The sequence below is a fragment of the Schistocerca cancellata genome, chromosome 5 (assembly GCF_023864275.1).
Source record: "Schistocerca cancellata isolate TAMUIC-IGC-003103 chromosome 5, iqSchCanc2.1, whole genome shotgun sequence".
Lineage (NCBI taxonomy): Eukaryota > Metazoa > Arthropoda > Insecta > Orthoptera > Acrididae > Schistocerca > Schistocerca cancellata.
In genome coordinates, this window is record NC_064630.1 from 724,574,539 (window position 1) to 724,646,627 (window position 72,089).

The 72,089-nt window shown below is 42.5% G+C and overlaps 1 protein-coding gene across 2 annotated transcripts; it reads left to right on the plus strand.

Moving 5' to 3' along the window:
- The first annotated feature begins 2,215 nt into the window (after positions 1 to 2,215).
- On the plus strand, positions 2,216 to 20,830 carry LOC126187661 (turripeptide Ici9.2-like). Of its 2 annotated transcripts, none has more exons than XM_049928880.1 (3): positions 2,216 to 2,317; positions 15,876 to 16,092; positions 20,653 to 20,830. In XM_049928880.1, exons 1-3 carry the CDS (start codon positions 2,249 to 2,251, stop codon positions 20,682 to 20,684), a joined length of 318 nt encoding a protein of 105 aa, XP_049784837.1. In that variant the 5' UTR covers positions 2,216 to 2,248; the 3' UTR covers positions 20,685 to 20,830. The 2 variants fall into 2 exon arrangements, with proteins under 2 accessions (XP_049784837.1, XP_049784838.1); XM_049928881.1 differs by having other exon boundaries at positions 15,921 to 16,092.
- The last annotated feature ends 51,259 nt before the right edge of the window (positions 20,831 to 72,089 follow it).

Here is a 72,089-nt window from a genome sequence, read left to right on the forward strand (position 1 = left end):
ATTTTTTTTTAGAATTTCATTATTTTTATGATCATTTGTCTCGTTTCCTGGTATCATTTTGTGTCCCACTTTCTCTAGCGCGTACCTTATATACTAGTGTAGGGGAAAGTGGGGAAGATCGGCCAACTAATACTCCACTGCCCTTAGAAGTTGAACTATTTAACCTAGAGATTGTCAGATTGAGTAAAAATAATTAGTGTTTAATTGGGTAAACTATATTATTCCTGAAAAGCCATAGCTTCAGTTCTCTTTTAATGAGAGGTTCTTTTATAGAAAATGTCAAATCAGTGGGATAGGAGCGGGTACACACACTATCTTTATGAGAAATGTAGAAAAAAAAAGATTTTCTATATAAAAGCACAGAAACGTTTATTGAAATATTTAATTAACAATGTTATTCACAAAATTCACATGTAAAATAACAGTCCTCATTATCAGCTCCACTGCAGAGACCTTTTTCGCTGTTGAATAAAACCAGGTCCTCCCAGCCATCTTCGTTCCATCGTTGAATTTATGCTACAGATTGGTTTTGATTGTAAGTTTATATGTTCATCTTCGGACATCTTTTAAAGTTAAACCATATAACATTACTATATGATCGACTAATTCTTTTTCCTCTTATTCTGAAAACACAAGTGGAAATGGCCCTGATCGTGCCATTTCCTTACAAGTTGTTTATTTTTTTTTAAACTTTTCTAATCTTCTAAGTTACCTTGTGGAACTTTCAAGGTTTTTGCAGCTTTCAAATAACCCACCCTACCCCATAACAGTTCGTTCATTTCCCCTTCCATACTCTCTTGCCTTCATGATCGTCTATTTGCATTCCTTTGGTAAGTTCTCTGCATATTTGAAAGAAAAAAAATTCGTAGTGCAATATTACATTGTGGGGCAATGAAACCTGTTCCACCCCGAGTGCAGAGGTTATAAAAACGAAACAAAAGCATGATATTGTTGAACCAAATTCCTACTGATTACTAGTCTAGAAACACTTACTAGTCACCGCATATTAGTGATTAAATAGAGTTTTTATAAGTGTAATGACCGCAGTTTAAAAACAAAAGAACATTAGTCAGTCGATACCGAAAAATAAACTTACCTCCACAGACAACGGAGATCTGAGCAGCAACAACACATAATTATGATCGCTCTTTCTTCTTAACTAGTGGAAATTCTGTATCTCTCCATCAGAGGACGTAAATAGCGACGTCAGAAACGAGGCACTCGGTTTCACTGCACCACCCAGGCTCATCCCATTTTCCCCTATGCAGGTAATTAATCTAATTGTAATATCTTTTTGATATCTACACCTATTAGTTTGTTACCATATTTTTAAATGTTATCTTTGAATAACGCCTTTTTACTATTCCCCTTTTTTAACATTAGAATTGAACTACTGAGCTACATGATAGTTGCATAAGAACGCGAGATTGACAGAAATAAATCACTTTTCCTCATCTCGCCTCCAGTTTCATTGAAACACATGTAGGATGAAAACTTCTAAATTATTACGGCGTTTCTATGTTCGTCTAAGTCAGCTAACGTTTCAAAACCTCTGCATGCATTAGTGTCCAATAGAGATAATCCAGCCATCTGTAGAACAGCGGCTTTTGAGGATGGTCCAGACTGTGCGGTTGAGGCGATGATTGGTAAAGACAAAAAATGCCGCGGACTTCGAAGATTTAATTTAGAGTGAGAATGGCCACGAAATCTCCCTGACTAGAAATATGCTTTTCTTTCACAGTTGTTTCTTAAGCATTCAGTCATTAAATGATTTCCTTGAGAATAATTTTAACGAATCTGACACACACGTAATAATTAACACAAATTCTTCGTAGTGCTTTCTTTCGAGAAGTGTATCAAAAAAGTTAACTGCGAAGCAACAATCTGATCAAAAACTTCCAGTACATGTGCCCTCATTTTAAAAGTTTGTCTTGAAATTCGCCAGCTGTTGGTTCAGATCCTTAACACGTTTGAGGAACGCATTTTTCCTCAGTACGTAAACAGCGAAATGCTTGTTATTTATGTGAGAAGTAGGAGACAGAGAGAAGTAGATAGATAGGGGTATTGAAAGAGCAGGGAGCATGGGAGAAGTAAGTGAAAAGAACACTTGCGATGCACTCGAGAACAAGTGATCTGCTTTCATGGCAAGTCACGACACCGGATGTCAGTATAAATAGTGGCTACCACGCCTGGCTGGCACAGCAACAGTCAGTTGTCTAGCTGCTGCTTGGATTCGTTGCAGACAAGAATGAAGTTACAAGTGACGTTAATGTTCTTAGTAACTGCACAAATCTGCTTTGCTTCTGCAGCAGATGAGGTATGTGTCAGATTTTGCATGGTTCCCTCTCTCATATTCACTACACTCACGGCACAAGCTTTCTCTAAGCATATGTTATACTTTCGAAAACGTGTTACGTACGTAAATTCGATTATGATTTCATTCACAGGAGAAGGAAAGCCGATTACACAATAATCTAGGAAGTAACACATTGTTGTTTCCAGGCTTGTCAAATTACAAAATAATAGGACATAAGACCGAGCGAGGTGGCGCAGTGGTTAGCACACTGGACTCGCATTCGGGAGGACGACGGTTCAATCCCGCGTCCGGCCATCCTGATTTAGGTTTGCCGTGACTTCCCTAAATCGCTCCAGGCAAATGCCGGGATGGTTCCTTTGAAAGGGCACGGCCGACTTCCTTCCCCGTCCTTCCATAAACCGATGAGACTGATGACCTCGCGCCCGTATCTCGTGGTCGTGCGGTAGCGTTCTCGCTTCCCACGCCCGGGTTCCCGGGTTCGATTCCCGGCGGGGTCAGGGATTTTCTCCGCCTCGTGATGGCTGGGTGTTGTGTGCTGTCCTTAGGTTAGTTAGGTTTTAGTAGTTCTAAGTTCTAGGGAACTTATGACCACAGCAGTTGAGTCCCATAGTGCTCAGAGCCATTTGAACCATTTTTTTGATGACCTCGCAGTTTGGTCTCTTCCCCCAAAACAACAACCTCCAATAGGACATAAGAACCGTCAAGCACGTAGCGCTCGATGCCGTTCACTTCACTGGCGTGAATGCTTGTGTTGCTTTATAAGACACAGTTTTGCAGGAGCTGCCCCTGAACATATGAGCAGGCAGAACTGGCTACTGCCCCCGCCTTGGTTCATAGTAAACCGCCCCATCTGCAGGTTGCCTGTCTAGTGACTTTCAGTGGCGAAAAACTTTGATTTTCAGTATTTCATAAATTATAAATTGAATCTGAAACTTTTAAATGCTGTTACAATCTGCTCATTAAAAGGTATACTCTTAACTTCAAGGTTTAGGACCGATAGACAAATATTACAGTTAGAAACAGTATGTATGTCTTGACACAGCGCTCAAATACCAGGACTACGTTTATCCGGTATTTGAGAATGATATCACTTAGCGACTTCGAACAAACGTAACATGTAATTTCGAACCTTTTCGGCACTCACCACAAAATAATGAAGAGAAAAAAGTTTTCCGCTCTTCATGCAGTTGAACTTCAGCATCAGACATGACGTTTTAACTTATTACTTCTTTACTACTAAGACCAACGGCCTTGCTGCAGTGGTCACACCTTTTCCCGTCAGATCACCGAAGTTAAGCGCTGTCGACCTCGGCTAGAACTTGGATGGATGACCACCCGGTCTGCCGGGCGCTGTTGGCAAGCGGAGTGCACTTCAGCCCTTTTGAGGCAAACTGACGAGCTACTTGATGGAGAAGCAGCGGCTCCGGTCTCGTAAACTGACATACGGCCGGGAGAGCGGTACGCTGACCACATGTCCCTCCATATCCGCATCCAGTGATGCCTGTGGTCTGAGGATGATATGGCGACCGGTCAGTACAGTTGGGCCTTCAAAGGCCTGTTCGGACGGAGAGTTAGAGAAGTTGATACTAAGGTTATACGCAACATATCTTGCAGGCAGTACCCGCATACACAACTGAATGTAGCTTCAAAATTATATCATTGTACGCCACATAATTTCAGGAGAGAAGACGTCATAAACATTGAGACGCGTGAAAAACTAGCGTTTCCCAAAACGAAATACAAATTACCCGGCCTATACTCATCCAGTATTTAATAATGAGAGCACGCAACCACGACAATTCACGGCAGAGAAATGCCAGTAGCAAAACACACGATAACGTATGTACTGTGAGATGGGACTGATTTCATAGCCTAACATATTAACATGGCTGTAATTGGGTTCTAAGTATCCACATACTTGCTTGCTTTCTAGATTATCGTCATGTTGAACATCACAATGAATTTATAACTGCTGTGAATGTCGTTGATACAGAGATATATGATGTAAGTAGACTAACGTTTCTGGTGTTATGTATATAATTGTCATATTGCAGGTATCAGTGTAAATACAAGTGTCTTGTTGTCCTCCGTATCAGATACCACTGACAATGGATTACAGCCTACACCCGAATACTGGTTCAGCTAAAAACATTTTAACTGCAGCTCAGGGTGCTTATGCAACGGCCTTGCCACAGTGGATACACTGGTTTTCGTGCGATCACCGAAGTTAAGCGCTGTTGGGCGTGGCCGGCACTTGGATGGGTGACCATCAGCTTTGTGATGCCAACTGAGGAGCTGCTCGACCGAATAGTAGCGGCTCCAGTCACAGAAAACCATCATAACGACCGGGAGAGCGGTGTGCAGACCACGCGCCTCTCCTATCCGCATCCTCAACTGAGGATGACACGGCGGTCGGATGGGCCCTATGGGCCACTTGTGACCTGAAGACGGAGTACTCAGAGTGCTTAGAAAACGTCCTTTAACAAATATTTACAAGCTGCAGTGAATAAAGCAGCAAGATTTTGAACAGTGGCTGTCTCACACAATACTGTTAACTACCTTAGGTTGTTGTTAGGCAGTCACTGCAAATTTTTTTTTTATTTTTCAATCTCTGCCGACATACTGCCTTCTCGGCCTATGCTGGTATTGTATTAACTGGGCCTAAAAATTTAAAATTATTTAACAAAATAAAATAAAAAAACGATGTCACTGCTAGTACCGTTTGCACTTGTCTGGATGAATCTATTCACTGTCATTGGCTTCAGTAAAATTGTCTGATATAGTTGGAAACTTATCAGCTTCATCCTCCTATGGGTGCAGAAGAGCCAGTGGACATACTTTCAATCATAGCGTTGGTCGGCTGGAATCGAGTGCAGCAGCTGCCGGACTTTTGACGCACTGTGATGCCAGGAGAATTCCATTCATTGTAGACGTAGACTGCCGGTTTGTCAACTTGCTTTTCATTCTATATACCTTTCTGAAAACAAAAATTTAAAGAGGAAATTAGTTTCAAAAATAATATAGAAAATTTTGAAAATGGGACGTCTCCTCCCTCACTCTTCCTCGTTCGTTAAATAATCTCACTAGTTGCCGATAAGGATGGCAAAAAGTAACAACCAACCAGGTCACAATCATCTGACAGCTATGATTTTTGTCTTAGCAGAATAATTGCTAGCATTCTGTTGTGGATTGCAGAAGTGATAATACTGCCAGGGTGAAGTCCACTAAAGCACCATACAAATGCACGCCGTCATCAGATGAGATGTGTCCAACCTGAAAAATATATACATTGTCCTTTAATTAGCCCGGTATTTATATAAATTAGAAGCACGGCACAACACTTTTCCCTTCATGTACTGATTCAAAGTAAAATTATTTTAAAAATTCTTACACATCATATGATTATGAAAAGTATTGTGCCAAAATCTGTCAGGTTCATATTACGAAGAAACATCTGCTCCCCGAGATCTGGTGTGCCGGCCACCCTGTGGATGGTTTCTAAGGCGGTTTCCATCTGCCTCGGCCAAGACAGGCTGGTTCCCGTTATTCCACCTCAGTTACACTATGTCAGCGATTGCTGTGCAAACACTGTCTCCACGTACGTGTACGCCATAATTACTCTACCAGGCAAACATTTGGGGTTACACCGTCTGGTATGAGAAGTTCCCGGGGGGTATCCACTGGAGGTTGAACCGCACAATAACCCTGGGTTCGATGTGGGGCGGCAGTGGGGCTGATGGACTGCTGTGGCCTGTTTTGGGGTTGTGAACCACTGAGGGCTACAGCGGGACGAAGCTTCTCTGTCGTTTCTAGGTCCCCGGTTTAATACACACACACACACACACACACACACACACATGCACACATACACAAGGACCCCGGTTTAATACACACACACACAGGCACACACACAATGGTGAGATCCAGTTTCAGGACCAAGCGACACAAGCCGCCACTTTGGGTGCCAAGCTGAGAGGGCGCCAGAGTAGCATAAATCTGTAAATAGTGTGCATCACAATTAGTAGTGAGAAGTCACATAGATTAATGTGTAAGACGGAAACGGGAGGGAGCTAAATCATAAGTAATTTATGTGGAAAAATCTTTTCGAATCGACTCTGAGTATGGTGCAGATGCGTTGCTTGACCCAAAGGCGACCATGCAGGTTATCTGAACCGCATTTAAGAGAAATACTGATTGGGTTTTTCTGAACATGAATGCAGAATTAGCAAAAATAGACTTTTGGCAGTAAGAGTGATAAATAAGCTCAGACTGGAAATGACCACCTAATGTTTTCCCGCGCAGTTGTGGAGCAACAGGTTCAAATGGCTCTGAGCACTATGCGACTTAACTGCTGAGGTCATCAGTCGCCTAGAACTTAGAACTAATTAAACCTAACTAACCTAAGGACATCACACACATCCATGCCCGAGGCAGAATTCGAACCTGCGACCGTAGAGGTCGCTCGGCTCCAGACTGTAGCGCCTAGAACCGCATGGCCAATCCGGCCGGCTGGAGCAACAGGAACCAAATATGATATGCATATGACTTAGTACCAGGAGATAAACAACAGAACAGTAGCACCCGCGTTTATGTGGATGGCAGTGGAAAATTGGCGATTTGTTGGCGCAACTTTGTAATTCCTTGAGCAATCTCAGTCAAACTCAGTACATTATGACTCACCAATGGAAGAAAATATTGCTGAGGCCAAGCCACTCCTGGTAGCTTATAGATATGTTTGGGTGAGAGAGTGCCGCATGTAAAAATAGCGCAAGACTAACATCATTAGTTTCTAATACTCAGTTTTTGGGGCTGTTCGACTCACTGGTGACATCCCTGATGACACTTCTCCACCAGGCGTGAGATTGATAGAAAGGGGTGATGTGGTAAGCATAAAGCCAACGGCATCGCCGCCGTGGTAGCACCGGTTCCGTCAGATCACCGGAGTTAAGCACTATCGGGCTTGGCTAGCACTTGGATGGGTCACCATCCAGTTCTGGCGAGTGCTATTGGCAAGTGGGATGCACTCAGCCCTCGTGAGGCCAATTGAAGAGCTACTTGGTTGAGAAGTAGCGACACCAATCACGAAAACTGACAACAGCCAGGAGACGGGTGTGCTGACCACATGCTCCTCCGTATCCGCATCTGGTGACGCCTTAGGGCTGAGGATGACACGACGCACGGTCGGTACTGTTGGGCTTTCAAGGCCTTTTCGAAAGGTGTTTTTTTCTTTTTTTGGTAAGCACAATTACTGGAGAAATGCAGACAAATTTAGTGCTCATATGGCTAGAAAACAATGCTGGAGCAACTATGAAGAGTAGTAGAAAGAAAATGACGTGTAAAAATAATCGAAAAGCAACATGTTACTTTATAATTCTTCACTGCATTCATGCAGCATTCCGGACGATTAAAACTGCAACACCATCAAGCTACCACATAAGAAGCGTCAAATTAGCATCGCATGTACTACATGGTTTAATTTGCAAATGTATGGTATTTCACTGCAACCTGCATTTATTCTGTGTATAAGAAACGATTACACAGCGGGTCTCTGATTCATAACTCGCATTTGAATGTAAATTACATGCGAATAGATCGTACAAGCAGAATATATGTCTACTATCATGTATGAAATTTGACACTGGCACGATAGTGATGTACTGAGTTTGCTGTCTACCGTTCTGCGATGTTCCTACCCGCTTTAGTTGGAATTTGATTAAATAATTCAACCAACATGCATTTGAAGGTTTCCTTTAGTAACGTATCTTGAGTCAGGAAGTACACTCCCCCCAAAAAAAAGACATACACCAGGAACAGGTTGTCTGAATGAGACGGATATCGATAGATGTGATGGACTTATACAGACAAACAAATGATTACAGTTCCAGAAAAACTGGATTATTTATTCAAGACAAAGAGCTTCCAATATCGAGCAAATCAATGATTCATTGGAAGTAATTATTCGACTTGGCATTGATTGACAGAGTCGTTGGTTGTCCACGTGAGGGTTATAATGCCAGATCCTCAATTCTTCAAACTTTCTTAACTGTGGAAAGATCCGATCAAGGTAGGGTTTGGCGAGAACGAAGACAAGCAGTAAAATCTATCACCATGTGCGGGTGGGCATTAGCTTGCTGAAATGTAAGCCCAAGATGGCTTGCGCTGAAGGGCAACAAAATGGGGCATAGAATATCGACAACGTACTGCTGTGTAAATGTGTCGAGGATGACATCCAAAGAGGTCCCACAATGAAAAGAAAGGCACTGGAGATCATCACTACTGGTTGTGGGGCCATATGTCGGGTGAGAGTGAGGTTGGTATCTCACCATTTTCTGGGGCTTCTCCAGACAGATCTTCACTGGTCATCGGGGTACAGTTCGAAGTGGGGCAATACTACCCAGTCAATGAAATTCCAGGTCGAACACGTGTCTGGAGACGCCTTGGTCAGTGGCGGGATACCAACCTGACTGTTACACACTGTGGGGCGGCGGGGAGGAAGTATTTTGTTTGATAAATTATGTAGAATTGTAATGTAGAAACCGTTTAACCATATGTGGGGCAACGGGCGTAATTAATTGTTATAAAAATTTTCCTATTAATTATGCTGTCTTTTGCCTCTAACTACAATATTGGCAACCAGAAAGTGATTAGCAAAACGTGAAGCCTGTAATTAGAATTCCTAGTGCCCACTTCATCTGAGAAATACACTTATAGCTACAGCTTATAGCTCTGAGGAATTAGGAGATTGTCTGGGATTCATAATCAAAAACGATCGTGAAAAAAAACTTCGTTATATTCTGAAAGTCACAGATGAAAAAAGAGAATTCACACAATCTGACTAACAGAACAGTTCAGAGTCTAATGCGCTGATGCAACTATAACTGTCCAAATTAAATGTTTAAATGAATGCTCGCCATAATTTGATGAATATGCTCATCAAATGCCACGCTAAATATTGGTAGAATGTCTGTCCCGCGGCGGCACGTGAAAATACGACATACGCAAACTGAAGATAGATAATTAAAGTCATCCCAGAATTAACACTTCACTCGAAAATGATTTCATGGTTACGCGTATCCCGAGTAGCTTAATACGGCACCCGAGGCTGTTTATAGCAATGATACCGACGCGATGCGACTCCCGGCACAGATGGTGTGCTAATCTGCGTCTGGAGAGAACTGGGGCCTTGCTTCCTCGCACAGCGTTCTTATATACGTATAAAGCCGCGGTGCGGATGGCTAAGGGAACGCCTGATCAAATCGGCTCTCCCGACTAGCCGCTGGGCTAATAATGCACCACATTAAGTTATTGAATAAATCATAGCTCCTTTTGCTGATGGCCGATGAAGCTCTCAATTTAAATGTGCATTCAGCACACAAGTAAGTAATCATAATAAAGGTCTGACGTGGCTAAGTAAAATATTTTGGGCGAGAGAATTAATTTAATTACTCTACACGCAGTAGACGAGCTCTGAACTTGCCCTTTGGAGATATGCTATCGCTATAGTTTTATAGTTATTCAATTAAAATTTCTCACATCTTTATGATTATAGCGGATCTCCATTTTACTTAAATATAAACATCCTAGCCTTATTTATTAGCCTACTTAATCCATCTTGCTTCCTTAATTTTTAAGACAAAAACCAGAAAATATTGAATTTCAACTAAAATCTTAATTTGCGAGATCCAAAGTACTGTTTCTATTAAATTATTATGAAAAAGGAATCTAAATATAAATTTTTAAGTCTCTAGCTCTTTTCTGTTGCGCCAATGATTTTTACAGAAAAACGTCCAAATTTTGAAAATGGTTAAAGTTATTGAACTGACATTCAACACATATTGATTTAGTATTACTCCTGACATGCTAGAACCGTTTCAGGTTATTTACTTGATTTTTGAAGTATTGCGCAACATTTATGACGTCAGAGCTAGTTACAGTGGACTAGGCTGGCACACAATGGAACGACTGATGAGAATTTATTACGGCATGAGTAGGCTGCTTCCCTACAACAACATGCGACGCAACAACCAGGAGTGTTGGTCTGGGGTGCAGTTTCTTTACCCTTTTGATGATCATCTTCGGAGCCTTACAGCACAGTGGTATGTCGACGTTTGGTAGCCCTTCATGGAAGCCATATTGGACCTACATTTTCCAGTAAGATAATGCCCTCCCACACACGGCGAGAGTTTGTACTGCTTGCTTTCATGGTTGCTAAACACTACTTTGGGCAGCAAGGTCGCCGTATCTCTCACCAGCTGAGAACGTTTTGAGCATTATGGGCATGGTCCCTAAACCATCTCGGGATTTTGACGATCTAACGCGCGAGTTGGACAGAATCTGGTCTGATATCCCTCAGGAGGACGTTCAACAACTCTATCAATCAACGCCGAGCCGAATAACTGTTTGCAGAATGGTCAGAGGTGAACCAGTACGTTACTGACTTGCTCAATTCGTGAAGCTCTTTCTCTTGAATAATCATCCATTTTTTCTGCATAATTATTTGTTGTCCTATGGGTGCATTACATCTACCGATTTCTGGTCCTTTCGGATACTTTTTTCATGGTGTGTCTTTGAGTGTCAGCTGTTTCCGACAAACTGGCAAACCTGACATCGCCAGTCTCTATGATTGACGAACTATGGTAGCATGTTCTCTGCATCTCTCACCCACTGAAAACATCTGGTCACATGTTGCTGAGAAACTTAAACGTCAGACCTGACCAGTCAGTATTTTTTATGACCTATGGTACAGAGCTGAAGCAACATGGAATGACGTTCCCATATCTGTCATGCAAGCCCAATTCGACTCGAACCCCTTCCAGGTCGTTCCGCACTGATATACCTCCAAATCACTAACCAATTTAATCCTGTATTCTTCCTGCTATACTGGATATGAACAATAAGAGTAGGCCTACACTAATAAGCAGTTTTAAGCATTGGGAGATCTCATATTTCTCCAGTACTAGCATGTAGCGAGGTGCTTTCGCACATTGCAGGAAAATGCTACGGCCATGGGATGGATATGTAGAATGTTGTGAGTGATCAAATGGGGCGGCATATGTTTATACGGGGCACAGTGCACCTGTTTCACGAAAATCAGATCTAGCCACCATCTTCTTCATTCCAAGAATGTCTGAAGGAACTGGTTGTATTTTCTTATCCATCACAGACATTGTTTTGAAACATTACTACACACCTCAGCTGTTCTGCTGGTTTGTACATAATTTGTATCCAATGGTATATGCCCCAGAAAATTACAAAGAATGTGGTAAAAATTAGTGTGTGGTGTGTCAAAGCCATTTTTTAATATTATGTTGAAAACTGTATACGATATTTCATATTTTTTATTGTCGTGAGAATAAATTTGTTTTGGTAATGATTTATTATAGTTTTTTCCGTGATAGCCATCCTGAAAAAATCAGTCTAAAATTAAAATTTTAATTCCGAAAATCCTAGGTTCCCATGAAAACATGACTTTAGCTACATTTGTGGGTCACATGTGTCCCACTTCACCGGTCAGCTCAAAAATTTTTGATCGTAAATGTGTACTAGTTATCAGAAAGGAAGACAATTTTCGACCTTTTATTTTTCAGATATATGCAAAATAATTTTTAACCATGAAAGGGTAAAATAATTCAAGTTTGACGTTTCTTGCAAGATAACGTCAAACTGTTAAAAGTTTTTGTTTTACTACTTTGAAACTAGTCCTGATCTAACTGATCATCTCTTGGCAGAACATAGATACAAGAGACAGGCAGTAACATACACATTTATACTAAGAGAGTATAGAAAAGGCATAATTCAGTATGACAATCAATAAAATCATTAAACAATTACTTTCAAAATTTTTTGTGGTGATTATGAGATGATTATAATGTTGAAAATAATCACTGTGTGAATATCTAGCTCTATAAGCACAACCAGGATAACAAAATAAAATGTGTTACATATCACAACAACTACATTTACATTCAACCATAATATACTTTGCACGTTATATGACAACGTTGAGTCTGTAACTACATTAGGGCTCTGTACTCATTCTATTTATAGACCAAGCAGGGAATCACATACTGATCAGCATACTATAAATTACATACTTTCTCTCATATTATATTAGAACTTACATTTGCATTATCTCAGAATGGGAAACAGATTGTTATAAAATTATCAATTATTAATTGGGTTATGTAAATTGAGTACCTTATAAAACTGTACACCATAAAATATTTAAAAAAATATTTAGATTGTCAAAACTGTTAATCATCTGCCTTATATAAAACTAAACAAAATCTATACAAGCATTCCATGGTAGAATTACGTGAAGGTACATTGTATCTGTCACATGGACGAACCTTGAATAGATGTGTATTAATGTAATTAACATATAAGTAATCAAGCAATAACATATTGCCAAATACAGTCGTTATTTCAGATATGGAACAATAGCTGTGTTATAGGTGTCTATTATAAAACCGAAAACTTTAGTTATAAGTATCTGATCAGTTTATTAGCAGGCATGGTACCTAGAACTCCTAGCTGTTAATGTCTTTGAGACATATAAATTTGCTTTCACGTTATAGATAGTGTTATACCGGAGCCAAGGTAGCCCCTGAGGGCCGGCACCCCATATAACACCACAGAGGACGAGGTTGTCTATGCCCAAGGCGTACCCAAAAGCACCATGGTAAACACTGGCTATTTACACACAAGATAATGGAAACAGACATTCCGACCACTACTTCCTGCAGGGGGAGCTCGAGTAGTGGCCTGCAGTAAGTATCACTACACCGAAATCTGAATGGGTGAAGACAGCTACTTAGGGGCTAGAAGCAGGTCCGAAGTTCAGTTCACGCCGGATGCCGACCTCGTGTACCGCAACCGTGGAAGATTACATCTTCGTCTCGGAATTGGACTGTTGATAGTGTGTTACCACGAACCTTTGTGGAAAATAAGACGTGAACTTTTGTTTGCCTCAATTAGGAGACTTTTTCTTCGTTATTGTTACCTTTCGTTTGTATCTTCAGTCACCAACATTGTGAACTTACGTCAATAAAAGTTGTGTTGTGAAAAATTGCGACTTATCAGTCACAACAGATATTTTTCGTACCTTTCCTCTCAGATACAATATCGGGATGAATTAGTAACAGGGCACCACCAAGTTTTGTGCTAGCAGAGACTATTGGAAGTAGGGGGGGGGGGGCTCGTGGGCAGGGGGGGGGGGAGGAGTGTTAGGCTCCTTCCCAGTTTCCTGTACGCTGATGCTGGGTATATAAGAGAGAGACAGAAATATGGAAACACCAAAGACACAGCTCTTCAGCATGCTTAATAAGATGTAGGAAAACCGTTGGAATTTAAAAACGTCTCCAGTCATCTCGGAATGGATAATTACAGGTCCTGTATGGTTTTTAAGGGTATCTTATAATAATCTTACTGCAAGATTGTAGCAGGCTCAGGCAGTGATGATGGGTATAAATTAATAACGCACCCTTCTATCCAAAGTGTACTACAAAGGATCAATAATATTGAGATCCGGAGACGGCGGCTGCCAGAGGAGACGCGAATATTCATCGTCTTGCTCACAAACCACTCCTGTTCGATGCGAGCTGTGATCAGGGGCCCTGCCGCCTTGGAACATAGCACCACCACTGGGGAATGAACTTTTTACCGTGGGATGGATCTGATCAGCCAATTAAGGTCACACAGTAATGCGATCTTGCAGAGTACGCATGGAGCTCATGGGAATACCGCGATATCGCTGCCCAAATCGTCACCGAACTTAAATTTGGCCAGAAGTTGGAACCAGTGAGCATCAATACTCATCTCACAAAATGCGTTCATTGACTCCTCCGATGACCGTCTTTCACGATCAATCACCGCACACTTTCGTCCGCATTGTGACTTAGAGGATGATGTTTTTTCCGCTTTCCTTGTACGCGGTATAAATCTTCTATACGATGTCTCTTGAAACACGAAATTCTTCGGCTACTTTGTTTATGAAAGCACCCACCATATGAGCACCGACAACTAGGCCAAGTTCGAATTCAGTTAGCTACCACATAATACACTCCTGGAAATTAAAATAAGAACACCGTGAATTCATTGTCCCAGGAAGGGGAAACTTTATTGACACATTCCTGGGGTCAGATACATCACATGATCACACTGACAGAACCACAGGCACATAGACACAGGCAACAGAGCATGTACAATGTCGGCACTAGTACAATGTATATCCACCTTTCGCAGCAATGCAGGCTGCTATTCTCCCATGGAGACGATCGTAGAGATGCTGGATGTAGTCCTGTGCAACGGCTTGCCATGCCATTTCCACCTGGCGCCTCAGTTGGACCAGCGTTCGCGCTGGATGTGCAGACCGCGTGAGACGACGCTTCATCCAGTCCCAAACATGCTCAATGGTGGACAGATCCGGAGATCTTGCTGGCCAGGGTAGTTGACTTACACCTTCTAGAGCACGTTGGGTGGCACGGGATACATGCGGACGTGCATTGTCCTGTTGGAACAGCAAGTTCCCTTGCCGGTCTAGGAATGGTAGAATGATGGGTTCGATGACGGTTTGGATGTACCGTGCACTATTCAGTGTCCCCTCGACGATCACCAGTGGTGTACGGCCAGTGTAGGAGATCGCTCCCCACACCATGATGCCGGGTGTTGGCCCTGTGTGCCTCGGTCGTATGCAGTCCTGATTGTGGCGCTCACCTGCACGGCGCCAAACACGCATACGACCATCATTGGCACCAAGGCAGAAGCGACTCTCATCGCTGAAGACGACACGTCTCCATTCGTCCCTCCATTCACGCCTGTCGCGACACCACTGGAGGCGGGCTGCACGATGTTGGGGCGTGAGCGGAAGACGGCCTAACGGTGTGCGGGACCGTAGCCCAGCTTCATGGAGACGGTTGCGAATGGTCCTCGCCGATACCCCAGGAGCAACAGTGTCCCTAATTTGCTGGGATGTGGCGGTGCGGTCCCCTACGGCACTGCGTAGGATCCTACGGTCTTGGCGTGCATCCGTGCGTCGCTGCGGTCCGGTCCCAGGTCGACGGGCACGTGCACCTTCCGCCGACCACTGGCTACAACATCGATGTACTGTGGAGACCTCACGCCCCACGTGTTGAGCACATACGGTTCACGTCCACGCTGTCGCGGCATGCTACCAGTGTTAAAGACTGCGATGGAGCTCCGTATGCCACGGCAAACTGGCTGACACTGACGGCGGCGGTGCACAAATGCTGCGCAGCTAGCGCCATTCGACGGCCAACACCGCGGTTCCTGGTGTGTCCGCTGTGCCGTGCGTGTGATCATTGCTTGTACAGCCCTCTCGCAGTGTCCGGAGCAAGTACGGTGGGTCTGACACACCGGTGTCAATGTGTTCTGTTTTCCATTTCCAGGAGTGTACACTAACAACGTATTGAGGAGACTGGACAGGTGCCGTTCATGGTCAGATACAACAGCTCAACCTGCAGGCTTAGTTAGCATTGCATTTGCATTCAAACATGCATTTCTCGCAGTGTTTTCATATTTGTGTCCAACCGCTGTACAGCAGATGCGACGACAGGTACAGGAGTGGCTGTTTACCCGTGTGCAGTACTGCGCCGCGGGGTCCGCCGCCACGTGCTCGCAGCGCCGGCTGCAGTGTCCCTGCCCAGAGGTGTGCGCCGACGTCTACCTGCCGGTGTGCACGCGCTGCCAGGATGGCCAGCAACACACCTTCCCCAACTGCTGTGCCTGGCACGCCGCGGTATGCTCCCTGCAAGCGGGTCAGTACAGCTCTACACCAGCTGCTACAGCAATGTGCACAATATACACTACTGGCCATTAAAATTGCTACACCGCGAAGATAACGTGCTACAGACGCGAAATTTAACCGACAGGAACAAGACGCTCTGATATGCAAATGATTAGCTTTTCAGAGCATTCACACAAGGTTGGCGCCGGTGGCGACACCTACAACGTGCTGACATGAGGAAAGTTTCCAACCGATTTCTCATACACAAACAGCAGTTGACCGGCGATGCCTGGTGAAATGTTGTGATGCCTCGTGTAAGGAGGAGAAATGCGTACCATCACGTTTCCAACTTTGATAAAGGTCGGATTGTAGCCTATCGCGATTGCGGTTTATCGTATCGCGACATTGCTGCTCGCGTTGGTCGAGATCCAATGACTGTTAGCAGAAAATGGAATCGGTGGGTTCAGGAGGGTAATACGGAACGCCGTGCTGGATCCCAACGGACTCGTATCACTAGCAGTCGAGATGACAGACGTCCGCATGGCTATAACGGATCGTGCAGCCACGTCTCGATCCCTGAGTCAACAGATGGAGACGCGTGCAAGACAACAACCATCTGCACGAACAGTTCGACGACGTTTGCAGCAGCATGGACTATCAGCTCGGAGACCATGGCTGCGGTTACCCTTGACGCTGTATTACATGCAGGAGCGCCTGCGATGGTGTACTCAACGACGAACTTGCGTGCACGAATGGCAAAACGTCATTTTTTCGGATTAATCCAGGTTCTGTTTACAGCATCATGATGGTTGCATCCGTGTTTGGCGACATCGTGGTGAGCGCACATTGGAAGCGTGTATTCGTCATCGCCATACTGGCGTATCATCCGACGTGATGGTATGGGTTGCCATTGCTTACACGTCTCGGTCACCTCTTGTTCGCATTGACGGCACTCTGAATAGGGGACGTTACATTTCAGATGTGTTACGACCCGTGGCTCTATCCTTAATTCGATCCCTGCAAAACCCTACATTTCAGCAGGATAATGCACGACCGCATGTTGCAGATCCTGTACGGGCCTTTCTGGATACAGAAAATGTTCGACTGCTGCCCTGGCCAGCACATTCTCCAGATCTCTCAGCAACTGAAAACGTCTGGTCCATGGTGGCCGAGCAACTGGATCGTCACAATACCCCAGTCACTACTCTTGATGAACTGTGGTATCGTGTTGAAGCTGCATGGGCAACTGTACCTGTACACGCCATCCAAGCTCTGTTTGACTCAATGCCCAGGCGTATCAAGGCCGTTATTACGGCCAGAGGTGGTTGTTCTGGGTACTGATTTCTCAGGATCTATGCACCCAAATTGCGTGAAAATGTAATCACATATCAGTTCTGGTATAATATATTTGTCCAATGAATACCCGTTTATCATCTGCATTTCTTCTTGGTGTAGCCATTTTAATGGCCAGTAGTATAATACAGCAGCGTTCGGCATCCATTTTCTTGCGATTAAAGAAATAAAAGACGCCTTGTTTCTATTTTCTATTGAGAGTTTTAAAACTTTTATCAGCCGCCCCGGTGGTGTAGTGGTCTAAGCGACTGGTTTCTGATCATTCGTCCGAGATGGGTCTGGGTTCGAATCCCAGTGAGGCATGGTTGATGCATATACACACGGGTTCTTTCTCCTCCCTGGAGTCAGTGACCTTAAATTAGGGACGGATCAGTACTTATAGCTCACTGAGTTGCTCACGGTGGTAGTTAAACCTTAAGTAAAAAAACAAAGAAATGAAATAAAAGCTTTTGTTAAGTACATTTTTTTCAGTGAACAGTTTTTTAAATCAGAGTTACTGGACTTGGAATATCCTTTCTTCTGTACAGTAAATTTTTGGCTTCAGATTTTTTTCTTGTACAAATCACAAAGAAATTTCAGTACAAAATCAAAGTGTAGCTTTGTTTTTATGTGCTGCCCCCTACGAGTACTTTTTAAAATTTATCAGAAGTAATACTTTGAAGGACGGTACTTTATTCTTCTTTTATGCTCATTTCACATGAAAAGTATCACTTACACTCATCGTACGTTTACTGGAGAATCATGATACAGTAGAGGCACACTTTCATCAAAGTAAGTAAAGACTTATTATATAACTGTTCCAGATGCCTTTGAAAACAACTCAATGTTTGAAGTTTTCTCCTTTTTCTTTTTTCCTTTTTTCTCCTCATTTGTTCAGTTTTTTGGCTGTTTGATTTAAAATTATTATTTCCGTCCCTAAAATTTTGTCACCCTTGGCAGCCGCCTAGTCTTGCCTGATGGTAGAAACAGCCATGTTGGCGCGTCTGTCTCGACTTTGAGCTCCTATAGTGTAGTTTGAATCGTCCGCCATGTTTTCCCCAACTCTGAGAATACAGCAATGCTTAGTTTATGGATGCTATTCACGCAACTGTTTATGATATTTCTTATAAAATATTTCATACAGCATAAATGAAATGCACCGAACAGTGACTAATGCGTATAGTGATGTTTATAATGCCCTTGTAATATAACAGAAAAATGTGAATGTAATATCACACGGCTATTGAAATGTTTGCTGGGAACTTGAGTGGTAGTTTGTAATCATTAAATGAAATGGGTTAAGAACTCGGTACGAATATCTTCAAATATGGATGTTATGCGGTAACAACTTGCGCCTATTTATAAGTTTTTGCCCATATACAGGCACTTATAAAAGTGGTGTTTATTTTTTAATCACAAGTAGCTACTTTTAAAAAAATGCGGCATTTTTGTTGTACAGAGGGAAGAAAAGTTTAGTTTCATGTTACAGTGAAAGGAATTTTTATTAATAGTTTCACCTATCATTTAACCAGTAAGCATTTTGTGTTCATCGTGATAGGTTAGTACAGCTTTATTCTTTGACGGTAACGTTACTTGTGCAGGTTCCCTCAAAATGAGCAATCCGTTATAAAAATATCTTCATTAGCACTCATCCTACCGTACCTGTAGAGGAGATGGTATTAATTATTATTCAACTTTTGTACGTATGTTTATGATAATGACGTATAAATACAGGGTGATTCAAAAAGAATACCACAACTTTAGGAATTTAAAACTCTGCAACGACAAAAAGCAGAGCTAAGCACTATCTGTCGGCGAATTAAGGGAGCTATAAAGTTTCATTTAGTTGTACATTTGTTCGCTTGAGGCGCTGTTGACTAGGCGTCAGCGTCAGTTGATGCTAAGATGGCGACCGCTCAACAGGAAGCTTTTTGTGTTATTGAGTACAGCAGAAGTGAATCGACGACAGTTGTTCAGCGTGCATTTCGAACGAAGTATGGTGTTAAACCTCCTGATAGGTGGTGTATTAAACGTTGGTATAAACAGTTTACAGAGAATGGGTGTTTGTGCAAAGGGAAAAGTTCTGGACGGCCGAGAACGAGTGATGAAAATGTAGCACGCATCCAGCAAGCATTTGTTCGCAGCCCAGGAAAATCGACTCACAGAGCTAGCAGAGAGCTGCAAATTCCACAATCAACTGTATGGAGAGTCCTACGAAAAAGGTTAGTTATGAAACCTGAACGTCAACTACCCGAGGCGATGGATTGGCCGCCAGGCAGCCCGTGACAGAGCACTTCATCACTGGCCTCCAAGAAGCCCTGATCTTACCTCCTGCGATTTTTTCTTATGGGGGTATGTTAAGGATATGGTGTTTCGGCCACCGCTCCCAGCCACCATTGATGATTTGAAACGAGAAATAACAGCAGCTATCCAAACTGTTACGCCTGATATGCTACAGAGAGTGTGGAACGAGTTGGAGTATCGGGTTGATATTGCTCGAGTGTCTGGAGGGGGCCGTATTGAACATCTCTGAACTTGTTTTTGAGGGGAAAAAAAACTTTTTAAATACTCTTTGTAATGATGTATAACAGAAGGTTATATTATGTTTCTTTCATTAAATACATATTTTTAAAGTTGTGGTATTCTTTTTGAATCACCCTGTACATCACAATAAATATTCCTCTCCACCTTGCCAGCTGCGAAAATATCTCAGGAACTGAAACATTTTTAGACGAGCTGCTTCAGTATAGTTTTCGGCTAGGGGAAGGTACGAAAATGCTTACAGTTGGTATCATGTTTATGACTTCATTTATTAACATATACTTACAATACACAGCTGAGCGTCAGGTCTTGGTTCTCACTCTGGGGAAATTTATGGCCCATCTTTTTCTTCGTACGGAGGGACCTGGAAATCTAAATATACGAAAAGTATTTTTGAAATGGTACTGCGGTTCACACCTGAGCAGCCACCCATGTTTACGACGAATTCTTCAGTTCATTTAATTAAAAATCTCCAATCGCACTGTGACTCACATGTAAACAGGTATGAATATCCTACACTTCGGGGAAAACATGGCGGACTGTGTAGCTCAAGTTACAGGAGACCTACCTCAACCAGTTATGGAACGCAATTTTGTGCATGTCTCTATGGCAACGCGTTAGTGTTGTCGCAACGACACTGCTAGCTGTCAGGGAGTCAGGGGACGGCGTTATGGACTCAAGCTGACCCCACGTCTTGGTGTTTTTTTTTCTGTTTCAGACTGCGCCCTGGAGCACGATGGTGAGTGCTGATCATTCGCCGTTACCCCGGTGGGCTGCTGTCTGTAGTGGACACCTGAATTAATCGTCCAAAATAAAGGAAAACTATATCAAATTGTAAAATGTTATCTTATCTACCTTTACATCTTTGGTGCATGATAAACTGCTGCTTGATGAATCCCACTGATGATCTTACTGTAGCAGTAGACATTCTGGTTTAAAATCGGCCGGCCGCGGTGGTCTAGCGGTTCTGGCGCTGCAGTCCGGAACCGCGGGACTGCTACGGTCGCAGGTTCGAATCCTGCCTCGGGCATGGGTGTGTGTGATGTCCTTAGGTTAGTTAGGTTTAAGTAGTTCTAAGTTCTAGGGGACTTATGACCTAAGATGTTGAGTCCCATAGTGCTCAGAGCCATTTGAACCATTTTGTTTAAAATCGTCCGTATTCTTTCCTGTCTAAACACGACTGCAGAGAACGTCCTTCCAGACCGGCACCATAGCTTGGAAAAAACGTGGTGAAATTTAACGACAACAAGCGGGAGAAAAGGGCGACAGTACAAACGGAGAAGGTGACAAAACGTGTTTCCAGGAGAATGTGAAAATTACATAAGAATATTACGGCCCAGAGATGCTACATCTACCCTCAAAATGAAGAACAAAAGGGCTCGCAACAAGTTGACGACGTGTATCACAATGACAAAATGTTCTGAAACAGTGGCCGGCCGGGGTGGTCGAGCGGTTCTAGGCACTACAGTCTGGATCCGCGAGACCGCTACGGTCGCAGATTCGAATCTGCCTCGGGCATGGATGTGTGTGATGTCCTTAGGTTAGTTAGGTTTAAGTAGTTCTAAGTTCTAGGGGACTGATGACCTCAGACGTTAAGTCCCGTAGTGCTCAGAGCCATTTTGCTGAAAGAGTGACAACATGATACGAAAAATACACATTAACGCCACGTTTTTGAGCCGGATGGTGGTGTCTGAGAAACTGGGAGAATTCTTAGAACACCTGAACAGCATTCACGACCACTTCAAGTTTACGATGGAAGTCGTGACAGATGGTGCATTGCCCTTGCTTGACGTCCTCGTTCGACGGAAAACCAATGGGCACCTCAACCATAGTGTCTACAGGAAACCGACAAACACAGATCTCACCCGTGACCATCCGGCACAATAACGTGGCGTTCTGAATATCGTAGTTCATCGTGCTGAAGTCGTCTCAGGCGCTGAAATTCTGCCACTAGAACTGAGCCACCTCCGAAAAGTCTTCCGGGAAAACGGGTACAGCCACGGGCAAGTGTCACAGGCTATATTTGGTGTGACACGCAAGAAACACATCAATAGAGAAGAGAACACCACTTGTGTTTTTGCCTTTCTGTGGTACAGTGCCAGGATAGATCAGCTGGCTCCTGAATATATATAACATTCCATCGGTGTTCAGGCCCCCAGCAAAAATTCGACAGCTCATGAGGCCTGTGAAGGACGATCTAGGGCTTAGAACGCCTGGAGTGTCCAAGATACCACGTCAGTGTGACTGTTACTACGTCGGCCAAACAGTACGCACTGTGGAGCAACGCCGGACGGAACACGAGAGGTGCTTACGCCTACGCTATCCAGAAAAATCAGCCGTGGCAGAACACACTTTAGAAAATGGACACCAAACTCTATTCGACGAAACATCTGTCATTATGAGGACGAAGGCATTTTGGGATAGCGTCATAAAAGAAGAAATTGAAATAAAAACCTCTGAAAACACCATCAACAAGGACGGCAGTTTGCAGCTCAGCACAGCTTGGGACCCGGCCATTGCGAGGTTAAAACGGGCGCGACGGACGCGGAATGAAAACATTACCATATATGGCGATGAAGAGAGCATTAGTGACGTCACAGCCAGCAGTGCGGCTGTATAATGACGCGGCCACGGCGACACAGCAGTCATTCTTACCACTTGACAATGATTGAGGAGAGCTCGGTCGAAAGCTCGTGGAATTTTAACCACCTGACGCGGCTGGAAGCCCGAGAAAATTTTATTAAGGTATTAACTCATGGTTGTTGCCCATACCAGTTTCTCTCATGTATTGTATCCGTTGTCAGTTCATCTCACTATATCATTCTTTGGCCTTGTTGTAGTCAGTTAGCAGAGAAGATGAATCTCAGACGTCTTTGGAACAGGTTGACTGAGTTCATCTGGGCATCAAGTAAGTGGCAAATCGCTCCCAGTTGGTCTTTCCAGTGTTATGCCTTGTTCTGAGGGGAACGTATTGTTGTATCTAGGAATCCTGCATGTTCAATTCGCTAGGCAAACAATCAGACAACTCGTATTAACGAGTTTCATTGCAACAAGTACAAATTCTTAACTTCGATCTGGCAATTCTTGTAGTCGTTTATATATATTCATCTGCAAGTGCAATTACACAGATGTGTCGCAAGCAAAGGGCGACATACAAAATAATCAGTCTTCTTCAGAATAGACAAACATAAGTAACACTTCTGGTCCTAGCCACGGCTACTAACAAAAGTCTCTCAACTGAACTGCAATGACTGCTAATCTCTAACTTTGCTACGTAGTCTCTCAACTGAACTGCAATGAGTGCTAATCTCTAACTTTGCTACGTAGTCTCTCAACTGAACTGCAATGACTGCTAATCTCTAACTTTGCTACGTAGAGATTGCTGATCAAGAGGTTATGATGCGTTGGCGAATGAAGTGGCAAATGTTGAAGCTGCTACCGAAGTGGGTCGCCACCAGTGGGGCGCGGCGCTTATGTCATCTTCACCTAGGGGCCACTGCTGTCGCGTTGTCGTCCTGGAGGGAGATCGGTCAGTGTGTGATTGGCTGATCTATTCTCACAGCCCTCTCTTCTCTGTCGTTCCCGACTGGCGTGCCGGCACTGACTTCACGCCATAACACATTTTAGGGGTAATACACCTAATAACGGCCAGCAGCTGACACAATGCAATCAGTGTTCAGCCTTTGCAGTAGATGGGTAGACAGATTTCGAACTCTGATGGCACATTCTCTCACTTACATCTCTTGCTTTCAAGGAGAGATTGTGACTTTATCGGCAGAAACAACACATTCCTATTCGATAATATTGTATTAAATGTTTATGCAGTGGGTCACGTTGCCTTCAGCACAACCAAATGAGTAATTTAAAAGTCATGAGTTGCTGATGCCGATGTCTTTATAGGTAGCTGTAGCGACAGGAGGTCCATATAGCAAAGTATGCTGAGAGAAGTATGCGGTCGTCATAACGGTGCCGTTACAGCAACCTGTGAACAGCCAACTACATAAATGTAGTTATACACTCCTGGAAATTGAAATAAGAACACCATGAATTCATTGTCCCAGGAAGGGGAAACTTTATTGACACATTCCTGGGGTCAGATACATCACATGATCACACTGACAGAACCACAGGCACATAGACACAGGCAACAGAGCATGCACAATGTCGGCACTAGTACAGTGTATATCCACCTTTCGCAGCAATGCAGGCTGCTATTCTCCCATGGAGACGATCGTAGAGATGCTGGATGTAGTCCTGTGGAACGGCTTGCCATGCCATTTCCACCTGGCGCCTCAGTTGGACCAGCGTTCGTGCTGGACGTGCACACCGCGTGAGACGACGCTTCATCCAGTCCCAAACATGCTCAATGGGGGACAGATCCGGAGATCTTGCTGGCCAGGGTAGTTGACTTACACCTTCTAGAGCACGTTGGGTGGCACGGGATACATGCGGACGTGCATTGTCCTGTTGGAACAGCAAGTTCCCTTGCCGGTCTAGGAATGGTAGAACGATGGGTTCGATGACGGTTTGGATGTACCGTGCACTATTCAGTGTCCCCTCGACGATCACCAGTGGTGTACGGCCAGTGTAGGAGATCGCTCCCCACACCATGATGCCGGGTGTTGGCCCTGTGTGCCTCGGTCGTATGCAGTCCTGATTGTGGCGCTCACCTGCACGGCGCCAAACACGCATACGACCATCATTGGCACCAAGGCAGAAGCGACTCTCATCGCTGAAGACGACACGTCTCCATTCGTCCCTCCATTCACGCCTGTCGCGACACCACTGGAGGCGGGCTGCACGATGTTGGGGCGTGAGCGGAAGACGGCCTAACGGTGTGCGGGACCGTAGCCCAGCTTCATGGAGACGGTTGCGAATGGTCCTCGCCGATACCCCAGGAGCAACAGTGTCCCTAATTTGCTGGGAAGTGGCGGTGCGGTCCCCTACGGCACTGCGTAGGATCCTACGGTCTTGGCGTGCATCCGTGCGTCGCTGCGGTCCGGTCCCAGGTCGACGGGCACGTGCACCTTCCGCCGACCACTGGCGACAACATCGATGTACTGTGGAGACCTCACGCCCCACGTGTTGAGCAATTCGGCGGTACGTCCACCCGGCCTCCCACATGCCCACTATACGCCCTCGCTCAAAGTCCGTCAACTGCACATACGGTTCACGTCCACGCTGTCGCGGCATGCTACCAGTGTTAAAGACTGCAATGGAGCTCCGTATGCCACGGCAAACTGGCTGACACTGACGGCGGCGGTGCACAAATGCTGCGCAGCTAGCGCCATTCGACGGCCAACACCGCGGTTCCTGGTGTGTCCGCTGTGCCGTGCGTGTGATCATTGCTTGTACAGCCCTCTCGCAGTGTCCGGAGCAAGTATGGTGGGTCTGACACACCGGTGTCAATGTGTTCTTTTTTCCATTTCCAGGAGTGTATTAACATCAATCCACAGTTATGAAACTAAAACTCAGGAAGAATCTCAGTGTTAATAAAAAAGACGTCACAGTATAAGGTAGGTAGAAATTCAACAGGTACGACATCCCAGCTAGTACACTGCCATTGGTCAGAGCCCCCTTGCATTGCCTGGAAATTAGCTGAGCCGCACACTTCAAATTTTCTGTTGTGTTAAGTGGTAACTGAGACATTGTTCTTCGCTGTATTTCTTATACTGATAATAAATAATTACACCTTTTATTTCCAGAACATTTTGAAACAACAACTGTTCTAATTAGTCAAGCTAAAAGAGCAGTATAATAACAGGATTAAAAATAAAACGTTTCTGCACAAAGTAGCAGTGCATTACACATCAGTTGCGTATCTTTACCGTTTATAATAATCAATAGATCAACCTGAACACTTGACACACACACACACACGTAAAATGAAGCACCCAGAGGACATGGTCTGACGTCAGTGTAACTTTGTAGAGACACATATTATCAGAGTATGTACATAACGGGCGTAAACAGCGTCAGGTGTTGAGTGGTCACTGTGAAGGACACGGAGATGCTGCACAAACTCTAGTGAGACAGTGTTATCAGCACCTGACAGAATTTGTAAGAGGCCTCAATGTGGGTCTCCATTTGGCCAGCTGGTTGACTCAAGCAAAGTACAGATTTGTGGTGTATTCAGATGTCTCAGTGGCCCGTTGTTGAACTACATGGGAATGTGAAGGCAAGCCATCATCAAGGTTCTGGACGACCACGTCTGACCACCACAATGGAGGACTGCTGTTTTGTGCACCAAGCACACAATAACCCCCTTATATCTGCGTCTGCCATCCGTGAACAAGTAAGGCACTCTCTGCTATGTTCTGCGTCATCCTGCTCTATAGGTCAGAGACTAACACCAGCTCGACTCAGTAGTTACTATCCCATTCACAAGCTGTCAGTATCTCCACAACATAAGCAGGTACGTCTGAGGCGGTGCAGTGACAGAAAGCACTGACTGCTGAAGAATGGCATCGCACTGTGTTCGGTGATGAACCGTGGTTTTGCACTATCCCTGAGACTATCATCGCCGTACATGGCGACGCCCTGGGGAGAGGCCCCATTCTTGCAATGTTGTGGAAAGGCACATCCAGCGCCGGCTTTAGGGTGGGGCGACCCGGGCGGTCGCCCAGGGCGCCGGGGCCCAAGGGGCGCCACATACTAAATACATGTAAATTTACAATCACCCATTTCGCGAAACTAAAATATTATTCAGTCTCATTCAACATACGTCGCTAATCTCACGAATGCGCGATGAATTCGGGGTAGCAGAAGAGAAATCATGCTGAATACAATCTTCGTATTGTCTGCAACCATCCATGTTTGACGCGGGCTAGCACGGGCTCTACCAAAGCGCCTCTCTTATTTGTTTCAAGAACTGCAACAAGGAAGAGCCCATGCAGCCGCACCATCTCTCGTTCACAACAGAAACTACCGGTCGCTCCAAATAAAAGAAAATACAGACTGTGAAATATACATTACATTATGATTTAATTAATACGAATGTATTTATACTGAATATTTGTGACTTAATGACTCATGTACATTAATTAATAGATCATGCAATGCGTGCACTGCATTCATAGAGAATTCTCCCCTAACGTACTGAAATAATACAGCGCCACACAATGTTTGTTAGACTGCATATGTTGGCAGCGCTACGATTTGCACCCGCATGTTAGTAATTGTCAGTAAGAGTCGGAGGCAGCGGTCATGTTTTCGTGGCGGAATAATTGTGAGTGAAACGAGTGTCGTGACTGTGTCAACATTTTAATTTTCTGGTAAGTGCGAAAAACATTTTTATCTTTCAGTTCAGGTTTTTTTCTAGTTACGTCTACTGATAGGTGAATTTCTTTATTTGTTATAGATCGAATACTGTGGTCGCGAAATAGAGCAGTGTCCAAGCAATAATTTGTCAAATTATTAAATGCTGTTCTAAATGACAAGAAAAGTTAACTGTCAACATGAAGTCAGATATTGATGGAAATTTTAGTTGTTTATAATTGTTTTTCATTAGGCGTAATATGTTTTGTGTTCAGATGACTGACAGAAAATATAGGTTTATGGCTTACAGTTGTATTAAATTCAATAAAAATATGGTACCCAATTCAAAATTAGTGTTTTTTCTTTATACATATTACCTCCTATATATAAAAATCAATTGTTGTGTGTTAGTCTCACCAAAACAAAGAAATGGCTTGACCAATTTGAATAATTTTTGTTTTGTTTTGTTCGCTTTAGTACAGGGGTGCTTCAGAAAAGAAAAGAAATATTTAGGATATACGAGCCTGTTTCAACCACATTTTACGCACCTTTTCTTTGTTTGGAACACGCAAAAACAATTTTCTGGAGTTTTTGTAGATGTACAGTGCAGTACTACGCAATATTTTTAGACAATTTCCCAAAACGTGAATGCCCAAACAATATATCACTGCTATACTGACTGTTACGGCAGCGACAGCAGCATGCTGGACTGACGTCACAGGCTACACAAGACTCACATGGAGCGTCTTAGCGGGCTTTCAGATTATTTGGATTTCATTTCCATTTAAAAAAATAAAATACTCAATTTTACGATGGAAAAAACCATGTTATGATCATAAGATGACGCCATTAACCACTTAAGACGATTTCTAGAAAACGGTCAAATACCGTGTTGCAAAGCACTGCCAGGTTCGCTATTTATACAATAAAGGGCGCCAACTGGACGACTCGCCCGGGGCACCTGGATGGCTAAGGCCGGCTCTGGGCACATCTGTATTACTCCTTCCATCAACGGTGTGGGAAAACATAAAATACGACTTTAGTAGTCCTATTCTGCATAGTTCGGTCGCTCTGCCGATTGGTTTAAAAGGTGAACACACTGAGTGATAGGGTTACCACAACCAAGCCTCTGCGCAATTCCATAAGCCGTTCAGCAATGAGCCGGTACAGTTCCCGAGGAACTAAGGTGGGCCTATGCCATGTTGCCGTCTTTCCTACAGCCAGCCAATCAAAGACAAGTGACCACAGCTGCAGGCATGCTCACACGGCGATTACTCGAATCCATCCCAGTGATTCTTCAATAAAAGCTAATCACTAAATCCAAATATTTCTAAAATAACTAATTATCCACATAATCAACGAATCGAATGAACACCCTTACTGACACCTCACCACCTCTTGGTACAGTAAATGAATAATCACCAGACACGACAATCGTTAACGGGCCTCGGTAACCTACAGATGGCAGTCTCAGCTACCGAGCCGAAAATGACGTCACTATCATGCCTAACGTATGGAACGGAATGGTATGGACGACACAGTATAGCACTATGGGCCATGGCTGGTTGTGATAGATGGAAGTCTGACCACACATTCGTACGTCATGGACCCCCTGGATCCTCATGTGTTTCCTGTGACCCTGGTATTGTCCTTCTTTGCAGCTGAACACGCAACACCAGTATGACGAAGCTCCACATATGCCAAAGAGTTTGATTCGGCGTTCACTGAGACAGGACGGATTGTGACTGGCTGTCTAAGCCCAAATCCTTTCACCAGAATATTAAATTATGAGTATAGTGCCACCTGACATCCGCAGAAGAACAGTCGCAGAAATGGAGGAAATGAAGCTGGAAAACGATCCCAGTTCATCCTGTTTGGAAATGAACCACAAAAACATAGGCTGCGGTCACAGAGGAGTCTCCTGTGCACAACATCAGGCTTCCATAAGTGCCTGGAACTTCTTGTGCAGAGCTATGAGAAAATTCGTTAACCAAAAGAGTTGGGTAGAACAACAAAGAGAAACCTGACGTTGGATTTCATCTGCCCTATGTGACGTGGATGGTATCAAACTGTTGAGAATAGGATAGTCGTGATGCAAGACGAACCTTAGGAAATGGAGCTTCATGAATGAAGACGACTCCTGTGAGTGTGGTGACCTGTAGGACCCACATCTTCTGGTCTGCAGAAACCTACTTGAGCCTTGCACCACAGAAGATTTATACGCAACGAGTGATAAGGCGATCAGAACAGCGGAATTCTGCAGCTTACGGTTCATCTACCAGAAAATCGGTTGTGTCTTGCAGAATTTTGTTTTTACTTTTATCATTTTGTTTTATTGTATTATATTTTTATTTATTGTACTATATTTTCATTATTATCTAAGTTATGGACGCGTAAAATGACACATAGCACATGTGTTTATGAACAGTCTGCTTGATGCTGAAGTACTCAAGAGGCCAGTAAGATCCCCATATCCACTCCTGATAGAACATGTGTGAGATCATCTCGGACGTCAGCGCTATCTCAGTGTCAGTACCCAGGATACCAGGGATTAGTTACAAAAGTTGTGGAACAGTTTGCCTTAGGTGAAAATACATCGGCTTTATGACACTTCCCAACCGAATCAGCGAATGCACCAAACTAGAATTGGTGCAACGTCACACTGATGAATGGGCTCATGTTGACAAGCTCATAGTAAATTTGACCCGATTTTGTCGTAATGAAATACACTCCTGGAAATGGAAAAAAGAACACATTGACACCGGTGTGTCAGACCCACCATACTTGCTCCGGACACTGCGAGAGGGCTGTACAAGCAATGATCACACGCACGGCACAGCGGACACACCAGGAACCGCGGTGTTGGCCGTCGAATGGCGCTAGCTGCGCAGCATTTGTGCACCGCCGCCGTCAGTGTCAGCCAGTTTGCCGTGGCATACGGAGCTCCATCGCAGTCTTTAACACTGGTAGCATGCAGCGACAGCGTGGACGTGAACCGTATGTGCAGTTGACGGACTTTGAGCGAGGGCGTATAGTGGGCATGCGGGAGGCCGGGTGGACGTACCGCCGAATTGCTCAACACGTGGGGCGTGAGGTCTCCACAGTACATCGATGTTGTCGCCAGTGGTCGGCGGAAGGTGCACGTGCCCGTCGACCTGGGACCGGACCGCAGCGACGCACGGATGCACGCCAAGACCGTAGGATCCTACGCAGTGCCGTAGGGGACCGCACCGCCACTTCCCAGCAAATTAGGGATACTGTTGCTCCTGGGGTATCGGCGAGGACCATTCGCAACCGTCTCCATGAAGCTGGGCTACGGTCCCGCACACCGTTAGGCCGTCTTCCGCTCACGCCCCAACATCGTGCAGCCCGCCTCCAGTGGTGTCGCGACAGGCGTGAATGGAGGGACGAATGGAGACGTGTCGTCTTCAGCGATGAGAGTCGCTTCTGCCTTGGTGCCAATGATGGTCGTATGCGTGTTTGGCGCCGTGCAGGTGAGCGCCACAATCAGGACTGCATACGACCGAGGCACACAGGGCCAACACCCGGCATCATGGTGTGGGGAGCGATCTCCTACACTGGCCGTACACCACTGGTGATCGTCGAGGGGACACTGAATAGTGCACGGTACATCCAAACCGTCATCGAACCCATCGTTCTACCATTCCTAGACCGGCAAGGGAACTTGCTGTTCCAACAGGACAATGCACGTCCGCATGTATCCCGTGCCACCCAACGTGCTCTAGAAGGTGTAAGTCAACTACCCTGGCCAGCAAGATCTCCGGATCTGTCCCCCATTGAGCATGTTTGGGACTGGATGAAGCGTCGTCTCACACAGTCTGCACGTCCAGCACGAACGCTGGTCCAACTGAGGCGCCAGGTGGAAATGGCATGGCAAGCCGTTCCACAGGACTACATCCAGCATCTCTACGATCGTCTCCATGGGAGAATAGCAGCCTGTATTGCTGCGAAAGGTGGATATACACTGTACTAGTGCCGACATTGTGCATGCTCTGTTGCCTGTGTCTATGTGCCTGTGGTTCTGTCAGTGTGATCATGTGATGTATCTGACCCCAGGAATGTGTCAATAAAGTTTCCCCTTCCTGGGACAATGAATTCACGGTGTTCTTATTTCAATTTCCAGGAGTGTAGCATCTCATACCCGCTCAACCCTGTGAAGCTTCATTTCGTCTCCCTCTCCACTTCTGGGTGCGTCACTTTTTTTTGTCAGGCTGGGTATTTTAGGTTCGAAGTAGAAATTCCCTTCCAGATATTCCCATTTGGGATTTCCTCTGACCCACTTCCAACCAGTTGGAGTCCTACAACAGTCCTCCCTGTTCTCACGAGTTGGAGGTAATACATACAAAAAATAAGAAAAAGGTGTTGTTGTTGCACATCACGTATGTTGCGCAAGTTAGTGAACAAAGGCGATGCTACATTAAAGGACATTTGCAAAAATATGCGCTGTCTCAGCCATTGAGGTGACGCTGATGTGAGATCTTTAGAAATCTCAGTAATTCAATAACGATCCGTGTTATCTTTTTTGGCAGCCTAATGACTTGTTGTTTGACTTGCCAGTGAACTTTTCAAGTTCTTGCATTTGAATACAATCTATCCCACCAGGTAATTTAATGCACTGAGTGCCACATCTTCTTGAGTCATGCTGAATAACTGAACAAAATATTTAGAAGTAAGCTGTGCTGAATAACTGAACAAAATATTTAGAAGTAAGCTGTCTTCATTTCTCTCCTTGTCATTATTACAACATGAATTACTGATTAAATTGGCGCCTGGTTTCGTGCATAACTGGGATTTCATTATGTGTGTTCACTTTTCCCAAAGTACTCAATTATTTGAGGGAACCGACGTATCTGTTGCCCTGTAGTTGAGCGCTCTAGACCTGGACGTGGGAGCTTAATTAGAGCTGAAGCAGAAATATTCAAAATTTCTGAAGAGGCATCAGTCCTCACTTTCGATAAGATGAACATCTATAGTCGAATAAGTTACATTTACTGATGTCATATTTGATTTGATGGTGGCACCCAGCTTATATGTGGCATGGATGCAGCAGACCTCGACTTTACATCGACAATAGTTGGGGTCACGAATGATGGCAGTCGAGTTTAGCCTTGTGCGCATCTACAACACCCATTCTCCAACAACCAATGAGCGTTCAGTAGTTTTCTCAGCACTCTACCAATGCCAATATTAAACGCAATCGTAGCGAGTTATGTAGTTAATCTTTATTCCATTTATTGGTAGTTGTGACAGCTGATGGTGTTGGTAAGCGATAAATTCTGCAGAAGCAGGCGAGAGACATAATTTGCAGTAAACACACTTCAACCGCATAGTCCGCAACTTGTGCTGCCTCTAAATCACAGGGTCCCGCATTCGATTCCCGGCCGGGTTGGCGATTTTCTCTGCCCGGGGACTGGGTGTTTGTGTTGACCTCATCGTTTCATCATCATCATCATTCGTGACAGTGATGCGATTGGACTGTGTAAAAAAAAAGTTGGACTCTGTAAAAATTGGAACTTTCTACACACACTGATGACCATGCAGTTGAGTGACCCACAAACCAAACATCATCATCTTCAACCGTATACCACATGTATGCACTTACCACAACAGTCACTTGGAACGGGCAAAAATGGAATTCCCGCTTCGTCTCGAGTTGCGCAAAGCGCCATCTTTCATGGAGTGAGCTCTTTGAACAGAAGAAAGTCCCGGAAGGAGCTAGACTGCGCATCGTAGCTATGACTTCCGATATGAGAGTAAAAAAAATTAGAAATATGGAAGCAACTTGGGCTATCTGTAAATAAAACGTTTTTTCTCAGTCCATGAGGATCCTGGGTGGATAGTATGGATATTCTGTAACACTCATGTACCCGTTGTTGAAACTGCCAAGAAAGCACTTGCTAGATTAAGGACTTGTTTTGTCATATGTTATGACTGAGACAAAGAAGTGTAGAGAAGATCTGCTGAACCATCAGAAGGATGACCTTTCCATTGCGTTTCATATTTCAGAGGCGCACTTGAATATTACTGTATGTCATAGGTGTAGACAGGATTTGATTTGAGAGATGGGGAGGGTTTTCAACAAATGCCCGTCGTTGTAAAGTGGACATTAAATAGAGCAGTAAACAGCACTACATAGGGTGTGTATTTATATATAAAATTTAAGTCAATGTGGTTGATTTAGATAGTAAATTATAATATTTATCATCTAGCAGAAATCAGTCAGTAAAATTAATTGTCTGTGGTATCTCCATGGGGATGTGTTTCTGTGTTGCACTAAATGTTATTTAGAGAAGGCATTGACCATCTGTGGTTCACATTCAAATGGCTCTGAACACTATGGGACTTAACATCTGAGGTCATCAGTCCCCTAGAACTTAGAACTACTTAAACCTAACTATCCTAAGGAAATCATACACGTCCATGCCCGAGGCAGGATTCGAACCTGCGACCGTAGCAGTTGTGCGATTCCAGACTGGAGTGCCTAGAACCGCTCGGTCACCGCGGCCGGCGACCATCCGCATATTTCGGCAATCCACACGTTTCCACGAAGTGGTACAGTTTCAAACACTAGCGAGTTAGTGAGCGTGGGTAGCAACAAACGATGACCGCCACAAAGCGAGGAGAAGCACGTGGGAAAGAATTTCCACCTTGCCCAGTGCTGACAACACACGAACGGTTTCCATTTGGTAGGCCCATCGATCGTCTGCTTTCGTTGAAATAGGGAAGTAAGTTAAATGCTTTATCTGTCGAATAAACTAAAACTAAACTCCACCCGAACAGGCCGTGAAGACCCAACGGCACCGACCGGCCGCCGTGTCATCCTCAGCCCACAGGCGTCACTGGATGCTGATATGGAGGAGCATGTGGTCAGCACACCGCTCTCCCGGCCGTATATCAGTTTACAAGATCGGGTCTGCTACTTCTCCATCAAGTAGCTCCTCAGTTTGCCTCACAAGGGCTGAGTGCACCCCGGTTGCCAACAGTGCGCGGCAGACCCGATGGCCACCCATCCCAGTGCTAGCCCAGCCCGACAGCGCTTAACTTCGGTGATCTGTCGGGAACTGCTGTTACCACTTGTAACGGAACATATTAAAGGCTTTACTGTACCGAAGTATGCGATACCCTCCAAATTCAACCAGTTTATCGAGTATTTATGATTATAGCAAAGGTGTTGTGTGTGTTAACAATGATTGCATAACATGTCTCCATAAACGGTCAACCCATTAAATTATACTGAGTAACTGACCCACACAAAAGTTAATATCACTTGATCACTGATACAGCAAATGTCATCATGTAAAAACACTGAGTTCATCTTAAATAATTAATATGAAGTACGAAAAATAGTGGACAACTTAGGTATTTTGGATCTCCTTAAATAAAAATCACCCAGTGAAACCTATTTGTTCACTAGGAGCCTTTTCACTCAGTATTCACGAAATCAATCCTATTTTAGACGAAAACCAATGTAATTCCTAATAATTCATGTTATTTACTTATTTATGCAAATTAGAGAAGTCAATTGACAAACTTCTAAAAAACGGCCTTTTTGTAACAAAGAATTATTCTGTCAAGTCAACAAATCTGTCTGTCATTTTAATAACATGTTAAATTATGTCACTCGATGCAAATTAATAACTTTTCTGCACAAATTATGATAACAGATGTACATGTGACTTGTAAACTATATCTCTTTTTAGTAGTTCTTTGACAATGTTATAAATACAAGCAGCAAGAACGGTCGGGAGTCAGTCGGAATGTCACTTTGGTAAAGTGTGTTTGTGTGTTATTGTTTGAGGTGGATAAACAATGCAAAGAACATGTAACGGAAATACTACTTTGTGTTGTGTCATGGTCTTTGGTGGACAGTGGAATTAAGATGGCCACCAGAGTAATAAATATTTGAAGTTTACATATTTGTTGGTTTCGCTCGTTCTTTATCATCAAAAGCACATAAAAAACACGGGACCTCATGTTTTTAACCCTAGACAACCAGATTTAGAGCCAGCATCAGCATCGAGACACGGCAGCGATCCAGCAAGTAGCAGCAATTACCACAACACAATGCATTTTAATGGCGCCAACCTAACATCAAGTGCTAACAAGCTCCGTAAATGGGAGTGAAATAGTGCGATTATAGCAATTAGCAATATCTACGACCAGGCGACCATTACACACTGCAGCAAGGCCGTTGGCTGTCTTTTTGACAGCGACCGTTAACAACACGCTCCATACTGTCAGCGTAGCGGCAGCCGCCGAGCCGAGAGGACGCGCAGCAGCAGTAGCAGCACTTTTCTGATAAACAGTAAATTAATGTAGCCTTTTCTTCATGTGCTTCTGCAAAGAACTGAACTATACGTCTGTATTTTACTGCATAGACCAGTGGTTACAAAATTAATCGTAGTTTTTGTTTTTGCATCAGTCTTGTGAATATCCTTGTGTAGGGCGGCTTCGTAGTGTAGATTTTCCCATCGCCAGAAACTCCGTCACGCCACGAAGTTTTAATTTTGTGCTAGTAGACACTCAGTCCCCTAGAACTTAGAACTACTTAAACCTAACTAACCTAAGGACATCACACAACACCCAGTCATCACGAGGCAGAGAAAGTCCCTGACCCCGCCGGGAATCGAACCCGGGCGTGGGAAGCGAGAACGCTACCGCACGACCACAAGCTGCGGACTACATCAACTTCGGTAGAGAAATTTATTTCTGGCTAATAGCTTGCGGTCTCAGAGTACAGTGAGAAACCTCACAGCAACTTTTAGTGTTTCTTTATTTACCTTTGGTACATTTTATATACATTTCCAACTCAGTAGCGCCATTTGAGGTCTTATATCTATTTTACACACAGTACGATGTGGCTAGGGACTGTGCTTGTTGTGAGTGGACACAAGGACAGTTGGCTGCTGTTCGTAAACTGCACTGGCTAACTTCGACAAGCTTCTAGCTAATGCTCGAAGTTGCGGTGACGTCGAGGCGTCAGTGACAAGACCTGAACCATCTTTGGTGCCACTGGAATCGCCTGGTGACCCAGACGTCACTGCGGCTCCTGATACACAACATCTGACCAGTCCGTCCTCACTCCAGAGTGGGTGGCAGACAGTGGCGGGTTCGTGTGTTAACGCGCAGAAGGTGAAAGAGGGAGCAGGCCGTGTGGATGGCTCCCTACTTCCTAGCATCAGGTACGAGTTGCTACCCAGTGTTTCTGATAACTCTGAGCCAGCACAGGATGCGTCTCCTGTTGGACGAGCGGTCGATTTTCCTGCCCAGTGCGGACGAGCACAGAGGGTGGGTACGCTTGTCATTGGGAGCTCCAATGTTGGATGGGTGATGGAGCCCCCACGTAGATTGCAGGCAAGGTGGGAAAGAATTCCAGTGTGCATTTGTTTTGTTTGCCAGGAGGTCTCATCCATGATGTGGAGGAGGCCCTGCTGGCGGCTATCAAGCGCACTGGATGCAACCGGCTGCATGTAGTGGCACATGTCGACACGAATGACGCCTGCCGCTTGTGTTTTGAGGCCATCCTCGGCTCCTTTCGGCGGCTGGCTGATTTGGTGAAGGCAACTAGCAACGCACGTGGGGTACAGGCTAAGCTGTCTATTTGTAGCGTGGTACCCAGCTTGCTCTCAATTTTGTACAAAGTTTTTACAAAGATCTTGTTAAACCGAATTAGTTCCACCCTAGACTCAGCCCAACCTATAGAACAAGCTGGATTCCGAAGCAATTTTAGCACTGTTGACCACATTCTGACCGTTAGTGAAGTGATAAGCAGAGCGAATGAATACCAACTGCCTCTCTGCATTGCCTTTGTTGACTTTGAAAAGGCATTTGACTCCGTTAGCCATGTAGCTGTCCTCCAAGCTTTGAGTGAGCAAGGAGTGGGAGCAGCATACATTGAAGTGCTCAGGAAAATCTACGAGAATTCTTCAGCTTATGTTAACATCGGTGAATCAACTCAAGAATTCCGCATCATGAGGGGCGTCAAGCAAGGCGATCCCATCTCCCCAAAACTGTTCTCTGCTGTATTGGAAATGGCTACGTCAAAGCTGAGCTGGGAAGGTAAGGGAATTAGAATTAATGGAAGAAGGCTTACCAACTTGAGATTTGCTGATGATATTGCCTTACTGGCCAAAGACTTCTCAGAGCTCCAAAACTTAGTTACAGATCTTGCATCGGAACGTCAGCTGGTTGGCTTGAACATGAACCTTTCCAAAACAAAAGTAATATCCAACAAATGGGTCCCAGCTGGAGATGTGAAAGTCAAGGACAGTCTACTAGAAGAGGTAAGTGAATATGTCTACCTTGGCCAGATTATAAATATGAAGGGAGACATAAGACCAGAAATCTATCGACGCATCAAGCTTGGTTGGCAAGCATTTGGGAAGAATTCAGAAGTATTCAGATCAAAAATGCCAGTAAATCTGAAGAAAGCAGTATTTGATCAATGCATTCTTCCTGTGATGACGTACGGATGCGAGACATGGGCACTGAACTCATTCACAAAAGGGAAACTTAGGACAGCACAGAGCGCTATGGAAAGATCAATGCTGGGCTATACAAGAAAGGACAGGAAAAGGGCAGATGGCATCCGGTCTGTGACGAAGGTTAATGACATCTTAGAGAGAGTAGGTTCCTTGAAATGGCAGTGGGCTGGCCACGTCGCAAGAAGAAAAGACAACAGATTGACGAAGCTAGTACTGGAGTGGAGTCCGAGAGAGCACCGGAGGCCTAGAGGAAGGCCACCAGACAGATGGGACAAAGACATCAAGAAGATCGCTGGTAACACCTGGCAGAGAACTGCCCAAGACCGTCCCACTTGGAGAAGACTTCTGAAAGCCTACCTGAATCCACGACTCGAAGAGGCCACATCATCTAATGATTGAATTGGCTGATGATGATGATGATGATGACCCAGGATTGATCGCGGTCATCTGGTTTGGAGCAGAGTGGAATGTCTAACCAGAGGCTCAGACGACTCTGCGACAGTATCAGATGCGAATTCCTCGACGTCTGGTATCAGCTGCAGAATTGTAGGGTTCCCCTTAATACGTCAGTCATGCACTACATGCACGAAGCGGCTACTAGGGTAGCGTAGTTCGTGTGGCGTGCACATGGGGCTTTTCTAAGCTAGAGAACCCCTCCCTTGGCGTCAAAGACAATTTGCCTGTTAAATCAACCACAGTGACCTCAGAGAATCTTGGTCCTTGTAGATCAGAGATAGAAAAAATTAATTTGATTTTAGTAAACTGCAGGAGCATCTAAGGAAAGGTCCAAGAATTAGTATCGCTTACTGAAGGTTATAATGCACAGATAGTACTGGGAACGTAAAGCTAGTTGAAACCAGACGTCAATGACAACTAAATCGTAAATTCAGATTGGAATGTTTATTGTAAGGATAGCGAAGTCGCCAATGGTGGCGGCGTGTTTATTGCAGTAAAAAATTCGGTAAAATCTAACGAGATTATTACGGATTCCGAGTGTGAATTGATCGGATGAAATTGAGTATCAAAGAACGGCCGAAAATGGTGATCGGATGCTTTTATAGACCACCTGGGTCAGGATCTGCAGTTGTAGCGCTACCGACAGAACTTCCAGAATGTCATTAGTAATTTTCTTGATCATGCCGTTGTAATAGGGGGTGGCTTCAACTTGCCAGGTATAGATTGGGAGTGTTATGCCATCCAAACTGGTGCCAGAGACAGCGATTATTGTGGCATTGTTCTGGATGTCTTGTCCAAAAATTACCTTGAGCAGATAGAGAACCAACTCGTGAGGGTAACATCTTAGGCCTCCTGGCAACAAACAGACCTGAACTTATCGAATCATTTAACGTAGAGGAAAGTATCAGTAGGCCCCTAATCATAAGGCTGTGACAGCACCAATGACGGCGTGTCCCACAAAGAATGTTAAGAAAGGTAGGAAGATATATTTGCTCAGCAAGGGTGACAGGACACAAATTTCAGAATATCTCAGCAGTCAGCACCAAATATTCAACGATGAGGACGAAGATGTGGAGAACAAACGGAAAAAATTCAAAGGCTTTGTTCAATATGCCCTAGACTAGCATGTTCCGAGTAAGGTTTTAAGGGATGGGGAACATCCACCATGATTTAATAGCCGTGTTAGAAGAGCGCTCCGTAAACAATGAGCGCTTCATCTCAGATTCTAGAGACGCAAAAACTTAGCTGAATAACAAAAGCTCAACGAAGCGGAGGAGGAGGAGGAGATTGGTGTTTAACGTCCCGTCGACAACGAGGTCATTAGAGACGGAGCGCAAGTTCGGGTGAGGGAAGGATGGGGAAGGAAATCGGCCGTGCCCTTTCAAAGGAACCATCCCGGCATTTGCCTGAAGCGATTTAGGGAAATCACGGAAAACCTAAATCAGGATGCCGGAGACGGGATTGAACCGCCGTCCTCCCGAATGCGAGTCCAGTGTGCTAACCACTGCGCCACCTCGCTCGGTCGCTCAACGAAGCGAAAATGAGCGTAAGGAGAGCAGAGAGAGAAGCGTTCAATGATTCTGAAAGTGAGACGTTGTCAGCAGTCCTGAGTAAAAACCCTAAGAGATTTTTGTCGTGTGTAAAATCAGTAAGTGGGTCAAAATCATCTATTCATTTCTCTCGGCGACCACACTGGCACCGAAACGGAAGATAACAGAGAGAAGGCCGAAATACTGAATTCGGTCTTCCGAAGTTGTTTCACCGCGGAAGGTCATAACACTGTATCTCCTTTCAGTCGTCATACGAACGTCAAAATGGCACATATTGAGATATCCGAGCGCAGAACTGAAAAGCAACTACAATAGCTTAGTAGTGGAAAGGCGTCAGGACAAGATGAGGTACCTATAAGATTCTATAAAGATTATGCGAAAGAACTTGCTCCCCTTCCAGCAATAATTTATCGTAGATTGCTTGAGCAACGAAAAGTACCTAACGACTGGAAAAAAAGCGCAGGTCATTCCTGTTTTTAAGAAAGGCCGTAAGACAGATCCACACAATTATGGACCTATATCGTTGACATCAATCTGTTACAGAATTATGGAACATGTTTTATGATAAAGAACTATGACGTTTTTGCAAAATGAACATCTCCTCTATAAAAATCAACATGGATTCCGCAAACAGAGATCCTGCGAAACACTGCTCTCTCTGTTCCTTCATGAGATCCACAGCGCAGTGGACAATGACGCTCAGGTTGACGCCGTATTCCTTGATTTCAATAAGGCATTTGACATCGTCCCGCATTGCCGTTTAGTGGGAAAAAAAATACGAGCTTAAGGAGTATCGGAGCAGACTTGCGATTGGATTCAAGACTTTCTTGCAGATAGAACTCAACACTTGGCTCTTAACGGAACAAAACCGACAGCTGTAAAGGTAATATCCGGAGTATCACAGTGAAGTGTGATAGGATACAATATAAATAAATAATGTAGTAGAAAGCGTAGGATGCTCTTTAAGGCTATTCGCAGAAGATGCAGTTGTCTATACCGAAGTAGCAAAGCCAGAAGATAATGAGAATTTGTAGAACGACCTGCAGAGAATTGATGAATGGCGCAGGCTCTGGCAATTGACCCTGAACGTAAATAAATGTAACCTATTGCGCGTACATAGGAAAAGAAATCCACTACCGTACAGCTACACTATTGATGACAAACAGCTGGAGACAGCGTCTGCCGTAGAATACCTAGGCGTAACTATCCAGAGCGACGATAAGTGGAATTACCACATAAAACAGATAGTGGGAAAAGCAGACACCAGACTCAGATTCATCGGAAGACTCTTAAGGAAATGTAACTCATCCACGAAAGAAGCGGCTTATAAGGCGCTACTGCATAGAATTTATCGACTTTCGCCGACATGCAGGCCTGCTGATTTCAACTATAGCTTATAAAAGTTTCCTTCGCAGTTTCGCCCCCTTTTTCTGATCGGCTCTTGTCGGTAAATAATAAATTGTTGTGCCTTTTGTTTTCTGCTTTTCGTCCATGTCAACCTTAGCAATCCACCTTCACGAAACATTACTTCCACTCTACTGTGCATCGGAAAAGGCTAGTTCTTCACCTTTCCATAAAACGTGCTATATCTGGGAATTGGCCATTTTGACGAGGACATTTCAGGGAGAAAAGTTGTAGAGTAATAAAATGTGTTTTAAAAACATCAAAGAAAGTTTCGAAAAACCTAGTTGGTTAGTAAATATCACGATTTATTAGTTTTTTGAAAATCTCATGGATAATGATCGTCAACTTTTTACCTTCTATTGGATTTTTTTTCCAGTATTCACTCTTGTTGCTTTATTTATTTATCAGTATAATCATTCTCTGAATTTTATTGCTCCGCTGTCGAGAACGTGTGTTTTCTGCCGGGTCTTTTATTGACCACTGCTAAATTTGGCTGTGGAGTAGGCATCAGGCGTCAACTGCTCATTGTTTGGTTACTTCGTCAGCTAAAGTCAACACGATGTCTGAATGTTTTATTTGTGGTGAAGGTGTTATGGACGGGATAGATATGACAGAGTGAAGGAAGAATGCTTACAGACGTTTATTGAGGGATTAAGACGAGACAGGATAATTAAACAGCCGCGCGGGATTAGCCGAGCGGTCTCGGGCGCTGCAGTCACGGACTGTGCGTCTGGTCCCGGCGGAGGTTCGAGTCCTCCCTCGGGTATGGGTGTGTGTGTTTGTCCTTAGGATAATTAAGATTAAGTAGTGTGTAAGCTTAGGGATTGGTGACCTTAGCAGTTAAGTCCCGTAAGATTTCACACACATTTGAACATTTTTTTTTTTTTTTTTTTTACATATAAACATGTTATTTGCGTCAACTGCACCGGTGTTGTTCATTAGAAGTGCAGGAAATATTAGAACGAACATTATGCTAGAACGGATACATTGGAAAATGAGAACCAGATTCATCGATTATCAAGTCAAATATTTTACCTTAAAATAAACTTTATTTTGTGGGAAAGACGCATGACAGGATTACAAGCAAAACGAAGTGAAGAAACCAATTTTATTTTGTGTTGGCCATGACGTTACATAGGCATTTTCAAAATCTATGATGGAAATGGTAACAATATGGAATAATAACTGGAGTACTCAAGCAGAGTTTCGAGTAGGGCACATCGAAGATCTTTTTATTGCTGAAGGTAGGAACCATGGTAACTGAGCGAAAATGTTCTTCAAAACTGATGTTGCAGCAGCGTTGAACGACCAAATTGTGTTGTGGTATCTGCCTGGGTGAATATCATTGGTGATTATTTGGAAGCAAATAAAGATGAATGACAGTTCACGCTCTATGAGACTCTGAAGAATTATATTGAGTAGCTACGTCCCAAAGACCGAGAAGAAACAAAAAAACGGGTGTTTTAAAAGTTATATGAAGATTTCTTATTCGTTGGAAAAATAAATCATCACAAGAAAACCATGAGAAGCTTTCAAAACACAAGCTATTCCATTTTATCTGATCTGTGGAAAGGGGCCCGAAGCAAAGACCAACAAGACAAACATATCTCAATTGATGAAACTGCTACTGTAGTCCGGAAGAATATTAGATCACCAGTCTATGAAGTGGAGATGTATCTCCGTTCAGTTATGTTCTTGGAAATATTTGCAAATGACATCCAGAGTCACTGAAATTATTTCTTAGAATGACTAATTGTCTGAAAAAGAAAGGACACCGCTCACATATAAAGACGACAAACATCTGACTTTCACATTCTTCTATTTAATCTGCAAGACCGAGATCCCTCGTTACTACTACAAATGTAGATATAGAGAAAATATTCGGCGAATGGGCTGGCCTCGCTATTCCTCCGACTTACACGTCATCGAGAACGTGTGGCACGTGTTGAGGAGACGTATTACAGCAAATCAACATGCACCAACGACCATACAACCGCGCTGGTGGAAGTTTGGAACGCCTTATGACAACAACGCTCTACTAATATTGTGGGCAGCATGGAAGCACGTAGCATATGCCATGATGATGATGACTCATCCTGTTCAGAACCATGTCCCGTCTTTTGTAATGTCCAGGGGACTATTAGGAATCGCGGTGACTTAAATGTAGTTATTTGCCTTTCAATGAAAGTGTCATTTCTGTTCATTTCATGGCCTATGCCTTCCAGTTACCATCTCTACTGCGCTGCAGCAGTTCTTGCTATGTCTGGTCCAAGTTTCATCGAGCTATGTTACTTGGCGGTGACTAATCATGCGAAAGTTACTTTCGTCCTTAAGCTTTGCACGTCATTCTACTGTCTTGACGCCCGCGATTTCCTTTAAGCTGATAAATGGTGATATTAAACTTACTGGTGAATTAAAACTGTGTGCCAGACTGAGACTCGAAGCTCTCCTGCGGAACTTACAAGACTAAAATTCCTGGCAGAAACGGTATTGTGAAGACATGGTTTAGCCACAATTTGGGGGCATGTTTCCAGGATGAAATTTTCACTATGCAGCAGAGTGTGCACCGATATGAAACTTACTGTCAGTTTGAAACCGTGTGCCGGGCCGAGACTCAAATTTTGGACCTTTGCCTTTTGTGGGCAAGTGCTGTACTGAGTGAGCTACCCAAGCACAACTCACATCCCGTCCTCACAGCTTTACTTTCTCCAGTACCTTGTCTCCTACCTTCCAGAATTCACAGTGTGGGGTGGCGGGTAAAGTTTATGTTTCACTTGTTGTATTACGCCGTCTTTCTCATGCGAGCCTGGCAACTAATTTTGTGGTCAGCTGGAAAGCGAAGGGAAACATAATGACATTAGTTTCCAGTGTGCACGGCCACATTCTGGTCCAGCCCACTGAAAGAAAAGTTTGTATTCTCCTTCCACTTAGCGGGATCAGGACTGTGATTTTAAATAAAAGTATAGAGTTCAAGTTAATACTTGTATTGAGTAAGGTTTCTCACACGAACAACACTTGGGGAAATTCACAATATTCAATTGAAAGTAAATCTTTATATTCTAACAGCAGATTTAGCAGTTGAGAGGCGACCTCTACGGAACGTTCTTACCAGATTGTCTATCGCCCTGACTAATAATACTCAATTGAATGTTCAACATAAATATTCAAAATTAATGCTCACCATAAAAGTAGAAATAATAGTCGCCACTTGCCACGCGGCTTTATAATTCTCGCAGACGGCACACTAGCTGTTACTTAGGCGAATTCTAAGCGATCCAGGACGGTGTACAGTCCTCGCGATTTCACTATCCGTTTTTACCACAAATACGCGAACAGTCACAGTCCAGCTCTGACGTCACCCAAGGCAGAGCGCAAACCGACGTTTAACCGACGTGGATTTTACAGTGGCTGAATGCGAAGTGAACCTTTCCACTGCTTGTTTGCTTTGTGTCATCTCGAAGCTGCAGCTTCGTTGGGTTGTGTGGGTTAGTAGGTCTAGCTGCTTTTCCTTCTTCTTCCTCTGGTTTGATTTTCAGTTCATCGCGTCTTGGTTTGTTTCTTCTGGTTTGACACACTTCTTTTTCCTTCCTCTTGCTGCCTAAGGAATGTCTGCTGTTACCTGCCTCCTGCACACGGCAGCAGCCTCAGAACGACCGTTTCCTTGTACACCTAATCTTTAATAGCATAGTTCGGAATTAGTTCAGAAACTTCTTAATTTTTACATGTATTCAGATAAGTAGTTTGAAAGCACAGGAAAAGTTTCAGCTCGCTTGGATGAAAACTTTGCCTTCTAGAAATTTTATACTGGAACTAATGGTAGATCGTTACTTCTGAACCATAACTTTACTAAAACTTGTATTGAATGTTATTAATACTACAACACTCAAATATGGTACAGCTCTATTATTTGGTAGGTTTTATCATTTGTCTTAGCCAAAATTCTCTACTCTCAAAATTACAGGTACTTAATCTACTGTAATTGGGTATATTTTAGTTACAAAGTTACTTTTTACGTAATTACTCAAAAACTATAAGAGGTAGCTTAACGTGGTCTCTCAATTATGATTTTTAAGGTGAACTGAAGCATAAACCAAATTTTTATGTTTTTAAGTCCAATATTTAGCGCCATCTAATTTTCCTAAAAACGTGGATTCCGCGATTAATTATCGCTCTTTGGTTTTGAAACTTGCACCACTTATTTGTAAGCTCTATAGGCAGCTTCTGACCAAATTCTGGATTTGTAGCTCTATTATTTAGCGCCACTTATTTTTCTCTTAAAGCGGCATTTTTACTTAAACTATCAATTGAAGGTACATAACACTTGATATTTGGAACATTATTATACTAAACTATATTTTAACGAAGTTTTAAACGTAAATTTTGATTCTTAAAAACCAGGATAATATTTTAAAAAGGTTTATATAGGTCTGTCTGGGTAAGATTATAAGAAGTGACTCCTCATGCATTTTAGGAAAGAGGTTTAACATTTGCGAATTGAGTTATTGGTCCCTTTAGAAACATTGTAGCATTTTACATATTGGCTGGTAGGTTGTACTGGTACTATGTAGGGCTTTATTTTTTCATAGTTTGAGGTCTTGGTCCAGTCCACAGCGATCGAAGTATGAAAAGATGCACCATATAATACTGACCGGAAATACAAACACTACTCCTTTGTCTGACTGTGTCATAGTCCTCAAGACAAATTGCAGCTATGTATGTATCTCTGATTCAATGGACGTTTTAACAAAGGCAGAAAACTGTGCTCCAGATAAAAGCCTTTTTTTAGTAAATAGTGAATCTGCTCTGATTTTAAATGTTGTGACAAAATAGCCTATATATCATTACTAACTGTCTCTTTATACTTTCGTAAGAAGTAACATGGCATTGTGGCGTCCCCCTCATTAGTAAATTTCGTGAGTCCTGCCATCTTCCCTAACAGACGACTTTCCCCCATACTCTCAACTAGACGCCATCCAAAGGTTCTGCACCTCAGCAGACACCTCCCGATTGGAATGTCTTTTTCTCCACCTCCGCAATCTGCCTACCGGCATCCACCCGGAATTCCCATGCACGTGCAAGCGAGGCATTCTTCGATGTGCACGAGTGACAAATGGTCGATGCAGCATCTGAGTGAACGCTTCACTTTCCAATGTAAACCAGTGTTTCTGTGAATGAGACGATGCCTTCGTTTTGGACCAGTGTCCTCTATCAGGACCCGAGGATTGACACACGATGAATAACATATCGATTAAGTCAGTCTTGTACATTGTTTCAGACAGTTAGCTTCTGAGTGCGATAGCTCCCCGAGCAGGATCAGATGCAATCCAGTGGCTTATTACCCCAGCGCCGTTTTCCCTTCAGTTTCCTCGGTACGCTTTGGAGAGTCGCCTACCGATTTCTGGAGGCCGTAAATTCCATGTGCAGCTGCACACGTAGACACCCATTACATTGGTCTGCTTTGTCCCAGCGTCGAGACCGACAGGGACCATCCTGTCAAACTATCATGTAGGTTTGTGTGTCCTTTGTGCACGACGGTGCACATCCACGGTATCCCCTTGCTTTTATTCGCCACTACCTGCAGCCAGTGCTAGAGACAAACTTCTTGTGTCCACATTGAGCTTTTAAACTTTGTGTGATTCTTAGAGAAGGCCCCCGCCCATGAACTTTAAGAGTGTGTTTGTTCCTTTACCAGCACTGATAAACTGAGAACCTTCACAGCATTAGTCACACCTAATCTGTGGATGGATCACAAATTCTCCTTTTGTTGTTGTTAACTGTAATGTAGTAATCTCTATCTTAATAAATAATGTATGATGCCGAAATCTGCCCTTTTGCATTTTCGTTACTTCAGTTCAACATCCGTTTACCCCATTTCCCGCTCTCTCTTTTCTTTTGCCTTAATTTTCATCGCCCATTGCCTGTGATGTACATTGTGCAGTGAAATATTTTTGGTGCTGCCAGTGTTACTGCACTAGTGACCCTGATTTTAAGCATCCCCCTGCTACCATCCCTGCTCCTCACTTGCCCCATGCAGTACAGCCGCCCTGTTTGGTCACCATTTGTGTGCTGTTCCACAAGCTCTGCATGCTTTTTAGTCATTGTTCCCTCTCCACACCTGCAATATTGCGAGCATATTTTTCTTTCTCTGTATCCTGCATCAGATTCATTCTAAAATCACACCTAAGATGCAGCCTGTGTCAGGGAAATGCCCCACTGAGCAGATTCCTGAAATTTAGTATGCAGCACAGAGTGTTTTGTCTAGTCAGATCCCTGCGCCTAGCCTGTCTGAGCCACTGGGCCAGGTGGCCAATTTCAGTCAGTTTCACATCCAGCTTCAACAACTCTTGAGTGCTGCTATGCCTCAGGCACAGGTCCTGTAGCCAACCTATCACTCAAACAGAGCTTCTGCCCACCTTCCTGTCTTTGACATCTAATACCCATGCCTATGACTTTCCTCCGTCAAGGAGATCTTTGCAGGGACCAGAATTAAGGGTTACACAAGAAGGGTTACCCTTACCACAGCTAAGCTAGAGCCTGCTGTCATTCTGGAGGCTCACATCATCATCATCACCAGCCCTCCACATTCTGACAGCCACCATAAATTAAAATAGCACCTCATCGTGCAATTGGCATTATCTGAAATGCTGCACTAATGGGCACTATTTTCTTCAGAGGATTCTTCCAACATGAAGCCCATCCAGCTCCTGCAGCACTTCCGTTCCTTAACTGAACCCCATGTCTTGCTGGACAAGCTTTTATTCCCTAACTGTGGTTCTCACTTGCCTGCCATGATCCAAACACTGCTTGTTGCACAGGACCATACAGAAATCGATGCCGTTGCCATCATAGCAGACCAAGTGCTGGAGCCCTCAACCCTTCATTGTCCACTACCGCCACCGCCCAGTCCCCTTACTCTTACCCCTCACTCCACCTCCTCTTGCCACTGCAGCAACAAGTTCCTCAACCAACCTGAAGTTCAATCAGCAGTGATACCCCTGCAGCCCATGCCTCAGGAGGCACAGTCAGACCAAGTACAAATCATGGCTTGTTGAGCATCGAGATGGCAAACTTAGATGCTGTCTTCACTGCTTGCACCCAATGTTACCACCCCCCCCCCTCCCCGCCTCACCCCAGTCCCCTATGACCCAAGCTCACTATCTTCACAGGTCACATGACTGCCCCTTCCTGTTTCTATGGTGACCACCAGCATTCATGTCCATGCAGGTGCATTAACCCCCACCTGTTCGGCAAGCCCAAGTACCCACGTGACACTGGAGCCCTTATGCTGGTATCAGGAGCACTCTGGCAGTAACATCACCAACTGCCAGGCCCTGTGCCCATGGCAACCAGATGCAGTCAGTGACAGCAGTAAGTGTGCCCAGTTGCTCAGAAACTTTCCAGCAACTGTCTGCACTTGACTACTGTAATCTCATCTTGCCAATAGCCTTTTTAATCGACACTGGGTCAGACCTGTCCATCTTCCCGCGCATACTCCTGCCCTTGTCCAGCCTCCCCTCCCTCTTTAACCTCACCACTGCAGACAGCACCTTCATCACTACCGACAGTCACCACACCTGTCCTATTGATCTCAGCCTCGGTCAAGAGTTTCTTGGACAGTCACCATGGCCCATGTCACTGACCCAATCTTCAGCACTTTTCTATCTTTCATTTCAGTCTCCTCCCCAACTTTGGCAGCATTGCCTAGTCAATGGTATGTTGGGCTGTTCCACCCCCTCTGCATCCCACCCCATTGCTCACCTTGCCATTAAACAATTTTGCAGACCTCCGTTCCCATTTCGCATTCTTCACCCAGAGTCCTCGCATCTGCATGAGGTGGACCATGACACGGTGCACTATATCGCAACTGTTCCAGGCCCACTGGTTCAGTGCCATGACCACATTCTTCCACTGGACAAGTGCCAGTTTGCATGGACAGAAATCAAGACTTCCATTGCTGCTGGAATTCTGTGCCAATCCAAAAACTCTTAGTCCCCCCTACGTCATTCAGTACCTAAGAAGGACAGGTCCTGGGACCACTGCATTGGTTACATAGGCCAACCATGCGAAAACTTTTTTGCTGAAGATATCTTATTCTAATGTTTGTTGGGGTGGAAAATCCAAATATGATACTTAAAAAACTGTATCAACTACCATTTCTTCACATTTTACAGTTAAATTTATTAAATTAAGCGATTTTTGAACATTTAACAGCTTTTGTATAGTTAAAACAAATTTAAAAAGGAGGTGTAATGAATGTAGATGACGTTGGTAGCACTGCCAAAAAACATTTGCTGGCAAAAAAGGCCAATTCTATTTTTGTGTTAACAGATGGTGTTTTGTTTACTGTCAACCTAATCTCACTTTCCCGTTTCCTGTACATCTGCTCAGTATAATGTATAATTGTGGTTGTAAAAACTCTGCTGACAATTTTTGTTATATTTGTGGTGAACCTGTGATTAAAAAACACGAAAGAAAATTAGAAACTTTGTGACAAAGGTTTATCTCTCATACTTTGGGTCTAAACTTGGTGATCAAGATAAATCTTAGGCACTGCTTAAGGTATGTTATGTGTTGAAATGGTCCAAAAAGGAGGAAAAAACCTTTAGATTTGCTGTTCCTATGATATGGACGGAGATAATAAATCATTCTGATGATTTCTACTTTAACAATGTTGATATTACTGATCATAATTCGAAAAACCTTCCGTCTGCCATTCGACCAGTAGGACATGGCGTAGATTTGGCAGTTCCTGAACCACCAGATGATTGAAATTCTATTTTAACAGAAGTATTTTCTGATGTACAACATGATTTAGTTGAACCAGATGATGATGAATTCCATTGTAATAGGTACAGAAAGTCTAGAGCCCAAATTGTTTACTCAGACTGAGCTTAACAATTTGGTTAGGGATCTGGACTAAACGAAAGAAAAAGCTGAATTGCTTGGCTCTAGATTCAAAGAAAAGAACTTATTGGCAGTTGGAACCAACATATACACGTATAGAAAGAGAGAGCAGCAATTTTCCAAGTTTTTTCAACAAGAAGGTGATTTTGTATACTGCTCAGACATTCCCGGTCTGATGAATGAGTTTGATATTGAATACAAAAAGGAAGTCTGGGGGCTGTTTATTGATTCATCCAAAACTAGTTTAAAGGTTGCTGGGACACCAACATGATGGGGGACTACTGTTGGTCACTTCACCGAGGAGTTCACAAGCGACTCATTGTTGAAAAAGCTACACAAGAATTAAAAAAAAAAAAAAAAAAAAATTCCAGCTGACAAGTGAAACCTCTATTAACATTTATTATCATTTCAAGTAGCTTACTGTAAATACAAACCATGCTTATGTTTAACAAAGTGTTGCAATAATTTACCCATTTACCGTATAGCATAGGATTTTTATACTATGTAATAAAAAGCATATGGCTTGAAAACTATGGGTGATACAAAAAAAACTAAGACTACATTTGGATTCAGCTAATAAAAATCTATAAAGTTCAGCTATCAAAGTAAAAAAAGTTTTTCAAAACAAATTTTTCATTCGCCTGTGTTATTGGTGGCTCCATGTGAGAAGCATCCACAACCATTATCACATCCTGCTCTTATGCAGCTACAGTGGCAACATTTCTGGCACCATCATCCTCAGTATGAGAGACTGTGTGAAAGCTTTCACAAAGATCCCAGTCACATCAGATGACATTGGTAAGACAACCATTATCATACATTTTCACTTCTTTGGTAGCCTCTTCATGACCTTTGCACTCCATAACATCACGCAAAGCTGGCAACATGTTTTAGACAATTTAGCTGTTGTGCCTACTTGGACGATGTTCTTGTCTATTCTGGGGACTCAGCAGAACACTACAAGCACCTCAAGGAGATTTTCACCCACCTGGAAAAAGCAGGGGTCATTCTCTACCTAGAAAAATGTGTTTTCAGGATAGCCAATATTGAAGTCTTAGGTCACATTATTTCCCAGGATGTATAATGAGCTTTGCAGATACCTAAGCATGGCAAATTGTTTTCATCGTATCCTTAATGACACAGCCTCTGTTCAGGAACCTCTCACTGATGAAAAGCCCGGTGACAAAAAGAAGGTAGCAAACCCATACCATGTATCAAACCCATACCACATGTGATCTCACCAATTTGGCTCTTCTGGCACACCCTCAGCCCTACGCCCTCTCGCTATCATCACTGACACAAGTCAGTCTGTGATATGTGTGGTCTTTCAACAGTGCTTTGAGGATACATGGCAGCAGCTGACTTTCTTTTCGCATATGCTATCTGAGCCCCAGCACAAATGGGACTCATATGACTGGGAACTGCTCCCAGTCAATAAGGCAGTGAAATACCTCTTCCCTTTGGTTGAGGGATGCCCTTTCACCATCTTCACCAACCACCACACACTTACTGAAGGGTTTTTTCAGAAAGATGCCTCTCATATTTCACGCCGAGAGTTTCATGGCTCTGTTTTCTACCAATATATGCCATGTAGCTGGTACTGATAAAATAATCACCAACTGTATGAGCTGCTCCCATGCCATGATGGCCTCCTCTGATTATGAGTCCCTTGCAAGAGCCCAGTCCACCATCCCACACCTGCTCAATCACTTCAGAACCCTACTTCCAAACTGCAGATTTGGTGTGACATCCTTTCCTACCCCATGCACACTCACGCCTCCAAATACTGTGTCCAACTCGACCTCCCCAAACATTCCAGAAACCAGCTTTCATTGGCCTGCATGCCACAGCCCAGCATCAAATACCCTTGTTCGGGTACATTTCTTTTAGCCCAGTGTCCAATGGGGCTGCCACTCTTGTGCTCAAAACTGCATCCCACGCCACAATGCTGAAGTGGACCACTATGTTCACATGCTTGTTTCCCCATTTCCTCCCTTCATGCACTGGTTCTCCAATGTTCATGTTGACATCATTAGCTCCCTGCCACCCCAGACACCTTCTGCTGTCTTATTACAATGACATACTGATTCATGCACTGGCGAGAAGGTTTCTCCATCCTGGACATTTCACCTGAAATAGTTGCCACAGCATTCATCAATGCCTAGGTTTCACGTTTCAGCTGGCCCCACCACATAACTTCAGACCACAGGTGTCATTTCACTTCCTGTTTACTCAAAATCCTGTCCAAGTCTTGCAGCACCCTTGTTCATTTTCTACAAGCTACCATCCTGCAGCTAACCACATGGTGGAACTATTGCATCATGCTTTAAATGCAACCCTTACCTGCTACAACACAAAATGCTCTGACACTCTGCCTTTGGTCCTGTTAAGTTTGTGGATGGCCCACAAGCCCGACCTGGAATCGTCAACCACTGACCTGATATACAAGAAGCCCCTACTCCCATCAGCTGACTTCACTGAGCTGCAGCCTCTCCCTGGTATTATTTTTGTCCCAGCTTACATGCAGCAGCTTCAAGACTGTATGGCCTAGCTCTGACCACCAACACTGCAATGCCTTGTCAAGCGCAAGACTTCTGTGCCACACAATCTCGCATTGTGCACTCACGTAATGCTACATTTCAGCACCTGCCAGTCCCCACTCTGCCCACAATACTCAGGTCTTTATCTTGTTTTACAACAAACTGACAAAACATTCACTGTGCATCGGCACAGCACCCCTTCAGTTACATCCATCAACAGGTTGAAGTCAGCTTATGTGCTCGCTCTTGACAGTGCCCATACGCCACCAACAATTGAGGTCTCCTTGCCCACTACTGATGACACTGATGCCACTGCCAATGCCAGCACCACCACTGATGCCTCTGCCAATGTTGCCCTCACCAGCACTGCCAAGTAACCGACTGGCATCTGGGACCAAGATGCACACTCAGCTCCCCTTTGCTCCCCCTCCCACTTCCCAGCATGTGGAACCTGACAACAAGCAGCCTCAGGGAGACTGTGTGGCTTCACAGCTCCTTGTACTGTCCAATACCTCCTCCTCACCTGCTGTTCTATGATACAGCACCCTTTTTTCTGAATTACAGCCCCAGCCACATCACTCACCATCAGCCATGCCTTTGACCACACAGTCCAACATGCCATCCTACCAGTCACCCATCATGTGTTCCAGACCACCGTCCACTACCACACTCCGCATACCACCATTGTATACCATGGGCACTTCTACACCACCCCGGCCACAAGCAGTGACCACCTGCTTTCCCTCGATACATGCTGTGCTGCAACACTTTGCTGTCAAGAATACAGTTGACAACAAGGCAACTGTCAGATGTTGTGGAGCTTGCCCCTCACCCACACACACTATCGCCACAGATGCTCACCATTTCAGCACCCACACTAGCATTTGATGCTCCAGAGCTGCATTTGATGTCATTACCCAGAAGTCTTCCTCTCATAAAGGGGGGGGGGGGGCTGTATGGTGCCTCCCTCATTTATAAATTTTACAAGTCCAACAATTTGCCTTAGAAAGTGATGTTATTCAAACCACCTGCACCACAGTGGTTATCCACTGACTGGAATCTACCTGCCAGTTTCCACACACAATTCCTTTCCATGTGCTAGCAAGGCATTCTTCAGTGAAAAATGGCTGTTCCAGCATCAGCATGAATACTTTGCCTGTTGATGTGAACCAGTGCTACCATTTGTAAACCACTGTTTCCACGTGTGAAACAATGCCTTCGTTTTAGATCATTGCTCTCAAGTGCCGCACAACCACTATCTAAGAACACACTGGGTGAGTTGGCTTTGTGCACTGCTTTGGGCAGATGGCTTGTGAGTGCCATTACAACCTGAGCAGGAACAGACACAGTTCAGCAGTTTATGACTCACATGCTGTTTCCCCTTTAGTTTCCTTGAGATGCTTTGCAGGATCATCTACCAATTTCCAAAGGTTGTAAATTCCATCTGCACCAGCACACAGAGACCCCACTGAATTTTGGACTGCTTTGTTCTGGCACAGAGCATCCATGTGGACCATACTGCTAAATTATTACTCAAATTTGTATCTGCTTTCGCACACGATGGCGCATTGCCACTGTTTCCTCCTTACTTTTATTCACCACTATCCATGTCATTTGCTACAGATGATCTTCTTTTGTCCATGTTGAGCTTTAGAATTTTGTGTATGTGTGTATTTATTCCTGTACCTGCATTGATAAATTGAAAACAAAATTTACGTCACCCAATGGCTGCAATGTATATTGTGCAGTAAATATTTTTGGCGCTGCCAGCATTACTATAACATCAACAATAACTTTATTATGAATAGTTGCTTCCTTATATCATGATTTTATTTGCCTGTTACTAATGTGCTCCAATCTGAAATAGATGCAGTATTTTCGGAAATTTATGAGACATAACATCTGGTGTTTTAGGGGCCACGTTTTTCAAATGACTGTCAGCACAGTTATGAATGCTCTAGTTTATTTCATTGGTAATTCAGAATTCAATAGAAAAAGTAGCAATGACAACCTAAATGACAGCTCTACCCACATATGAAACCATGACTACTTGGAGACTGTGGCTAGCGACTATGTCCTCTCTTCTGCCATGCCTCCTGTGACTGGATGTCTTTCTAATGACATCACAGCAGGCAGCCCTAGCTGAAAGAGTTTCATGGGGAAATCTCGAATACACAACCCTTCTACAATACTACAAAAATAAATAATAAATAAAATATTGAGTTAAAAAGTGGGGATTGCATTGTAACCTGATCATGAACAAGAGTTTCAGAAGATGTATGAAGAGCAGTTCGAAATCATAAAGGTATCAATCTGAGAATCATTTGAGTTGAAGTCTCCACAGGTAGGGGACATAATGCATTGACAGAAGAAAAATTGCATCACCAAAAAATAATCAATGCACAGTAGTGAAATTTAGGGAATACATTTGTCTAGGTAATATATTTAAGTGATTAATATTGCAAAACCTCTGATTGATGTAAGCATGAGATAAGCCATTGCAAATTTTAAATCCTGGTATATCAATGACCAGTGTAACCATCAGAATGTTGAATGAAAGTTGCAAATATGCCTGCATCTGTTTTACACGTCCTGGCTCTCAGTTTGTGGGATGAAGTTGTGTGCCTGCTGCATATGGTTGGTCACCACAAGGATGGTTAATGCTGTCTGTGGATGATGCTGGAATTGTCGTCCAATGATGTCTTGTATGTGTCCAATTAGAGACAGATCTGGTGATTGGCCGGACACTCTGTAGAGTATGTTGGCTTACAACAGTAATATGTGGGTGGGCATTATACCACTGGAAAACACTCCCTGGAATGCTGTTCATGAATGGCAGTACAGCAATTTGAATTACCACACAGATGTATAATTCTGCTGTCAGGGTGCATGAGTTAGCCACAAGAGTGCTCCTGTTGTCATACAATATCACATGCCACACCATAACTCCAGGTGTTCTAACCAACACCTGGCCATCAATGGCACCGAGGCAGAACCAGCATTCAACATAACTGCTCTCTAATGTGTTCTCATTTGACACCACTAATGTCACAAACAGCCTTGGTTTGGGTCAGTGGAATGCATGCTACATGGCATCTGGATCAAAGATGCCCTTGGAGTAACCAATTTGTAACAGTTTGTTGTGTCTCTGTGGTGCCAACTATTGCTCAGGCTGCTGCTGCAGATCAGTACATCGTGCCAGAGCCATACACTGAACATGATGGTCTTACCTCTTGATACTGCCATATGACCATATGGCATCTGGTATCCTTGCAACAGTACATTCTCATAACCACCATTGCCAGCAGTCATATACAGTGGCTACACTCCTATGAAGTCTTCCTGCAAAATTGCAAAAGGAACATCCAGCTTTTTGTCGTTCTATTACACAACCTCAGTCAAACTCAATTAGATATTTATTATGGCATCTTTGTCACCTTAAAGGCATTCTTGACTAACATCAACTCATCACGTCCAGACTCAAAGGTAACTAATGCTCAAAACAGTTACAGCATCTATTAAAAACAAACATCCTCATAGTGGTGCTACTAGTGGTGCTATTATAGAACTGGCATGAAATGTGAATAGACATCATCTTTCAAATGTAGAAACAAGCCTACCAACTTTACTTTATGTTGCACAATTCTTTCTTGGTTTTAAGAGGGCGATTTGAAAAGTTCTTGGAATGGAATAGAAAAAAAGTACTTACATCACTGAAACTTTTTTTATTTCTCAATGTAGTTTCCTTGTAGATTAATACACTTGGTTCAGCATGTTCCAATGTCTTGATCCCATCTCAAAAATGAGTTTTCTCCAGGCCTGCAAAATAGTTGACAACTCCAGCTATCAATTCCTTGTTTGAAATGAATCTTCATCCATCAAGAAAAATTTTCAGTTTTGGGAAGAGATTGAAGTCTGACAGAGCAATATGAGGTGAATGAGGCAGGTGTGGCAACAATTCATACCTTAGTTCATGTAATTTTGCCATGCAGATGGCACATGTGTAAGGGTGTGCATTGTCTTGATGGTAGATGACTTTCTTCCTTGGTAAACCTGGACTTTTTCCATGTATCTTTTTGCAGTTTGTCCAGGAGGTTAGCATAGTGTTCTCCAGTAATTGTTTGCCCAGTGGGAAGATAATCTAAGCTCTCCCGACCAAATTTAAATTCATATGTCCACTTGGCAATAGCTGAATATGAAGGAGCAGAGTCCTTCAGTGTATTCATGAAATTGGCATGAATGTCCTTTGCTTTCATACGTTCCTTTATGAAGTACTTAATCACTGCTTGAATCTCGATTTTTTCCATCTTCACAAATCACTACGCGGGAACAACAGAGCCATGTCACTGTCACTGCTCTCTTCCAAGAGTGCTGACATGGCACTTTTTCACAGGCAATAGTCCAATTAATATCACATGAACAACTTGTTGCACTAGCACTGACCTCTCATGGTGATCCCGAGAACTTTCCAAACCATGCTCGTACAATTCTTTTTTCCATCAGTGTAGAATTGAAGGATTGCCCTCCTGAGAATGTTAGGCTATAGTTGAAATCTTCAGTTTCAGTGTACAATGTGTGTGCATGTAAAGTCAGCTAAAGAATATTCTATGTCATTTTAGTGATATAACAATGTTGATTCCACATATCTTGTGATTTATCCTTGATATCAAACTGCCATCAGCCCACAATGTGATGCAGTATGAAAGTGTTGTCTGCAAACAGTGTCACATATTATGCACATAGTATACTAGTTATTAGCCAAAGTCATTTCAAATACAAATAAAAATAACAACAGGCCCACAATACAAGTGGCAAGAACAGTGCAAAGGGATAGATTCAGCAGAAAGCATTGAAAGGTATATATAAGTACAATACATGATAGTATGGACTCCTCTCTCGTTCCACCCATAGGCCAGTTGAGATAAAGTAAATTAAGGTCATCGATGTATGGCGTCTTAGGGAATAACAGAGGCAGCACATAATAGGTTTCCTAGGTAACAGGAAATTTATAAATGGCATACAATTAAAGGATTAAATAAATACTGGCAATTCCAAATGGGGAAGCTTGCTGTCTTTCATGAGTATCAATTCTAAAGAGTGGCACAGATAAAAGTAGCCCATGTAAGTGTATGGGAAGTACAGTGAAATTGCAGAAACAAAGACCTGAAATGAACTTACCATTTATTTACAATGAAAAACACAGTGAAAAGTAGAATACAATTAAGAAGATGTTGAAAGTGAACCCCTACAACATCAATACACAGACGTGCACATCTAAGCATATTCAGATACACCTGTCGTAAAGTTCAGATATCATTGTCAGCAACTTCATGGCTGATGTTGCCTTTCAGTTCCTGTATTGTGTATGGATTTCTTTCATAGACCTTGCTCTTCAAGTATTCTCACAAGAAAAAATCACCTTTTGTTACATCCAGTGAATGTGGTGGGCATAAATGTTTGCTCATAGTTTGTTCCTCAGTAAAGACATCCTGGATTCAGTCATGGGATACCTCAGATGTGTGGCATGTTGCTCCTTTTTGCTGGAAGAAGCTGTAACTGTCTTTCATATTCAGTGAGCTGAGGACAAAAGTATCAAAAATTTCTGTATATGCAACATATTGAGGGTAGTGTCAAAAAATATTGGTCCAGTGATGCATATTCCTGTTACACTGCAACAAATGCCAATTTTTTCATCATGATTTGGTTGCTGACACAAAATTGTAGGATCCTCTGTTTCCCAGTACCTTGTGTTTTGTGAATTCACGTGAGCAGAAAGATGAAACCATGCTTTGTCACTCATGATATAATGGAAAGGCTCTAACAAACCACTATTGGTTGACATTATTCAAAAGCCACTTACTGTAATCTACATGTTTCTGACTGTCATCCTCCCATAATTTCTGCACAACCGGTACATGATATGGCTTCAGATTAAGACTTTAATACCTGCTGGCAACATCTCCTACTTACATGTGCCTGTTGGCCCAATTTATGTGTGGATTTCTTTGGGCTCTGACTAATTCTTCAGTCAACATCTGCAATAACTTCTGGTATGTGAACTGAAAGACTTCTTTGTCATTTTATGTTTTGCACAGATCTGTAGATGCACCAATTTCTATACAGACTCTGTAGTGCTCTCTTTGCTGGTAGTCTTCTGTCCAGATACTTTTCCCTGAAAATTTTGTGAGTTTCCTTAACTGAACCTGTTTTCACACATGCTTCCACAAGTTCAATTCTTTTTTCTATCAAGAAAGTCACTTTGTAGACACAAAGAGAAGCATCTAACTTCACTGATGAAATAAACTGAAATGCTGACAGAAGAATGAATTATTTCAATGTAATAAAAATTTAAATATGTGATGTACATGTACAGACAAACAAATGATCACAAATTTGGAAAAATTCAACAATTTATTCAAGAGAAGAGTTTCAAAAATTTGGCAAGTCAGTAACACATTGGTTCATCTCTGGCCCTTGTGCAAGCAGTCATTCAGCTTGGCTTTGATTCTTAGAGTTGTTGGATATCCTCCTGAGGGATATTGTGTCAAACTCTATCCAGTTGATGCACTGGATCATCAAAATCCAAATCTGGGTGGAGGGTCCTGCCCAGAAGGCACCAAACATGCTCAATTGAGGGGAGATCTGGCAGCCTGGCTGGCCAAGGTATGGTTGACAAGGACAAAGACAAGAGATAGAAACTCTCACTGTGTGCAGTTGGGCATTATCTTGCTGAAATGTGAGTCCAGGATGACTTGACTCGAATGGCAATAAAATGGGTTGCAGAGTATCATCAACATATCACTGTACTGTAAGGGTGCTGCAGATGACAATCAAAGGAGTTTTACTATGAAAATAAATGGCCCCCACATACCATCACTCCTAGCTGTCAGGCCATAAGAAGGGCGACAGTTAGGTTGGTATCCCATTGCTGTCTGGCGCATCTACAGATATGTCTTCACTGGTCATCAGGGTGGCTGGCACTGTCTGTTCCACTGCCTTTGCTGCAACCTCCTTTCCTAGTGTTGGACTTGGGCATGTAAATGGATGCTGCACCACGATCACCTGCCCTACCATATGGCCTCTCATAGGGAGGGGGGGGGGGAGGGGTGGACGCTGCACCAGTATGTGCTCATGCCATTTTCGACCTGACGTACCATTGGCAGTCCATCGCAGGGCTCAGCAATGTAGGTCAAACACAGAAGAAATGGATGTGAGTACAGTGCTCCCTTCTTAGCAAAGGAAGAGGAAAGCTGTAACTACCAATTTTGCATGTACACCACTTCATAGTTCACATGTGAACTTTGTGCTTGATCCAGCCACTAGAGGCCACTCAGCCTCCTAATATGAGAGCAGTTGCATGTGCAGCCTACCGGCTGTGCCCTCTATTGGGATTAATGAATATATAGGCTCTGCCAGTCATTAGTGTTGCTTGTTGTATCATGCCTTGTCTTCCATGTGTGTGTACTGTTTGAGCAATATATTAAGTGTTCTTGGGTTGGAACAGAAGCAATATGCAGAAGGACTATAACTGAGTATAACTGAGTCAGTCATACATTCATATACATACAAATGAGAGTATATTAACAATTTAAGTGGACATGACATCTGCTTGTTCTCTGTGGGTTTGAAGGGAATATCCATCCACAGTATTCAGTGGCCTGTGGCTAATAGGAATGATGACATCCACATCAAACAACAAAAGTAACTTCTCTTAAAGCTGGGTATTTTACAAAATTTTTGTCAAGCACAATGAAAAATGACCATCAAGGATATGTAGAATGTACATGAGAAAAGGCCTTTGAAAATTAGCATCTTATAGGTGGGCACAATTTGAAGTTCCTCTTCATGAAATATCACATTTAAAAATATTTTATACAATAAACAATCCATGATTATGCGAAAATAAAATTTCATTCTCATTTTTAATACATTCCCTCTGACCCCAACCCACTTTAGTTTTAAACAGAAATTAAAATCAACAAAGGAATGTTTGTGCTTGTCCCTCTCAGATCTGTTCTCCAGGCTTATTATTCATTATAAAATTCTGGTAAACTTCTAAAACTGTTACCTGCAATTCTGCTTAACCTGAATTTAAGGCATTTCTAGCATTATGTGGTTGATCGCAATGGGAAATAGTATATCTTCAGAAATCACCGCATCAGCCACGTTTAGCTAGTCATCTATTTTACAAGATATCACACTATTTACTTCAGTTTAGCTGCAGTTTTACACTAATCTAAACTCTAGACAGGAACACGCTTTTGCTGAAAAATGTAGAAAGGCCCACAAACATTTTTCCCTTGCCATAAAAAAGTCTCTGTTAAGTGTGCTTGTTTTGCTCATAATTACATGCACTGCTGAATGATACTTTGGGACTCTACAACAAGTAAAAATGTATTTTTTTTTTCCACAATGCTAAGTGTTCACAGAGCAAAAGGTGACTGAAAAATGAGATTTTACTAATCTATTGACTAACAAATTTGGGCAACAGCCTCAACTATTATTTACATTTAAAGAAAACCAGGTGTATGATTAGATATTGTATATTTACGTTTTACATGTGTTCTTCATGGGTTTTCTTTTTTTCATCAACTCTTAACAAGAAAATGATTAATTACTTTATTACTAGAAACTATAGTGAGTAAACTTCCATTTTATATAACACAAACTTCATTTTTGTATAAATTGTATAATTTGGGTTTCATTTTTGCTCTATAAATGTGTATTTTATACTACATCATTTCTTCATAGCTTTAAGGTTATTACTGAACAAATATTTACATTGACTTATGTAATGATTTCAGTCTTTTATGCAAATGGACTTCATTATTGCATTCAAATACTTTTGTATTCCCCACATCCTTGCATTCATAATTATAGTTTGAGACTCTAAACAATGTTTTATTTGCAGTTGAATCACAAAGCCCCAAATAGTTTTCATCTCCATTTTTTTAATTTTTCATATAGATTTCCCATTTTTGGGTCGAAATGAATTGACTGGTAAGGAGGTGATTTGAATGCTGATTTTGATGTTACTAAATGTAAGGGTAGTGTTGCAGATCTGGAAAACTTAGTAAGACAATATAATTTACATCATGTCAATAACAGGCTGACAAGAAACAAAGCATGTTTAGATAACATCTTTGTAAATTTCAAGACCAGTGAAAACACACGCAAAGTTGTAGTGTTCCCATTCTCTGACCATGACTCCGTGTTTCTAAATTATGCAAGTAAAATTCCCCTCAATAGGAGCAATGCAAACAGACCTGTCCCAACAGTTGTGATTACCAGACCCATAACTGAGGATAAAATTAACACATTTCATTATTCCCTTGCTGAGAGAGACTGGTTTGGCCATTGTAGTGTCGATGGACATTACACATCAAGTCATGACCTGCCAGCCAAAATAATATTTGATAGATATTTTTATTGCATTCTTGACCCTATTTAACCATAGTATTCCCATAAAGAAAATCAAAATAATGGACAGCAGCCACAAATCCAGATCTCAAAACAGACAAAATATATGGTACACTAAACAACTGACAGATATAAAGAAACAAGTTTTGTTACTGTACAACATATACAATCGTATGAAGTCTGACTATGCCACATCAGCCTATGTGGAATGCAGGAATGAATACAAAAAAGCCACCCTGCAAGCCAAAAAAACCTACAATGCCAACAGCAAACATAATTCCACCAATAAATGTAAAACCACTTGGAAAGTAATTAACAGTGCTGCCACAGATACTAAAAAAGACAAAATTAATATCCCACCTCAAACACTCAATGAGTTTTTTATTAATTCAGTGAAAGAAATAGGAGATGCAATTATCAAACCAGACATTAGTCCATCAGAGTTACTCTCCCAAAATTGGGGTAGACAGTCACTAAATACAAGTATGCTAACCTTCTCCAAAGTATCGCCTAGATTTGTACAAGGGGTCATAAAATAACTGAAATCATCTGATAGCTTAGATATATATGGCATATGATGCAACCTGCTAAAAAAAGTGTGTGATTGCATTCTGTACCCTTTAACCCATTGCATAAACAAGTGCTTACTTGAGGGATATTTTCCTAATGAGTTAAAACTGTCTAGGATCGTCCCAGTATACAAAAAGGGAGATAAAGACTATCCATCTAGTTACAGGCCTATTTCAATAGTACCCACATTCTCCAAGATAATAGAATGCATCATGTACCAACAATTATCATCTCACTTTGAGAATCTAGGAATAATTAATGCTACACAATGCGTGTTTAGGAAGAATCTGTTGACCATTGATGCAATTAACACGGTAGTCAGTTACATCCTCAAAGTTTTTGAGAACAAAGGCTTTGCTCAGGTCTCATTCTGTGACCTAAGCAAGGCCTTCGACTGTGTTGAGCACACGCCACTGCTAGAGAAACTAGAATTCTACGGCATCAAAGGAAACAGTCTCAGACTATTAAAAGCTTATCTCAACAACTGTAAACAGGTAGTTTGAGTTGGTAAGGAAATGTTAAACATAGAAAATGTGAAAGTAGGTGTGCCTCAGGGATCTGTACTGGGCCCCTTCTTGTTTCTGATAATGATCAATGACCTCCCCTCATTTATTAGATCTACCACTGTATTGTATGCAGATGATATGACTTTTCTTCGTAGCAGTAACAATCTTAATGATCTTAAAACCTGTGCTGAAAATACACTCACTCACTGTAGTCATATACGTGATATCCTATTACTGCAGAAGAAAGCCATTAGGATAATTACAAATCCTTCACATAAGGCTCGCTGCAAACCCTTATTTACTAAACAAAAAATTATGACAGTAATAAACCTCTATATATACAATGTCTTAATCTTTATGAAGAAGAACCTACAAGATGTGAAATGTAGAGAACATGTACATTGTTACAACACAAGAAGCATCAAACACATATACATGCCTTACCACAGATTATCAAAATCAATAAATAGCTATGAAGTCACAGGGCACAAACTATTTAATAAGCTGCCACATGCTATACAGGATCTTCCTGAACATACATTCAAAGAAAGACTGCATGAATGGTTTATTGCCCACTCATTCTATGATATCAATGAATTCTTCAACTGTAAAATGCAGTAATCCAACAGATGACCCACTGTACATTTATTGTAATATAAGCTAAAATATTTCGGTAGTCAATACCTTACCACACTGTATTATAAATTGTAACTTCATTTGACATTGTCAATTGCTGTAAAGGCCTAAAGACAATAAAATCTTTATTATTATTATGTCTTCAGAGATTTCTAGCATCCATGCTGCTGTATACTGGGCCTGGATTTGTGTTCAACTTTATTATGCCAATCCTAAAAAGTAGAACATTTTGAAATAATGAAATGTATCTGTTAATATGAACACACGAATTTCTGTATGCAGTGTTACTGATTACTGCAAAAATGAATAATAATTTCTTTAATATTTGTTTTCTACCAGTTTTTGAAGTTATTTTTGTTGAGATTGAACAGATTTTCAGTTCTTTTGATTTTGGCCTATTCCAGATTCTTAACTTCCAGTATCAAATAAATACACATTTTTGTGTTCTGCAGAAAATGCCATGAAGTGCTTTGTCCAATTTAGGAATCAAACAGAAGTCATAAGGGCACACTGAAACATGTACCTATTTTGTTAATTTGTAAATAAATAGTTGCCGCTATTAAAGTTTCAACCCTCATATTTTTTGCACAACTTTAGGAGCTTAACTTGTTATATGAGTTTATTATACTGAGTACTATGGAACAGTTCTCTTAAATAACATTATAGTTTTCCAAGATAATACAAATTTCTAATAATCTTTGTAAAGAAAACAAGACAGTTTTCTCTTTAATAAGTTGCTGATACAATTATTTTAACATTAATACCAAGATCAAAGTGTGGAATATATTTTCCTTACTGATGAGATCTTTGGTGTATTCTGTCTTTCCCACCATGAACTTTGTGCGTTGTTCCTGCGTCACATATATTCTTTTGGTAAATTAATTAAATTTTGTGTTGCTTATATTGTTTACATTTAATTGTGGGTTGTCATTTCCACTAGTGGTGACTGCAACATGATGTCACAGCAGGCAACAACCACATGAAAAGTGAGGGTATGCAGTGGACACAACCTCATCAGGACAGTTGTTGTATACCTCACAGGAAGTAACTACCATTTTACCACCATGATAAATTTTGGGCAAGTGTCAGACAATTCGCATTGCTTGCAGCTCATGGACAATTTTCCAATAAGCTGCACTGCATCTTCTGTGCTGCAAGAAAAATTAATTGCCCCACAACAAGTGGATCTCCTAGAACATACATTTTCAAACCTTGTTATTATTGTCTTATCATGTGTAACACATGAAAGATGTGTAAATTCATTCTTTGTAAAAGCAATGAGCTTTGTAAGTCTTGACATGGGAAAGTACTGGTGACACATCGCATACTGTGTTCTGGCATCATCTCTGGTCAATAGTATCCTAATCTGAAGTGCAATGCTGAAACAAGTATAGGTTAATCGTGTGCACTTTGTAGTAAAAAAAGCTGTTCCTTTATTTGTACTGCTGTTACATGATAACACAAGTGGGGCCCCCCAAAAACTGGAAATGGCATCACAAGTGTAGTTATAGGGGATGCCGTTAGAGAGGAGCAGCTTCCACTAGGAGAATAGTTAACACCAGTTCTGCACTCTCCAATGGCATTCATGGTAAGCTCCAGTGATTCCAACAGAGCTCAACCTGCCAGCCACAACAATGTTTGCCTTGACATCAGCAAGCACTTACGGCAGTGTCAGCATCCATCATTTCTGCATTGGACAGCTGGCTAGAAATTACTCTCTTCCAAGCAACACTCCCAAATGAGAACAGTGATTGGGTACAGGTAAGACTGACTGCTCTGGAATGTCCATTTCAGATAGGCTGATGTCAGCTGTGAGCACTCAGTTGCAAATGCAGTAAATGAAGCAGGCAAAAAGGAATACAAATGTCTCAAAGATGAGATTGACAGGAAGTGCAAAATGGCTAATGATGGATTGCTAGAGGACAGAGGTAAGGATGTAGAGGCTTATCTCACTAGGGGTAAGATAGATACTGCATACAGAAAAATTAAGAGACACCTTTGGAGAAAAGAGAGCCACTTGTATGAATATCAAGAGCTCAGATGGAAACCCAGTTCTAAGCAAAGAAGGGAAAGCAGAAAGGTGGAAGGAGTACATAGAGGGTCTATACAAGGGCGATGTACTTGAAGACAATATTATGGAAATGGAAGAGGGAGTAGATGAAGATGAAATGGGAGATACGATACTGTATGAAGAGTTTAACAGAGCTATGAAAGACCTGAGTTGAAACAAGGCCCCGGGAGTAGACAACATTCCAGTAGAACTACTGATGGCCTTGGGAGAGCCAGTCCTGACAAAACTCTACCATCTTGTGAGCAAGACGTATGAGACAGGCGAAATACCCTCAGACTTCAAGAAGAATATAATAATTCCAATCACAAAGAAAGCAGGTGTCGACAGATATGAAAATTACCAAACTATCAGTTTAACAAGTCACAGCTGCAAAATACTAACACGAATTCTTTACAGACGAATAGAAAAACTGGTAGAAGCTGACCTTGATGAAGATCAGTTTGGATTCCGTAGAAATGCTGGAACATGTGATGCAATACTGACCTTATGACTTATCTTAGAAAATAGATTAAGGAAAGGCAAACCTATGTTTCTAGCATTTGTAGACTAAGAGAAATCTTTTGACAATGTCAACTGGAATACTCTCTTTCAAATTCTAAAGGTAGCAGGGGTAAAATACAGGAAGAGAAAGGCTATTTAAAATTTGTACATAAACCAGATGGCAGTTATAAGAGTCGAAGGGCACGAAATGGAAGCAGTGGTTGGGAAGGGTGTGAGACAGGGTTGTAGCCTCTCCCCGATGTTATTCAATCTGTATGTTGAGCAAGCAGTAAAGGAAACAAAAGAAAAATTCAGAGTAGGTATTAAAATCCATGGAGAAGAAATAAAAACTTTGAGGTTCACCGATGACATTGTAATTCTGTCAGTGACAGCAAAGGACTTGGAAGAGCAGCTGAACGGAATGGACAGTGTCTTGAAAGGAGGATATAAGATGAACATCAACAAACGCAAAACGAGGATAATGGAATGTAGTACAGAAGAATGCTTCTGTAGGAGACGAGATACTGGCAGAAGTAAGGCTGTGAGTACCGGGCGTGAGTCGTGCTTTGGTAGCTCAGATGGTAGAGCACTTGCCCGCGAAAGGCAAAGGTCCCGAGTTCGAGTCTCGGTCGGGCACACAGTTTTAATCTGCCAGGAAGTTTCAAGAAGAATGATGATTCTTTGCATCCTTATGGGGACCACTGCACTTTGAATGCACAGGCCACTTCTGACTGTTAGCCTGTAGCACCCCTCCAGGATTTTACAGTTGCATTAGCAGATGCTTACCTATTCAGTGTTATTGATTTCCAAATAGCCTATCACCAGATTCCACTGGCATTGACAGATGTGCTGAAGACAGCAGTTATATACTTTTTGGTCTCTTTGAATGCATCAGAATTCCATTTGGTCTCCAGACCACAGCTCAAACGTGACAGTGTTTTGTTGTTGAAGTGCTTTGTTTCATGTCATGAGGAGCAATATGCTGACACAAGCATCTTTATCACTGCCACCACACAGTTGATAAGCCAACCACTGCTATACACAATGCCACACAAAAAGTGATGGCCAATGCATAGAAGAAGATCCTGCTGGTGACTGTTTCCCACTTCTGCCCTCAATTGAGTTAACTAATGAAAATACTGTAATTGATGAAAACTGGATGTCATCACATCAATTTAATTAACATATAATAATATTGTGATTCATTATGCTTATTGGCATCTTACTGTCAAGATCTGTAGTGAACTTTTGTGTAATTATTAATGATGTTATAAAATTTGAAAAAAGTAAAAGTTATTTGTTTGAGTTTTCATTCAAAAAGCCTACAGTGATTAATTATTTTTCAAGGTCTAAAAAAGAAAAAAAGTAATTCTACCTTTGTTGATTGATGATTACTACAGAGAATTGAAAATAATTTGATATTAATGGTTTATACAAATGACACCTCAGCCAGAGTATATTTACAGAGCTGCACATTCCAAACATAGCCTTTATCATTGACAATTTTACAGCAAAGTTAACATTTCTGCCGGGACAGTTGAAAGTATTTTTGCTGAAGACAGTGTCTCTCAACATTTACAGAAAACATATTTGAGGTTACACCCTGGTAAACAGAAAACTGTACATGTTCAGGAAAACCAAAAGTCAATTTTAAGCCAACTGCAAGGTTGATTAACTGAAAGTTGAACTTTAGCTATACTCCTATGTTGGAGCAAGGGCTACAACACTATACCTACCCTACTGTGTCATGTATCTGGATGATGTGTTGGTTTTCTGCTGAACATGACGAACATCTACAGGCTAATTTTTGACAGACTTTCACATTATGGGCTGCAAGTCAACAAAAGACAAACACATGTTTACTCTTCTTGAATTTGGTCTTAGATAATAAGATTGATTTGATTCAGTCTGTGCATCTTCCAGAGAACTTCCAACATTTATGCCATTATGATGAACTTCTATAGGTGACATCTCCACCACTCTGTGACCTTACTAGCATCCCTCACCACTGTGCTCTCAGGCTCAACTTCAATATTATCACATGTATGGCACTGCTGGCTGGGAAACCCAAATGGAGAAGTTCAGCCGCCAAGTGCGAGGCTTTTTGCAGTCGATGCCACATTGGACGACTCGCATGCCAGTGATGAGAATGAAATGATGATGAGGAAAACACAAGGCCCAGTCCACGAGAACATCCAGTCCACAAGTGGAGAAAATCTCCGACCCAGCTGGGAATCGAAGCTGGGCCTGCTGCATGGGAGTGGGAGGCAAGCATGTTACCATTCAACTCAGCAGGCGGACTATGGACGCCAGAGATGTTATCAGCATTCAACAATGTCATGTCCAGCTCAAGATACAGTACTTTTCACACATCCTATTCCCTCTGTGCCTCTAGCTATTATAGTTCATGCTAGCTAGACAGTGATAAGAGTGGCCCTAGAACAACAAGTAAATGGAACGTACAGCTGTTTGGGTTCTTTTTGAGAAATTGTGGGGATGCAAACAAAACGGAGTGCCTATGTCAGAGTGTTTAAATCATAATAGCTTATTCATTAGTATAATTATCCTGTTTTACAGATAGGTCCTTCATGAAAGTTAGCAATTTTAACAAATGCTAAAAGGCTTTTGGTGGTCTATGAATTCATCAAGCATTTTAGACTGAACATGAAAGGATGCCACTTCACTTCACAGTTCTTACCAATCACAAACTGGTTTCACTGGCTTTCAACACCCCTTGTGGCTCTTTCTCACCATTCTCACTGAGACAGTTCGGCCATTTGGAGCTTATCGACCAGGTTACTGCTGACATTTATCATTTGCATGGTACAAATTGTGGTGTCACAGCCAGACACCAGACTTGCTAGGTGGTAGCTTTTAAATCGGCCGCGGTCCGCTAGTATACGACGGACCCACGTGTCGCCACTGTCAGTGATTGCAGACCGAGCGCCGCCACATGGCAGGTCTAGAGACACTTCCTAGCACTCGCCCCAGTTGTACAGCCAACTTTGCTAGCGATGCTACACTGACAAATACGCTCTCATTTGCCGAGACGATAGTTAGCATAGCCTTCAGCTACGTCATTTGCTACAACCTAGCAAGGCGCCATTACCAGTTTATATTGAGATTGCACTTATGTATCAACAAGAGCGATGTTCACCAATTATGGAATAAAGTTAAGTATTACATCAACTATGTACTTTATTTGCTATATTAACTACTTTACACTGTTCCAGACCTCACACAAGCCTGCGTGAGCTAAGTGCATGCATTTCAGCATCCTTGCATAGTGACTTGGCTGTCTTGCCAAGTCACAACACAAATAATGTTGTGGCTGGTTATTTCTCTGAAATAAATGCAGTTTCTGCAGGAACTGTCTTCACACAACTGGCTATGACACTAGACATTAATGTAGGGCTACAATTTTATCCAGAAACCAAATATAGGATTGAGTCTATAAAAGTTACCAATGGAAAAAAAACCTTGATTCATGTGTGGATTTCTTATGGACTTGACACCTTCCACATCATAACAGTTTCCATGAGGTCGATCAATGGGACATATAACTAATTAATTAACTGAGCCCCAGTAATGGCCACGGATGCCTTCCTGTACATAAGGTTGGTGTAAGAACCATGGCCCACTTATGACATTAACACCCTTTAAACATGACAGACAACATGGGATTTGAGATGTCTATCACAAGGTTAGGTAACTTTATATCAAAGATATTCTGAGGAATTTTTTGTTTAAAATTTCATAAACACAATATTAAGAAACTATACACCCTCTGAATAATAATAATAATAATAATAATAATAATAATAATAATAATAATAAATAAAATATTTTTCCCACGTGGAATGTTTCCCTCTATTATATTCATAATAATAATAATAATAATAATAAACTCTAAAATTCAAAGATTCTTATTTAATACTAAAATTTTAAAATTGCCTGCAAATGCTATTGTTACTTAAAAAGTTAAATCTTACTCATGTGATAACACAGACACAAAATGATTAATAGCAATACTTGAATTTTCATTTTAATAAACTTCCAGATTTAAATAATGCAACTAAATTCATCATGTATAAAGTTTATTGACAAGAATTAACCCAAAATACCATTTAGGCGTACACCACATGTAACAGCTAATGGACTCTGATCATCCTTTACCACAGGACGCAACATGGGACTACCAGTGCCCAATGCACCACCTTAATGGTTCACTGCTATGTGCTGTGCTCTCTAAACACTGAAGTATCAGCAATCCAAACTAGTTATTTCATGGGCAGCAAAATTTAGATACGTCAGTGCACATTAAGATAGCTTTATTCTAAAGCAGGTTTGCATAACAGCACTAGATATCTCTAGATGCGACTTACTAATAACTAATCACTATAATAGCGTAAAAGAGTGTGGTGAATTACATCCAACTTAAGAGGTAGGAGGGTAGCCCTATTGGATGCAAGAAAATTGCTTATAATAATACTTGTAATTTAATTAAGCACAACACTGGCAACCAGTATGAAAAGGTCATGCTGATTGTGCTTTATCACAAATTACAAAATCTTCAGTTCTATGCTCACAATGAATGTGGGAAACTGCAAATACAATTCCTGGTATATTTTACAAGAATACATAAGGTGTGTAATAGTTTCACAGGCACTGGTGCTAGTGGCACAACCCTCCATTTTTATCATGTGCCTGATGCTGGAGAAACAAGTCTGAACAAGAATCATAAATATAATCTTGCATGACCAGCACACATGTGGAACTCTGAAATACTTTATGTCACAATAGTGTAAGACTTCACTGTAGGATACTTATCGCAATAAACACAGAAGGAGAGAATGAACAACCCATGCCTTGTTATTAGCCTCAGACCAGACAAACAGAATAACAGCAGTACCACATGACAACACTGGAACAATGTGGCATCAGACTCAGACAATACTGACTTTGTTCTGTACCCATTGATGGTGCAAATGACCCACCACACAAAGTCTGTAGTTAATATTTAGCAGCTGCTGTCCAGGTGCTTCCATAGAATTCCAGTCCTGATGGATGCACATGCAATAGCACCTCTTTCCACTACAAGAGATTATCTCAAAACCAAAGGTGAACCATCGCCAAAACAGCAAAGCCAAAGCACTCACAGTAACAACAGTGGATAAAAATCTAACTGCACACCAGTCACAACTGGCTACACAAGAAGACCATCTACTATGGTGATAACATTAACTCAAACATTGAATAACACACCTAAGGTACAACACAAACCAATGAAACTGAACATAAATGACCCTCCATTCACATGCTGTCAAATAGGTAACTCAAAACAAACCATGTGGAATTCATAGTGCTAAAACTACAGATCAAAAATGTAGCCACAAACACCACCCTTTAATACTTTGCTCTATTATACCTGAGCCACACAATGCTATTTCCACCATGAACAGTAAGGTTTCACTTGAACCAAGTCATAGAGCCAACAGACATATCCTTGCTTAACCCATGCACTGCATGACCACCACAGATGGCACTCACTTGACAGCCTAGAAACTAGTTGCCAATCAGCACCTCCATTGTGGCACCTGCCAAGCAGATGTGTGAATTCAAAAGACCAGAGTAATAAGACATATGGCACACCAATACAACTTTTCACAGATTATTTTACACACTTTGAAATGGTTCATATTTGGTACAACAGACATAGACATTAATAATGACAGAATATATGCAAAACACAGGAAAAATGTTGTCCATAAATAACTGAAAATTTTGAATGATGTAAAGTGTTGGTGCTACACTTTTCATCCTGGAGTTGGAGTGACTTGCATTTCTTTCCTAGCC

Bases quoted from the DNA above. Each gene is read 5' to 3' on its own strand.
- LOC126187661 (XM_049928880.1), top strand. From the start codon at position 2,249: ATGAAGTTACAAGTGACGTTAATGTTCTTAGTAACTGCACAAATCTGC. The intron at 2,318-15,875 runs GTATGTGTCAGA...ACCGCTGTACAG, and splicing joins TTGCTTCTGCAGCAGATGAG to CAGATGCGACGACAGGTACA. The intron at 16,093-20,652 runs GTCAGTACAGCT...TTTCTGTTTCAG, and splicing joins GGTATGCTCCCTGCAAGCGG to ACTGCGCCCTGGAGCACGAT.